At 32.9% G+C, this 56,330-nt stretch overlaps 3 protein-coding genes across 3 annotated transcripts; 2 read left to right on the forward strand and 1 right to left on the reverse strand.

The window, feature by feature from the left end:
* Window positions 1-13,006: 13,006 nt before the first annotated feature.
* On the reverse strand, window positions 13,007-20,399 carry LOC129289540 (phragmoplastin DRP1E-like). Its single transcript, XM_054926316.1, has 15 exons — window positions 20,024-20,399; window positions 19,755-19,818; window positions 19,523-19,630; window positions 18,071-18,172; window positions 16,422-16,472; window positions 16,266-16,327; window positions 15,652-15,742; window positions 15,507-15,571; window positions 15,186-15,380; window positions 14,993-15,112; window positions 14,824-14,894; window positions 14,272-14,497; window positions 14,142-14,192; window positions 13,684-14,061; window positions 13,007-13,314 (listed from the first exon to the last, which is right to left on the reverse strand). Exons 1-15 carry the CDS (start codon window positions 20,162-20,164, stop codon window positions 13,186-13,188), a joined length of 1,854 nt encoding a protein of 617 aa, XP_054782291.1. The 5' UTR covers window positions 20,165-20,399; the 3' UTR covers window positions 13,007-13,185.
* Window positions 20,400-32,016: 11,617 nt separating this feature from the next.
* Window positions 32,017-34,444, forward strand: LOC129287745 (uncharacterized). The gene is made up of 2 exons (XM_054923971.1): window positions 32,017-32,679; window positions 34,213-34,444. Exon 1 carries the CDS (start codon window positions 32,050-32,052, stop codon window positions 32,659-32,661), a length of 612 nt encoding a protein of 203 aa, XP_054779946.1. The 5' UTR covers window positions 32,017-32,049; the 3' UTR covers window positions 32,662-32,679; window positions 34,213-34,444.
* Window positions 34,445-47,046: 12,602 nt separating this feature from the next.
* On the forward strand, window positions 47,047-48,866 carry LOC129288617 (protein ELC-like). Its single transcript, XM_054925286.1, has one exon. It carries the CDS (start codon window positions 47,251-47,253, stop codon window positions 48,481-48,483), a length of 1,233 nt encoding a protein of 410 aa, XP_054781261.1. The 5' UTR covers window positions 47,047-47,250; the 3' UTR covers window positions 48,484-48,866.
* The last annotated feature ends 7,464 nt before the right edge of the window (window positions 48,867-56,330 follow it).

Raw genomic sequence — 56,330 nt, forward strand, 5'->3', positions numbered from 1 at the left:
AGAGATGGTGTCCAAAACTAGGAGAGGTGGCGAAATTATCGGTGATTCTATAGAGCCAATAGGAAATGACATACCTTCTCTGCCACAACCAGAGCCCACACAGCAACAAATGGGGCAGGGCAAGCCCATACAGTCACAACTAAGGCAGGATGAGCCAACCATGAGACAAATGATGGATCTACTATATAATCTTAGTGACCGCATGAAGAGACAAGAAGAAGAATTGGCCGCTTTAAGACAATATAAGGAGAATTCCAACCGAGAGGGAAATGGCCAACAAGAAGGAAGCCATACCAAGGTATTTAATGCGAGCCAATCTGCTGATAAAGGCTCACCTTCCTATTCTCACCATGAGACTAGTCCGAAGAATGTGAGTCTCCACTCTGAGCAATAGACATCCACGATCACAAAGATTTGGAGTACTTTTCGTAAGTTTAATCCTCCTACTTTCGATGGAAATCTTAAGCCGGCGGTGGTTGAAGAATGGATAGATCAATTGGAGAGTATTTTTCGTATGGTTGTGTGCACTTCTAATCAAAAGGTGCAGCTGGCAATATTCTTACTACAGAAGAGTGCTAAGAAATGGTGGGAAACATCAGGACCGAAGGATGATTCCTCTCTTACTTGGGAAGATTTTAAAGCCATATTGTTTGAGAATTATTTTCCTACTGCACTGAGAGCAAAAAAGGAGGCTGAGTTTCATGCATTTCATCAGGGTGATCTAGATGAGGATGAATTTATTGAACAATTCTCAGAATTATCTAAATACTCTACTTACCTCCAGAAACATGAAGATACAGAGTGGATGGCTGAACGATTACTAGAGAAGGCGAGGCCTGATCTAAGGGAACAGTTAGCCCCTTTTGAGATCAAGACATTCAGTGAGATGTGCAATAAGCTTCGAATAGTTTCTCGGAGGAAGAGAGAGGCTAGATTAGAAGCTGATAGAGAGAGGAGGAAAGAACCTCATGGGAAGCCCCCTATCCACACCAGACCCATTGGTGGAGTAGAGAAGAGGAACAGTCAAATCTTTGGAGGCTTTAGAAATCAGAAGAAGAAAGGCTACTATCATAAGGGCCAGAGCTACAGAGGGAATCAGAGTGGAAGTCAAGGGTCCTATAGGAGCCCAGCTACCTTTAATCCTACTCCTAATGCTGCTAGTAATCAAGCATGCAGTAAGTTTGTGAAGTTTCATTCTGGTGATTGTTGGGTTTGTTACATCTGTCAGAAGCCTGGTCATATTGCTCGATTCTGCTATCAAAACCAAAATAGGGGTAATGATCAGAGACCTACAGTGCCAGCACGAGTGTATGCCCTCTCTGGGCTGGAGGCTACTAATAACCCTAATGCTATCCGAGGTATAATCCGAATCCTTGATAATGATATTTGTGCTTTGTTTGATTCGGGTGCTACACACTCTTTTGTGTCTGATGAATGTATGAAAAGATGTAAATTGCCTGTGTGTACCTTACCTTTTGATGTGAAGATTTCTACTCCTGCTGGTTTGACTGTAAGGACTGCTAAGGCATGTCTAAATGTAGAGGTTGAGTATGAGGGTCAAAAGACCACCATAGACCTCATTTGTTTGTCTTTGTCTGGGATTGATGTTATTGTGGGGATGGATTGGTTGTCTGCAAATGGAGCTGTACTTGATTGTCAGAAAAAGAGTGTGTCACTTTCAGCTCTTACTGTAACCCCTGTAGAGTCCCAAAGTCCTATGTTGTTGTCTGCAGCTCAAGTAGAACAGTGTATAAGAAAGGGCTGTCAAGCTTTTATTATTTCTTCTCAATCAAGGCAGAGATTGAAGAAGGTGTAGATCAGATTTCAGTAGTGAGAGAATTCCCTGACGTCTTTCCTACTGAAGTGATCGGTTTGCCTCCAGAACGAGAGGTTGAGTTCTCAATTGAGCTCGTACCTGGTACGGGGCCTATTTCTAAGGCACCCTATAGGATGTCTCCATCGGAGTTAGCTGAGTTGAAGAGACAAATTGAAGATTTGTTAGAGAAGGGGTTTATCAGACCGAGTATATCACCATGGGGGTCACTGGTACTGTTTGTGAAAAAGAAAGATGGAAGCCTTAGATTGTGTATTGATTATAGACAATTGAATAAGGTAACCATCAAGAACAAGTACCCCTTACCTCGAATTGATGATTTGTTAGACCAATTAGTCAATTCAGCGGTGTTTTCTAAGATTGATCTAAGATCAGGGTATCATCAATTGAGGGTTAGAGCAGAGGATATCCCCAAAACTGCTTTTAGGACTAGATATGGGCACTATGAGTTCCTAGTGATGCCGTTTGGGTTAACAAATGCCCCAGCTGTCTTCATGGATTATATGAATCGAATCTTCAAGCCTTATCTCGATAAATTTGTTGTAGTCTTTATTGATGACATACTTATTTATTCTCGAGATGAGGTGGACCATGCTAAACATCTTAAAATTGTTTTGGAGATATTAAGAGAGCACAAGCTCTATGCCAAGTTGAGCAAATGTGATTTTTGGCTTAAAGAAGTTAAATTCTTAGGCCATGTTGTTTCAGAAGAAGGGGTAGCGGTGGACCCTAGTAAGATAGATGCAGTGATGAAATGGGAACAACCTCGAAGTGTGACAGAAATTAGGAGTTTCTTGGGTCTTGCAGGCTACTATCGTCGTTTCATTAAGGGTTTTTCACAAATTGCAATGCCCTTGACTAAGTTGACCAGGAAAGATGCTCTATTTATTTGGACGAACGAGTGTGAAATTGCATTCCAGGAGCTGAAAAAGAGGTTGACCACCACACCGGTGCTCACCTTACCTGTTCCAACTGCTCCTTATACCTTGTATACTGATGCTTCTAAGAAAGGTTTAGGTTGTGTATTGATGCAGGAGGATCGAGTAGTGGCTTATGCCTCTCGACAGTTGAGACCTCATGAGGAAAATTACCCTACTCATGACTTGGAGCTTGCTGCTGTGGTATTTGCCTTGAAGATTTGAAGGCACTATCTTTATGGTTCTTCTTTTGAAGTCTTCAGTGATCATAAAAGTTTAAAATATTTGTTTGATCAAAAGGAGCTCAACATGAGACAGCACAGATGGATTGAGTTTTTGAAGGATTATGACTTTGAGTTGAAGTATCATCTAGGGAAAGCTAACGTAGTCGCCGACGCTCTGAGCAGGAAGCTTGTACATACTGCTCACATGATGGTCAGAGAACATGAATTATGGAGTAGTTTTCATGCAGTAAATGTAGAAGTAGTCAAAAATCGTTTGGCTGCTCTACATATTACTGAATTTGAGAATAATTTTTGGGAAGAAATCAGAATTGCGCAGCAGAAGGACGATTATTTGAATAAGATTAGGGTAGAGATTGGGGCTGGAAAGGCTGAACATTTTGATGTGACCGATGATGATGTCGTAAGATATAAAGGTAGAGTGTGTGTGCCTAATGATGCTCGATTGAAAAATATCTTACTTGAGGAGGCTCATCAGAGTAAATATACCATTCACCTAGGAGCAACTAAGATGTATCATGACTTAAGACGTGGTTGGTGGTGGCCAAGGATGAAGAGAGATGTAACTGAACATGTAACTCGTTGTTTGACTTGCCAGAAAGTCAAAATTGAGCATCAGAAACCAGCCGAGATGCTACAGTCTCTTGATATTCCAGAGTGGAAATGGGACAGTATTTCTATGGACTTCATTACAGGATTGCCTAGAACATCTTCTGGTCATGACACTATATGGGTAATCGTAGATCGACTCACCAAATCAGCTCATTTTCTTGCTACCAATATCACGTATTCTCTTGAAAAACTAACTAAAATCTATATAAGAGAAGTGGTGAGATTGCATGGAGTGCCAACAAATATCTTATATGATCGTGATCCAAGATTCACATCAAACTTTTGGAAATCATTACAGGAAGCCATGGGTACTCGTCTGAGTTTTAGCACCGCTTACCACCCCCAGACCAATGGGCAAACGGAACGAACCATACAAACTCTTGAAGACATGTTAAGAGCTTGTGCCATTGAGCTTAGAGGTAATTGGGATAATCACTTGCCATTAGCTGAATTTGCCTACAATAATAGTTTTCATTCTAGCATTCAGATGGCACCTTATAAGGCATTGTATGGAAGAAAATGTAGATCGCCACTGTGTTGGACAGAATTAAGTGAGAGAACTGTTTTGGGGCCAGACATTGTTGATGAGACTACCCAAAAGATTACTTTAATCAAGCAAAAATTATTCACAGCTCAAAGTAGACAAAAGAGTTATGCGGATAAAAGGAGAAGACCGCTTGAGTTTGAAGTAGGTGACCATATATTTTTGAAAATCTCTCCGGCAACTGGTGTTGGAAGAGCTATTAAGGCTAAGAAGTTGACACCAAGGTTTATGGGGCCTTTTGAGATCTTAAAATGAGTTGGACCAGTAGCGTACCAAGTAGCATTACCACCCCAAATTGCTGGAATACACAACGTATTTCATATGTCACAACTGAAAAAGTATCAACCAGATCCTTCCCATATAATTGAACCCGAGGAAATTGAACTCAGGGAGAATTTGACATTCAAAGCTGAACCAGAAAGGATTGTGGATTACAAGGACAAGCAATTAAGAAACAAGACCATTAGATTGATTAAAGTAATTTGGAAGGGCACGACTCCAGGTGATGCTACGTGGGAGACCGAGGACAGTATACGACGTGATTATCCTCGTCTTTTTGATTAAGTGAGTAGTTAATAGTTATTAATTTTAAATTTTGAGAACAAAATTTCTAAAAGAAGGGGAGAATTGTAACATCCCAATTTAAATTTTAATAGTTAATTTGGGTTAATAGAAATTTAAAAAAAAATATTTAGAGGTAAATAAATTAGTAGAAAATGATCATTAAATCTAACTTAGGATATAATTCTAAATTAAAATTTTTTTTTAAAAAAATTATTATTAATTAATTAAAAAAATATATTATTAAATTATTATTAAAAAAAAGGTATGCAAAAAAAAGAGAGAGAGAAGAAGAAAAAGAGAAGTTTGCTTCGTCCGCCGCCTCAATAGTAAAATAAAATAATAATAAAAAAAAGAAGAAGAAGAGAGAGGAAATAATTAAAAAAAATGTGGGACCCACTGAATTTTTATAAAAACTCACCTGTTCCTTCATTTCTTCATTCCTTCTTTCGTGCGTGAGCTGAGGCAGAGAGAGAGCATCTGTAAGCCAAATTCACCGGTGCTGGGTTTTAAGGTAAGAGTTTTTAATAGAATATTTAGGGTGTGATTTTAAGCTTTTTAAGACTAAGTAAGTGTTCTAAAATTTTTTCTTAGTCATCCTTCTTCTTTGGTTTCTGATTTTGTAGTGGTAGAAAATTTAAGATCTGGAAGAGGGATGAATTTCTGTTGAATAAATATGGTTTTGAGGTTGTTAGTAATATAATAAATATTCTAGAATATAAATTTATTGGTGATCTTTGAATTTGTGGCTTATGGATCAAATTCTAGACTAGATCTGAAAATATATGTTGATTTATTGAGGTTTAGATGATTATTTGGGATGAGAAATGAATTATTATGGTTATAGGATTATGATTCTAAACTAGAGACTCAATTTTTAATTTTTGGGTATTTTAGGTACGAATTTATGAAATAAAAAGAAAATTTTGATAATAGAAATTAGTTTAGAAGTTGATTTTTAGATTATTAATGTTTATTGATAATTAAAAGAGGAGTTAAAAATTTTACTTAATAGTATTAACTATAGATTTGTATTAAGATTGAAATTAGGAATTATGTTATATTTTTAATTCTATTATTAGAATTATTTTATTAGTTTCAAAAATTGAAACTAATATTTATAAATAATATGTTATTTTGTAGATTGTATTACTGGTAAGATTGTGGTGAGAGAGAAATTTTAAGGAATAATTTATTGAAAAAGCCACAAGGTAACCATGCTTTTAATTTGTGATTAGTGTTACTTCATGTTAATTGGGTGATTATTGAGAAAATTATGAATTTTGTAATATTGTATAATTGTGCAATATTATTATGAATTTGTTTAATTATTGTGGGAGGTGTCGGGAGACTTGTCATTATTGTTGTATTTATGTGCCATGTGGTACGCCCCTATTGGAGCTCAATAGGTGGCTTGTAAGGGCTCGGGCTAATCTACCTTTGGCCGGGTAATTTAGCACCGAGTGAGGGCTACGGCTCGAGGTTAATGGAGGGATATAAGGATTGTTGTTTGTGTATATTGTAATATTTCTTATATTTGTTGGAATTATATTATTTTTAATTTTCACTTAATAAGTACACACTTAACTGTTTGTATACACTATCATAAATTGGTTTTGGTTACTGGGACTTTTGAGTCTCATTATGTGGTTAACAATTTTCAGGAGAAGAGCCACGAGTGACACGTGGAGGAGTTCCAGAGGCTTAGTGGTATAGATCCACTGTCTCTTTTGGGCATTTAATTTATGATTTATAATGTGTTATATTGCCAATATTAGGGCTTTTTTTGTTTATTGTCAATTATATGAATATATAAATGTAATCATGCCTTTCAAACTATTTCTATTTTTGGTACAATTTGGATAACTGTAATTTTAATATTTGGTTTACTTTGGATTGGTTAAAAGGCATGATTATAAGGCCAAATAACTGGCTTGTGTTGAAAATTGACTAAATTGCTTATTTTATTTGTTGGGAGTATAAGGATGGACAAATGTGATTTAGTTTACTTGTTGGGAGTATAAGGATGGACAAATGTGATTTAGCCTAATGGCATGTGGGAGGTAAAAATTTATCTGAAATGTTATAGTGTGTGAGTTGAAGCCAATTATAAAGTATTTTATATCAAAATTATTGATATAAAAAATATGTTGGGTGTTTGTAACCCAACTATGGTTGAGTTAAATTATTTAAAAAAAAATTTGGTGTGTTACAATTGAAGAAACATCTTCACACTTTATTAAACAGATAATTTTGTGTAAAATAAATTCTTGTACCTTTCAGATGTTCCAGAGGATTGCTTTCGTTCAGTTTAATGATCTCACTTACTGGAAGGAAAGAGATAAGGAAACACATTAGCAAGAGGTATGATATTCTTTTTCAACTTTGGCTCTAATCTGATAAAATAACATTTCTCAATTATGCACGAGAAAAATAGAATAAAAAGAGCAAGGCAATATGCCAATTTTCCTAATGACATTTTCTATTACATAATGACAGTTTTCATGTGGAAAATCTCTTCCAACTATATTTAATTGGGAGAATTACATTAAAGTCTCACACAAGAAAATTAAATACTATAAAGTATATTCACAATTAAACTAAATTGTATTGACAATACAAACAACTATCAATGCAGCTTAGTTTAATTATCAATGAACCTTACAGTAATTAATTTATCTGTGGGGACCTGATTTTAATTCTCCCTATTTAATTTCTTCAAAATCTTTAATGTTGTATCTTTGTACATAGCAAGCTAAAAAGAATTTCTAACAGTGCTGTATCTGTACATATATAGCAAGCTAAAATGAAATGCCTAATCAATAATCCCACACATGCAAAACGAACCTGAAAGAGCAATATCTCTCCACACTATATTTTAGTGTGTGCAAGTATTATTGAAGCTTATTTAACAACACATTTCATATTGTTGACCAACATACTCTTTCTAATTTTATTTATCAATCACTTTCAATAATTTTCCTGAAACAAAAGAAAACCTTAAACTTTATTAATTATGTCTAAAAATTCAATAAATTTCTAACTTTATCTCTATTAAATATACCTACTTTAAAAATAAAATACTCTAACATTTGATAAACTTTCCAACTTTGATGGGAACAAACTGATGAAGATGAATATAATAATGATTGAGGTGTCATATAAATAGGATCAAAGTAAATAAATACTATCTCGCTATGCCCTATAAAGAAGACCAAAGGAATATATCAAAATTATAACTACATGTATTAAATTGTTTACTCTAGAGCTTGCAAAGCTAGAAAACATTACTGTTGTATCATCTTCATTCCAAATATATTATAAAACTTGCAAAGTCGAGAGACATCAAATTAAAAATATCTTACAAATATTATTGCGCTAAAGAACCAAGGAACTATTATTGCTAAAATAGGTGAAAAGGAAGGAAGAAGAGAAACTAAAAAGGCAATGAAAATGAGGTCCTAATGATAATGATTGTCCGCTAACAAATCAAAACAAAAGACAAAATCCATCAGAAACTAAAATGCTGATGAAGATGGATATCTTTGGACACTTTTAAAAATACATGAAAGACAGCCAGAAAACCTGTTTGATATTCTACCCGAATACAAAACCCAAAGGCAGTTGAAAGGAACACTGAACATTCAAAAAAGGGATGTTTTACTCTTCAAAATTTTGTTTTTTGGCCAAAAAAAAATCTCTTCAAGATTTTTATTCATGTTCTAGTTCTCTTTTTTCCTTACCTAGTAGCTAAAATGGTTTAAAAAAAAAACAAGAAGAAGAAGAAGACTTTGAAGAAGAAACAGGGAAAAGAATTGATGCAAAATCGGGGGGGAAACGAAGACAAAAGCAAAAGACAAAGGAAATAAAACGAGCCAAGCAATGCAGAATTTTATTTTGGAGCCGACAAATTTTGCATGAAAGGTGGAAGAAAATTTCCAGAACCCTCTGTAATTTGTCAATCACATGGCGTGTGCAAGTTCTGTTGCTCTTCTTCTTCTTCTTTTTCTTCTTCTCTGTAGAGCACGTAGAATACAGTCAAAAAAATTAATTCAGATAACCCTTCTACTGCCCAGAAATTTTCCAAGCCAAAAAATTGATACCAACAAATTTAATACGGAATATAAATTGATTTAGTGATACTTACTTTCTTGATGAATGGACAGATGCATTTATATAAAGCATCAGCCCCTATGGTCATTGTTCAAATGTCACCTTATTCTCACATAAGACTTCCGGCCGACGACTCAGGTAGGTTTCAGCCCTCTGCTTCTGCTTTTTCTCCGACTATGGCTTCACGCCTGCATCTTCATCTTCTTCTAAGTCCACTACTTCTGCAACACAAGTCCTAGTGTCTTCGGGGGTTCAGTCTCCACGGCGTCGTTGGCTCCTTTGAGGGATTGGGTAAACAGCAAAAGCCATGAAGTAAACTATGACGGAAGAAGAAATTAACACAAACAAAAACAAAGAACAAAAAACAAAAAGATTAGCACAAACAAACAAAAACCAAACTCAAATCAAATCAAAACAACCTTAGTTCATAAGCTCAGAGAGAACAAAATTTGCGACACAAAGAAAACAGCGACAATGAGAAAGGGAGTCAAAGAAACGCACATTGGATGAAGTCAATAGCATATTTCGATTTGAATCGTGACGTGGACCTGAGTGACTCTAGTAGTTGCTCACAAGGTTTGAACTTTTTGGACATATACCACCTAATACCAAACTGGAAAACTCACAGGGATGAAGAAGACTGCCAAGAAGAAGAGAAGCAAAGAAAGAAAGGAGATGCATCGGGGAAGGAAAAGAAGGAGGTGGAGAATGAAGCCACGAGGAAGAGAGACCTTCTTTATTCTCGCATGGACTCCTACTGCCTTGTGCTTATATTGTTAACCCACCGAACCGATTTGATCGAGAAAACTACAAGAAAGGTACAATCGCTGAGAGTTATTGATTGATGGAATGGAAGAAAATAAAATAAAATAAAAAGGTAAATACTAATACTATTAGTTTTAGTATTATCTCTTAATTTTATAAAATATCTTTTTAATCTTTTAATTTTAATATTATTAGTTTTATCCTAACAAATTTTTACATTAAATTTTTAAATATTAATAAATATTCTTAAATATTGACATATTAAATTTATTTTTTTAAAATAATAATAATTAACACAAAAAATAATTATTTAAAACTAACGATGTTAGGGTTAAAAAACTAAAAAAATACTTTATGAAATTAAATGACTAAATTAAAACCTTATATAAAGTTAAAAAATTAAAAATATATTTAGCCTTCATTAAAATAAGATATTATATGATAAAGATTTAAAATTTAAAATTAGAGGAATGATAATAAATTCTTCTAAAACAGGAAAATGATCATTTTATCTTGCAAAATGTGACAATCACAGTGAAGTTTCAAGAGATTTTTTTAAAAATTAAACTTTTATGTAAAATTACTTTAATATCTCTCTACCACTAATATTATATAATTCACAAATTTAATATAAATATTTATAAGTTTGGTTCCGTCGATGACAAAAGCAATTTAAAAAATAACAACTTTCTAAATCGTAAAACGGTACTATAATAATTTCATATAAAAATTTAATCTCAAAGAAAATCATTGAGATCTCAATGTGATTATCACATTTTATGAGATCAAATTGTCGTTTCCTTATTTGAAAAGGATTTATCTATCATTCTCCCTTTAAAATTTAAAATCCTATGTACAAGCCTTCAATCATTAAAGTCCTATCCTAATATTACAAAAAAAAATAAGGATTAAAATATAAAATATATCGTAAATATTTTAAAAAAAGCACAATTAATATTCTAGTATTTTATAAGGCATAATATCGTCCCTACATTCTTAAAAATAGCACAATGTTACCTCCGTCAGTGCTAATTTTACCGTTACATGTACATTGGAATATGGGTCCCACAAAAAGGACCACGCGTGCCGAAATTGTTTGACCAATATCCCGCGTCTCAAGCTCATCTTAACCCCCCTCTCCCTCTCATCGTCAGAAACAAAGCTTTATCCATCTTCACTCCAAATGCTATCCTCTCATGGCTAGCTTGTCATGAGCAATAATACAGACATTTTAAATTTTAACATTTCATTTTTAAGATATCGATTCCTTATGAGTTTAGATTTGACCTAATTCCTTCTTCATGATCTTGTATTAAAAAAAATATGCTATCCTTTCAATCGTCATCCATGAGTTTTGGCAACCCTAACTTCCTTCCTCACCACCCCACCCCTCTCTTCCTCCTCTAAACCCACTCTTTTGTGGAAGCAAACCCTACCCACCATCTTCTCCTTCATCATTGTTAAACCCCTCCGATCCACCACCCTTCTTTCAACCCTCAAAGTCAAATCTCCTGAAGATTCTGTCTTTCAAATTCAATAAATGACATGTCATTGAAGTCTTGCCCTTCTAGGACTTATGTGAGAGCTCCTCCACCTGTCTCTCTCCCTTTCTCCAATGCAATCCGTCTCCAAAATGATGCTATCTCAAAGTTCTGGGTTGATTCAAGGGTACAATTCCAACATAATCAAGTTATTGTTTGATTTAGTATTATCAAATCACTATTAAAAAAAGTAACTTTCAGCGACGATTTTAGAGTTTGTCGCTAAAAATGAACAATTTGTAATGATAAAAAAAAATTGTCACTAAAAGTTTAACTTTTTGCAGCGACATTTGAAGTTGTTATTGAAAGTGTGACTTTTTGCGATGATAATATATAATCACTGTTGATTGTCAGACTTTTAGTAGTGACAAGTGTATGTCATTGTCGAAGATCTAAGTTTTAACGGCAACATATAAGTCACCGCTAAAAGTTACAATTAGCAACAACTTTTTCGAATCAAAGTGAGAAGTGAGACTTAAGAATCACCACTCAAAATTTTATATTATCATCATACTTTTTATTTTTTATTTAATTTAATATTTAATATTTTAAGACATTACTTTTGTTATATTATTTAATTTTATAATAAATATATAAAATAACATAATGAATTTATCATCATAAGTTGTATAAGTTATGATCATGCATAGTATAAAGAGCAGATAATGACAATGCATGACAAAAAGTGAGAGAGAAAAGTGCGTGTGCGTGCACGTGTGAACATGACTCCTTTGTATGGGCCTTTAAGTCTTCAACCATTAAAGCCTTACAAAAAATAAAAATGTACTCCCTCCATTTTTATCTATAAAAGAAATTATTACTTTTAACTTATTTTTTTATATAAATAAAATTATATTTTTTTTAATAAACATTTATTGCAAACTTCTTAAATTATTTCCATAACTTTATCATTCATAATTATAAAAAAATAATTAATGAATGTTTGATTAACACAATTAATAAAGAATATTGCAATATAATTATTTTATTTTCAAACACAATATAATTAATCAATCTTCTTAAATTGTGTGATATAATTTTTTTCTCCAACAAATAAAAACGAAAGGAGCATATAACGATACATTATATAACTTTTAAAAATTATAAGATATTAATTATAAGAAACTCTTTTCAAATCATTCATTAGGACATAACTCTTAGAAAGGTTGTTGGCTCAAAACATTAAGGATAAAAAAATCATAAGATATATAAGTTATGAACATCTATAATATAATATTTATAATAAGCAACTTGTAATTTATTATTCCATTCTAATCATTTTCTCAAAAAATCTAGTCATTCCTTAAAAAAGCTTAATAAGAGCATAATATCATTTCAAAAAACAAAAAAGAAATACAAAAAAATGTCAAAGTGTCCACGGACCGAAAAATAACCCTCACAGTTTACAAAACTTGATTGTCATTTGAATATTTCAGGAATATTTTTTGTCATTTTCTCTTATTTTTCTTTACATTGTAATTTTTAAAAATACCATGTCAAAATTTAATAAATAAGTATAGAAATTTTTTTACAAAAACAAAGAAAAGTCAACAATCATCATTTATGACGTATAAACATTGTCAACTTGGGTTGGACAAAGCAGAAAAAGCTAGACCCTCTGTTAAATCAAAATTTAAATTCCCACAAAACAAATGCCGATATTTAATATTTGATCATGTGCCAGCCATCTTTTAATAGGAATATACGTGAGCATAATTAAAAAATACAATAAATATTTTCCCTTGCTTTTTTACCCTGTTCCAGTACTAAAGCAGCCAAAATTTTGACCAAAAGAACGAGAAACCAGAGTGCCAGTTACAGGTGACACGCAGCGACTTTGAGGGTACAAAATGAAAAATTATACAGAAAAATCACCGTAGAAAAGGTTTCCATAGATTTACATACAATCAACCTCCAAATAAGACCAACAGTATCCTACAATTAATAATATAAAAAACAAAATCACTAAACAATTACTAAAGTAAGAATATAAAATAACGTAATGAATCTCTATTAAGCTATAATACAAGGAGATTAAAGATAAAAGGCACCAAGCTCATCGTGCCCATGAAACAGAATCAATTTCATCTCTCGCTGCTTTGTACAGTTCAAGCCTTTTAAAACATTGTTGTCTCCTCTCCATTAATGCAGGGTCTTCGTCTAACAATTCTAATAGCTGCTTACCCTGAAAATACATCCCATTGATTAGTATGGTTTGGTTTGGTTTGGTTTGGTTTGGTTTGTCATTCAGGAGAGAAGGGGAAAAACAGTATGGAAATTCAGCTTGGTCAGCCAGAACCAATATTGCACAGAAGACAGCCAAAAAAAACAAAGCCAATCTCATACTTGGGATTCAATCCCCAAGAATATGTAAAGAAAGGAAAAAAAAATGTACTTCGTAATTTTCTGCTCTTGCATAACTGTCTCAACCCTTGCTAGAAATTTCCCACTGGTTCAGTTGTGTCTTAGTTACCAATATGTCAAACCACACACAATATTAACAGATAGGTAAATAAATAGGAGGGAAGGTTGGGGAGAGAGAGGGAGAGAGTACCTCTTTCTTCCCTATTTGCACATAGAAATGGTTTAGCAACGAATGCTTTGCTTCTCTGACCTGACAATAAACAACAGCCTTAGGAATGGTGTTCCTGAGAGTATCTGCCACCAAACCTATGTAGGATGACACGTTTGAAGCAATCCTCCTGAAGTGGCCCTCTGAATAACGATCCACAGTTGGTGGAGGAGCAGTATTTCCATTTCCAATTTTCTCAATATCTTGTGGAAGTCTCCGGAAGAAATCTACAGTAAGGTAAGAAGCTTCCATGTCAACAAGCCGAATAGTACACTTCTTACTCTCCTCACGGAACCTTTCTAACGCCTCATTTGCAGCAGCAGCTATTTCAGCTTGGAGAGTTGGAAAACGCTTCAGTTCCTGTTTTAAATTATCCCAAAAGTATTAGTATTATTATAGATTGTTTTAGCTTGGCGAAAAAAGTAATACCTAATATTTACCTGGGTTTCAGCCATTGATTTTCTCACAAGTTCTTTCAAGACAAAGTGAACCTGCATCAAAAATATAGGGAGAAAGCATCAGTCTTTTATTAATGGCCACGAGACAAAAATTACAACCAGGACTGCTTACAGCATCAACTGAAGCTTCAGCCGGGCCTCTAAAGTAATTAAGAGACCCCTCAATCAAGCGCCGATAACCTTGCTCTGGGGCAATTAAGTGAGGCTGATAACCATCAGCCTCTGATACCACTCTCCTTACATTCTGAATAGAAAGATGCCGGTCAAATGGGAGCTTCCGTAAAGCAGCAGGCAGCTGATTGTCAAAGACATTATATATCCTATCTCCTCCTGGTCGCCTAAGATGATTAAAGGAGAAGCACATTAAGTAACCAAGGAGACTGATTGACTTCAAAATAACCATTTCAAAATGAATAAAGTACACTACTAATTCACATAGTCGTATATAGCTGTATAGAGTGGTTTTCTAGAATAGAACAAGTTCAATGCTAGCATGCTTATCCCTCAACTAACATGCTCAAATGAATTTACTTATTAGAGGGATAAAAAGCAGCGGTAGAAATAGTTAAATTACAACCTTAAAATAGAATCCCAAAAAATCAAACAATATTTAGTAAGCAATATCCAAGTAGAAGTGTAAAAGAAAACAAAGTTCATATATTACCCGCCGTCTAAATGCTCCTTGAATATCCGATCAAATGCTCGGCAAAGTTCCAGTATGGTGTATAATTGAGCCTAAAACAAAAGTTGTGCTTGAATAAAAATTCAAAGGAAAATACATTTTTAAAAAGGAATTGTATACTTTTCAATCATAACAAAAGGAAACTGCTCACCCCAGCATCAGAAGCAATAGGTCTCCCAAGATGATCCATCTCTGAGTCAAGTTCGTCAATGGTTTTGTTTATCAAAGATGTTATACTAGGTATCCGTGCCCTGATTACTGACTCCAAGTGCTACAAAGAAGCTCATAATTAAAATAATACTCTTTTTAAAGAAAAGAAAAGGATATTTTCTGCAAAGGCCAACCTGTGATAGAAGTTTTGCAAGGTACTCTGAACCCATTTTATTGGCTAAGTGCCCATAGTCAGCACTGGTGGCAAAGTACTCACGCTCCTTGCGTCTAGCCACAATCATATCAACATTTTTATTGATATCAGCTTGGGATCGATTCACAATACCAACCCAAGGATGCTGCAAGCGGTAAGATCTTCCTTCTAGGACCTTGAAGAAATAAATGCAATATAGGACTAAGCAACTATACGATGAGAGGCATGCTTCTAACTAAAACATGTACAGGATATAAATCATTAAGGGAAGAAAACGTTAAGAGAGAAAGAGAGAGATTACTTCCAATGCATTGGTTCCTTTATCCATTAGGTCCAATTTTGTCAACACCCCAAATGTACGTTCACCTAGCAAAGTACCATAAAGTTCTCAGTGACAGACAGCGACACAAGTAAAGGCCATATGTGAACAAGAGAAGGAAAAATACCTGTGGGATCCACTTCCCTGGAAAGTTTAATAGCATCAGACGTTGCTATGTCTTGGTTGGCTGGAGATATTGCTAGTATAATGCAATTAGGCTGCAAAAAGAATAAAACTATCACACTAATGTGCAAAGTTGCAAACCAAGAGCAACACTAGCAAACCAATTTATCATTTAAAATGGTCGAACAAGGTAAACAAGTAGTACACACCAACCAGAGAAACATAAAGGGATGTTGTATTATAATTGGTAGCATACAATGTTAACCCCAACTGCGGGTGCAAGCCCAACTTAAGAAGTAAGAGCAATCAAAACATCACAGAATCACCAATAAACTTCTCCCAAGTCTTTTGAACGAAAGCAAATATGAAAATAAGAAGCATACTATTATTTCCCAATTAATTAATTTACTTACATTAGCCGTTCATGTTAACTCTAAAACACATTATTCCTTATCTAATTGCTTAAAAAAACATAACTGGAATTGGCCGAATGTAGAAGATCCTTGCATTCAAATTTCTATAATTTATTTGATAAGAATGAGGCAAAGAGAATGCAACTACAGTGTCGTTATCAGATAGGTCACTAATGTTCACAGCACAAGGATATTGTCCTTTTACCTTCTCAACATAAGATCGAACCATCATTTCAATGTCTTGAACAATAGTCTCAGGCTGTCCTTCTGAAAATAACAAATGTAACTGCTAAATACAAGATAACGAATATCTTTCATCCTAACAATTAATGTATGATCAGAAATTAAATTCATAACATACCTATAGCAACTTTGGTCAAACCCGGTAAATCAATCAAGGTTAGGTTGACAACTGTTCAAATAAATAGGAGAAAGACAAAAAATTAGAAGTTTGCGCTAAAATTTATGCATATAAAAATAAAAAACATAGAAAGACTACTCTTATTTTAAGCCATAAAATATACTTGAAAGACTATAAATTGCTACATGCTTAGATAATTAGATAATTATTAAAAGGAAAAAAGTGTAAATAAGAAAATTAAGTTATTAATTATAAACAAAATAAAACCACAGACAACTGTCGTTCTTATGACCTAATATACAGCAAATTTAAAGGGGGGAAAATTCCTAGTCATAAGTTCAACTGCAAAGAAGTTAAATGGTGCACCAACTTAAAAAAATAAGGGAGCACACACTAGAGGTGCCAATGCTTTTTGATGGAAAAGGAAACAAAGCACTTGTGAACTAGCATTTGCGGAAGCCTGCAAAGGCTTCTCTAGGATAATAGGTAAGAGAACAGAAGAAGGAAAGAAAGCAAACATCAAGGAACATTTGGAAAACTATTATTTGAAACCCTGCAAAGGCTTAATTCTGAGATCAGTAACAACACTGGGCATTATACATTCAGAATAAGCACTATATTCGTTGATTTTTAGTTAGGAGGCTCTGAGTAGGATTCTAAACTGGCAATCAGTTCCAGTCACTCTTGTAATTGGTAACTCAAAACAGAAGGTACTGTCCTTTTCTCCCCCTGGTTTGATTGAGGGTCAGCAAACACCTCACATGAGTATGGATTCAAAAATTATGGACTGGTGAAATTTGTTAATTGAGGCTTTCCCATATTATTTTGTATTAATTCTCTGCATTATTCCCCAATCCACAGGTTTTACAATTTTGACGGATTTTGCATGTTTTAGGAATCATAATTATAGGAAAATTCAGATATTTATATTGCTTTTATTCTGCTCACTTTACTTCTGGGTCTTCTAGTAATGCCTTTCATTATTCCAAGAACTAATTAATTTTAATTAATACCAATGATTTGTCATCAGTAATGAATGCAGGAACCCATAATGCATTAGCTCCTTCTGAGCAACAAATGTCTCATATAAGCTTTTAAAGTAGGAGGTGTTTCTATGTCAGGTGGCTAGAATCATGTGGAGAAGGCTCTTGGGAATTTTCTAAAAACCTAGGGTTTCTATGAGCAGATTAGGAGGATTTCTTTCAACATATTGCACATCGTCTAGGCAGAGGAAAGCAGGACAAATGATGTCTTAAGATGGAATGAAATGTAATGATTTTTTCCGATGCAACTTTGCATAATGCAAATGTAGGCTTCCATATGAAGTTCAGCCAACAGTTTCTTTAAGGACCTTCTATCTTAGACTTTGCAAGAAGATACGTCACATACTGTACTGAGAAGTTTGTTTAGCAATTCTTGCTCGGTTCAATTTTGGTCTGGTATCATGTTCCGTATTCTTATATCAATCCACTCAATAATCATTTTCCTAAGGCCAAAAATTTATTTTAAAAAGAAAAAGAAAGAACATGCATACAAAAAAATATAAAAGGTAATAGGGCTCTCTTTTCTAAACTACTACAACATTGGACACATCAGATAACAGCTAGTTGTCTACAAGAAAATTTGAGACAATGAAATTTGAAGCTCACCATTTGGAGAATAGATGCTAAGATGAATTGGAATAGGAGATATTTGTTTGTTCTTTCCTGTGACTCTATCAGTTTCATCTTGAATTTCCTGGCGAACCAGGGCTGCACCAAATCATAAAATATACATCAGTGTCAGCACCATTTGTATCTTCAATAACGAGAAAATATGAAAATCAATTGCACAAAAGCTATTGTGACACTGCTCCTATAAGTTGAGTAGTGAGCACCAATGTGATGACATGATGAATTTAAGCTAACAAATGATGAGTTAATATATAATGACTAAATCTCATACAATTCATCAACCAACCAATCAATCAACATCAAATAAGAAATCAATAGACAGCCACACTATTCAAAAGCTATGAACCATGCAACTTCTCTCAAGCTCCATGCAACCTTTTTATTTGTTCAATCTTTCTCTACGCATTTCATGAGTATAATATTTGAAAAACTTCAAAGCCAATATTTCTAATGTGAATCGCATGGAAAAATATAGTTACAGGGGAAAAAATGAAACTCCAGTAACTAACGTTGGCAGAGCCAAAACATGCACATATGTGCCCGATGCACCAGCATAAAAATTTACAACCAACTTAAATGGACATGCAACTTCATCAGAACCAGAAAGAGGAAGATAATGCAGGTGTATAACTCATTACAAAACTCGAGGGTGAAGCAAGGCAAGGATAGGCTTCATATTAGAAATCTCACAGCCCAGAGCATACATTTTTTTGTTTTGTTTTTTTTTTTTTTGAAGGGAGCTCCATACAAACAATAATCAAAGTTATAGAATGCTTCTCGTCCCTAAGTTGCTGTTAATCTGGACAAAAAAATTAAAATAAAAATTAACCAGTTTACTAAATGAATTTATTGGGAAAATTTTGAACCAACATACTTGGTCAACCACACAGAACCAACCTGTATAAGCTCCCACAAATTGTTTATTATAAAATAAAATGCCATATGTCACATGACAGAAAGGACAGGTTCACAAACAAAGTTGCTCAGTGAATTTATGAGCCAGCCTAAAAGTGTGATGGACATCCCCAACTCAATTTTATCACAAAGTTCAATTTCATAAAAGCATGGGTAACATAATCATAAACATAAGAAAGTTAAGGGGCATTATGTATCGCAATGTGGTTGATAGTCAAGTATACAAATATTCGTAGTACTAATATAACATTTTCTTACAGGAGAGATGAAATATAATCAAATCTATCGTCTGCAGAACAGGAAATGCAAACAGGGTTATAACTCTGTTATAAGAAAGCTAAAACAGAGAAGGGGGAAAAGGCCCCCTCTATAAGTAATGAATATGCATGCGCATTACAATATAAGATTATATTAAACTTAAATCAAAGCAACACAGCATTAAAAGGGGTGAGATCAGCTCGATGATTATCATGAATGCGAAAGCGAGAAGAACAAAGAATGAAGAACACGTACAAAAGTCGGTGAACTTTCTCCTAGGCAAGTGAAGGAATTCGGCATATTCTTGCGATCCTTCATCCGTTTTATGAAGCTGCAGCACCAAAGGACGTCTAGTCACAATCCCTACAGTTCACACAAGACCATCGTAAGGCAAGAAAGGAACCTCCATCGAATTGAGAAGAAATAAGAACTTAGTAAACCACAGTAGAATTAAGAAATGAAAAAGAAGAGAGAGGGAAAACCAAACCTGACCCTCTGGGAAGAAAGTCACGACCAACAATACTCTCCAAAACGGAAGACTTCCCGGAACTCTGTTCCACGTTTAGAAGAAAACAAAACAGAAAAAGGAAAATTAAGAACCGAGACAACACAAATTGGGGGCGGGGGCCAACAGAATTGAAAACGACACGACTTTGATCATCTAATTTTCTTTCTCCAACCCAAATTTTTCACATCATAACCTCCAACTGGTGAAAAAAAATACTTGAACGACGGTAGGATATGATATTAACAGACCTGACCACCGACGACAGCAACGGAAGGAAGGGCTTCCCAGAGAGAAGAAAACGCGTTGTCACCACCTCCATAGTCACCGAGAACAGTACAAGCCCTCTGGATACGATTCACCAACCCAATCAAGCTCTCCATGGTCGTCATCTTGAACGTTCTAGCTAGCTCAAGCTCTCTCTGGGGCCTCAGAAAACCTAAGCTTCCGGGACCAGCTCAAAGGGGGAAGAAGAAGAACCAGAAGAAGAATTATATCCTCAAACCGTCAAACGAACGCTAATTCTCGAGAAAAAGAATATACGACTTCAAAATTACCGAAGGGGAAAAATCTGCCGTTGCGAGAGAGAGACAGAGAGTGCGTGTGGGGGAGTGCACCGTTGTTGTGATGGGTATTGGTTTGGCTTTTGGCTTACCTTTTTGATTTGTAGATATGAGAAAAGTTGCTTTGAAATTTCAAATTTTGAAATTGGAAGAAGTGGTGTCTGTCATTAGCAATCGCCTCGCGTCAGTGGGACCACAAGTCCATGATATAGCGTGTGTTTGGATTGAGGAGAAACGCGCGTTTTTAATTCCAGAATTGATTTTTTGAACAAAATATCCAAACAACAGAAAAATACAGAAATCAATTAAAAACACAAAACGCACGTTTTTTGTTAAGCTCCTTCCACCAGCTTTTCGCAAAAAATTTATCAAAAATATTAGAAAAAATTATAAAGAAAGGCCCAAAAAAAAATTAAAAAAAAAGCACATAATTTAATAAAAATAAAATTAAACTCTCTTCTTTTCCCTTTTTTTTTCTTAATAAAATTTAAACTTTGTATATTCAAAAAATTAATATTTGATATTTAAAAATTAAATTATATAATAATTTATATAGTTAAAAATTAATTCTGATTAAATTATTCAAACAACTTCAATTCTGTTAAAATCAATTTTAGAAAAACAGTATCCAAACAGATTGCATCATAATATAATCAATTATAATTAAAATCTACTACTTAATCAATTATTTTCATAATCTATTATACCGAACTGAAATCCAAACGGACCCATAATAATATTTCTGGCGGCTCTGATTCTGACTGTAGAATACTAGTCGGTGAGAAGATATGAAACCGCCCGTTAAGCAGACGCTGTTCCACACCTTGAGCCAAATCCATGTATTCCTATCTTAGGACCTGTTTGGATACCTATTGAAAATTAATTTTAAGATTAAAATTATGATTTTGTAAAAGTTTATCCAAACACCTTCATTTTATAAAATTTCATTTGATTTAAGAAACTCTATTTTAGAGAAGCTGAAATTTCTTCCATTTGCAAAATTCCATTTGGCTCCTTTTCTTTATATCATTTATTTGCACATTCAAAATTAATTTTTAAAAAATCATTCAAACATATTCAATTTATCAAAATTAATTTTTAAAAATTTATCCAAACATCATCACGTTTTAATAATTAATTTTTTAATAATCAATTTTTTAATTGAAATTCAAATACACCCTTAAGTTATTCTGGGGCAAATTCATCAATTAATCTCCATGGTTTGTAGTCAATTTTAAGTCAGTCCCTTTCTTTTGTACTTTAGGTTATTAATCAATTTACAAAAATACTCCTACAATGCACACGTGCCATTAATGATGCTAATGTTGTGGCAAACATGTGGAAGCTAAGATAGCATAATTATATTGACTCATAATCACCTCTTAAAAACTTACCTTGTCCATGTTGCAGACCATTTAATTAAAGTTCATAAATAAATGATTTTTAGGTAGTTTAAAAATTTATAAAAAAAAGTTATTTTATAGAGATTTTATAAAAAGTAGATATTATTTTATAATTGATGATAATAATAATAAAGTGATTATTAGTTAATTATTTTTAAATTTTACAATATATTTTTTATTTTTATTTTATAAAAATAATTTATTATTATATTATTTTAAAATCTTATAATATATTTATATATTTTGCCTTTTTAAAGCACTCTCTTTCATCTATCATATCAAATTATTTTTAAAAACTACTCAAAATAATTTTTTAAAATAATTAAAGATATTTTTTTAGGATTCTGATTATTTTTAAAAATTTAAATAAACATGGGAAAACATAATAAAAACTAACAAAAAAATTTTTTTTTCATCAACATAACAAAAACTCACAAAATATATTTTTCTCAAAAAATAAGTGATTTTTGTTATGAAATAAACTAAAACAAACGGATTTTAGAATTTGTAACTAATATAGGTATTGATTATTAGAGGGTATTAATTATTAACATGATCATTAGAACTTAACGATAGCTAATTATATATCCATAAACATTGTTATTTTGTGTTGAGTTGTTAAAATTATGTTGATTTGTATAAAAAATAAGTGCCAAGAAAAAACAACAACATGTTGGACATTGAATCAAATTTCACTTAAACACAATATGGATGAAATTTTAGAAAGAATTTATACGACAACTAAGATAATTTTTTGGTTCATACAATATTCACTTCATGTTCTAAAATCTAAATAAGTAAGATGTTTATCATCTCAGCATTTCGTTGACTCCGCACCCAGACTGGCTGGAACAAGTTAACTTAGTTGTATGGTTTAGCAGATTTTGTAGAGTTTTAGGATGAAATACACAAACAGCCCAAATTACAGTTTTGGTTTCTAGGTTTTCAGTTTATATCGAATAGGGACCTGACTGAGAGAAATACAAGCCATTAGGGACAAATTTATCAAGTTCCCACTTTTTTATACACGATGAGTTTCTCATTAGCAAAGTCAAATAAAGCAAATTACTGATATGCAAGTATTAAGAATACACGTCTGCATATGCAATATAAAAACTTTAAGTTTTAACTATAAATCATGCAGATTATTTCTCAAATTTTTGATACACGGCATGGGTTTAATTAACATCAATAATAATTATTTTTTTTAGAATTAGGAATGTTTTATTAATAATAGTGACCCAACGAAGGGTAAAATTTTTACTCCATAGATATATAAATTAAGTCATAATCATTATTTACAACATAAATAATTGGTTTATTATAACGTCCTAATGTAACATTATTTAATATCAATTATATTTATTATTTTAAGTAAATTTTTAACCCACCTAACCCTTCTCCATGATGGGGAACAAAGATCTTCAAAAAATGGATTAAGGGCAAAATTCCCTAGAATATTTTCTCTAAAAACACTTGACATTTTAAACTTTTTTTAAAGTATTTTTTCTTCAAAAGTTTTTTTAAAAAAGAGTATTTTTATCCCACTGTTAAAAATCATTAACATTGATCATTAAACTCAAGTTTGACATAAGATATTTTTGTATTTTTTCCTCTTTCCTTCTATATGTAGTCTCTAAATTTGCAATGAATTCTTTAACTTTTTTTTTCCAACAAATGAAAACAAAGACAAAAAAATGTAAAAATAAAGGAGGGTAAAATTATAAATATCCTGGTCAAATTTTAGTTAATAGTTAATGGTAGAAATTTTTAATGATGGGAAAAAATGCTCTATTTTTTAAACTTTCAAAGCAAAAATACTTCAAAAAAGTTTAAAATACCCGGCACTACTTAAGAAAAAGTTTTAACATATTTTTCCCATTTAATCCTTAAAAAATCAATATACCATTTTAAAGCTAAATCAATTCACATGACATTATTTATCTGTCCTTTTACCGTTTGCATGGAAATGCTTGCAAAGCTGACCAAAAAAAAAAAAAAATTGGCCAACAACTAAGCCAGCAAAAAATTTAAATGTATACAACACATGGCACTGCTAGCTTGAAATATGCTGTATATTACATTAGTAATGAAAGAAATTGAAGGATACATAAAGTCCAGAACGAAGCAAAACAAAACCAAACAACAAAAAGCAGGTTGAAAGAGTAAATATTTGTCTTAAAAAGTTTTAAAAAAAATGAAAAAATACTATTTTATAAAGAAAGTTTAATGTTTATAAAATTACAAAAAATAATTTTGATCTTTATATTAATCCTTATAAAGATTAAAAGCTTTAGTAATTTAAAATATTAGTCCATAAATTTTAAAATAATTTTAATCTTTATAATTTTATTTTCTAAAATATAGGAATAACATTTTAAATGGTTAAAACTATAGAGATTGAGTTACATTGAGTCAACATTTAAGAAATAAGTTGCAATTTAATTAAAACTATAAAGACCATATTACAACAAGTCAAAATTTACAAACTAAATTATAACTGAGTTAAATTTACAACAACTTAATGATTAATTTTTTTCTTTTGAAAAACTATAATATAATTAATAAACCAAACTCTCATTTACTGTGTCAATTTGAAGGTGTATTTGAATTAAAAAATTCATAGTTGAAGTTAGGAATCAATTAAGATTGTACATGATTCAAATGTGATCTATATTTAGATATTATTTTTAAAAAGTTAGTTGGACAAAATAAAATTTATTTGTATAACTTGATTTAAAAGCTCGTTGACATATATGATAACAAAAATAGACATAAGTTTTCTTGTATATTTTTTTGTTACTAATTTGATATTTTTAAGAAAAAATATTAAACTTAAAATTACATTTGTTTTACAAAGTATTCCCTCTATTTAAAAATATAAAGCATTTTTAACTGAATCTCACCCTCAATAAAATTATTACCTACTTTTAAAATAACTCTATCTTTTCATATTTACCCTATTAAATACTCTACAATAAATATAAAATTATTATCAATAGGGATACTTTTAAAAAAAGGTAATGATTACATCTTAAAAGATCAAAAATGCCTTACATTTTTTAACATCTAATTTTTTAAAAAATGTCTTATATTTTTGAACTAAGGGAACATATTACAAATATAAAATGCATTGATAAATTAAAAAAATAATTTTTAAAAGATAAAATTCAAAAATTCAAAATATTCAATTATGAATAGCTAAAATAAACTCATAAATTTCAAATTATTCAATTCATATGATCTATAATTTGGTCTCTAATTATATCACAGACACAATGCATCTGTCTTGTGATCTAGGTAGATTTGACATGAATATTTTACCAATATCCATACCTACTCATGGTCATCTACACTTTCATCTCTAGTTCATATGAATTGCGCATTAGATTAGCAATTGATTTTTTTTCTAATAAAGTTATGTATTGTCATTGTTGCACAATCTATTTCAACTTGTGTTTTATAACTTAATTTGGGCATATATTTAGTAGAATTGCAAACATATTCTTCCGCACCCTAAAAGTCCTTTCTATAGCACCTCTCAAACTTGAATGACAATAATGTCCCAATGACATACGACTATGACATTCTATATCACATGTATCTTTCTTCCAATAATTCTCAATTGATCCCCATAGTCATTGACTTTGAAACACAATAAGGACAGGGCTCCTCTGGCATGCCTAGTTCACACAAGGAGCACGACGCTTGTAACATCCGAATTTAAATTTTAATAGTTAATTTAGATTAATAAAAATTAAAAAAAATATTTAGAGGTAAGCAAATTAGTAGAAGATGATTATTAAATCTAACTTAAGATATAATTCTAAATTAAAAAAATTAATTTAAAATTTATTTATTAAAAAAATATTAAATTATTATTATTATTATAAAAAAAAGAGAAGAAAAGGTATGAGAAAGAGGAAGGAAAGAAAGAAGAAAATGAGATGGCTTTCGGTGCAATCATTATGTATGTAATAATAATAAAAAAAGGGGAGAGAGAAAAGAAAAAATAAAAAAAAATGTAGAACCCACTGAATTTTTATAAAAACTCACCTGTTTCCTTCGTTTCTTCATTCATTCCTTCGTGCGCGAGCTGAGGCGGAGTGAGCGTGAGTTGCCAGTGCGACAGATCTAAGTTTTTAAGGTAAGAGTTTTTAATAGGATATTTAGGGTGTAATTTTAAGCTTTTCAAGACTAAATAAGTATTCTAAAAATTTTTCTTAGTCATCCTTCCTCTTTGGTTTCTAATTTTGTGGTAGTAGAAAATTTAGGATCTGAAAGAGGAATGAATTTATGTTGAATAAATATGATTTATGAGGTTGTTAGTAGTATAATAAATATTCTAGAGTATAAATTTATTGATGATCTTTGAATTTGTGGCTTATGGATCAAATTCTAAACTAGATCTGAAAATATATGTTGATTTATTGAGGTTTAGATGATTATTTGGGATGAGAAATGAATTATTATGGCTATAGGATTATGATTCTAAGCTAGAGATTTAATTTTTAATTTTGGATATTTTAGGTGCAAATTTATAAAATAAAAAGAAAATTTTGATAATAGAAATTAGTTTAGAAGTTGATTTTTAGATTATTAATGTTTATTGATAATTAAAAGAGGAGTTAAAAATTTTACTTAATAGTATTAACTCTAGATTTGTATTAAGATTGAGATTAGGAATTATGTTATATTTTTAATTCTATTATTAGAATTATTTTATTAGTTTCAAAAATTAAAACTAATATTTATAAATAATATGTTATTTGTAGATTGTATTATTAGTGAAGATTGTAGTGGGAGAGAAATTATAAGGAATAGTTTACTGAAAAAGCCACGAGGTAACCATGCTTTTAATTTGTGATTAATGTTACTTCATGTTAATTGGGTGATTATTGAGAAAATTATGAATTTTGTAATATTGTATAATTGTGCAATATTATTATGAATTTGTTTGATTATTGTGGGAGGTGTTGGGAGACTTGCTATTGTTGTTGTATTTATGTACCATGTGGTACGCCCCTATTGGAACTCAATAGGTGGCTTATAAGGGTTCGGGCTAATCTACCTTTGGTCGGGTAATTTAGTACCGAGTGAGGGTGTCACACCCCAAAAACAGAGGGTGACCGGCACGGGTGTGAACCACTCTCACATTCCCGTAAGCCTCCATGTGAATATTTATTCCATTTTTTTTAGAAAAGAACAAAATTCAATCAAATCATATGAGAATTAAAATAACTTCTTTAAATTCATTATCATAAGAAAGTGTCAACGTTTTTTTTTTTTAGAAATTTCGACAGAACCTCCCCTGTAACTAGGATCTCCCAAAAACTCTACAACAAAAATTTCTTTTACAAATACCAGTATAATTCAGGAGCATAGCTCCTTCCAGCCATCAACCAATATGCAGACCAAAAATAAGATTTATCAACAACCTATGTGGAGCATCTACCCTTTCTTTCAAATCAAAACGACATACAAATCATATATTTACATTAAAGCAACAATACCAATCAAAAAGGTCCACCCACTGTAGCTAGTTGCCCTTTTGAGGTTGATGGTGGGATCAGCGTCAGCTAGCAAATCTGATGCCAAAATAATTTTCCAGTGAATAGCATTCCCATGAGGAAAATTCTTAAAATTTTTAATCAATAATCTCTAATAATGGTGTCAACTAGTTAAAAGCAATTCCACCAAAATTTATAAACATGTAAGTCATAACCATATTTATAAAATAAAAGTAAACTGAAAGCAATTTATGTTATCATGCTTCAAGAAAACAATCTGCTCTCATATAACTCAAAGTGATACAAATTACTAGTCAAAATTAAGTAAATTTCAAAAACACATATTAATCAACATTTAAAATTTTGAGAACTCAACAGAACAGGTTACAAATGTGGACACTCAGTCCACGAGGGTAAATAACCAAACGCAGCTTATGCCACGAAAACAAACGTGGACACACCAGTCCACGAGGGTAAGTAACCAAACGCAGCCGTAGCTACGAAACAAACGTGGACACTCAGTCCACGAGGGTAAGTAACCAAACGCGGCTCAGGCCACGGAATCAAATGCGGGTACGAAGCCCACGAATACCAAACGTGAGAATCAAATTCACGAAACAAACTAGCTAGTATTTAACCACAGCGCGCTACGGGCTAACGGAATTGCCGTTAGCAGCAATGTTCTGTTTAGAGTCCTCTCAAAAATCGTGTTTCAAACATGCGAGAAAAATAATTATTTCTGAAATATAATCTGCGTTTCCAATACCAAACTCGCATGCATCACTTTAAATTTCAATTTAAGACCTGTTGAAAATAGTCTTTCATAAAATAATATACGAACTTGCGTTATCTATATAATCAAGGATTTCAAGAGTTTAATAAACCAACTCATTCTATAACTCTTTGAAACACATTCCCTGAGGAAACAAATGCATATACCTTTCTTTAAACATCTCGTATTGATATCACAAAGTTTCAATACTAATGTAATTCACAAGAATAAAATATCTCAATGAAATTTTTTATTGAAAATAAAAATACCAATAAAATAGATTAAAGGGAATACTATTCACTTACTTGTTGAAGCTTTAAATTCTCAAAATGTTCCTTGTCTTTAATTTTGGTCAGGGTCCCGTTCTTCCTCGCACCCTAACAGAATATATATATATATATAAATAAATGAAATTTTTTTTAAACATAATTCCAAATCAATCACCATCATATTTAGAATTGGTCCAAGTGTTATCGTTAACATCACTAGTCCCCACCAATTTGTTTTAGCTAAACCATCCATTCATGATTCCATAGCTTGCACACTATAAACTTCTCCCACCAAACATTATCCTTCATACTTACAACATTTCCCACTTTTGAGGTAAATTTTTTTAACCATATTCAATTCAATTCAAATCCATTTAGCTCGTAGGATTATGACCCACACTAACACACATATATTTAGCAAGTCTTTAAACAAACTTCCAACTTAAATTTGAATCTTCTCCCTCCTATAACAGCATGACATAACAGTAACAAAAGACATGCATAATATATATATTCCTTTTTTTTTCTCAGCCACATACAGCCATACACAGTCACAGGGAAGCCAAATTCTTTTCTGCCACTTTAATCACCAGTTCACATATATACAGGGTAAAAGAAGCCTAAACGTGAAGCCTTCTCACCTTGATTCACCACAACAGAAAACCAAGATGAAGAAATTGCAACAGCTGGCTGAACAGGGGAGATATAATCTGAACACTATCACGATGTATAGCAATGAAAGGAGCTTGACTCCACAGCACCGATACAAGCTTACAACAATAACTCTACTCTAGTTTTGATGCTTCATGATTTTTCAGCTCAGAACACCCGGACCGAACAGCATACAGGGAGAACGCAGAAACAGGGAGCACGTAACAATAATGCAGAGCACAAAGCTCACGATTGAGTTGGGAAAGGAAGAACTTACGAGTAGAGTCCTCTAGCTCTAACGACTTGGTCCTTCACTCTAACAGCTGCTTGAACGTGAACAGCACAGGGAAACAACAGACCAGAAAAAAAGAAGAAAAACAGAGTCTGTCTGCGTGAAGGAGCGTCTAACCATCACTGAGTAGTGGTGAACCTTCTCCGTCGCCGATGATAGCCAGAAGTAAAGAGGGGAGAGATAGTCGGTTATGGTAGAAGGTTGGAGAATAATATTGCACAGTCTCGAACTTTCTCTCTGTGTGTATGTGTACCGATCGGATAAGAAGAATGAAAGAAAATTTATCAAATGAGAAGGAGGGCAAGATGGTAATTTTATATAGATAAAAGAAATAAAAACTTCTCCTCAGTATTGGTTCGAACTTGAGAGCCAATATTTCTCCTTACTATACATATTTTCAATTAATATAACCACTATTAAACACCAACTTATAAATATACACTTATTATTATTATTATTATTATAAATTTTTTTTTCTTGGCTATTACAGAGGGCTACGGCTCGAGATTAATGGAAGGATATAAGGATGGTTGTTTGTGTGTATTGTACTATTTCTTATATTTGTTGGAATTATATTATTTTTAATTCTCACTTAATAAACACACACTTAACTGTTAGTATATACTATCATAAATTCGCTTTGGTTATTGAGACTTTTTAATCTCATTATGTGGTTAACAATTTTGAAGAGAAGAGCCACGAGTGACATGTGAAGGAGTCCCAGAGGCTTAGTGGCATAAATCCACTGTCTCTTTTGGGTATTTGATTTATGATTTATTATGTTTTATATTGCCAATATTAGGGTTTTTTGTTTATTGTCAATTATATAAATATATAAATATAATCATGCCTTTCAAACTATTTCTAATTTTGGTACAATTTGGATGACTGTAATTTTAATATGTGGTTTACTTTGGATTGGTTAAAATGGCATGATTATAAGGCCAAATAACTGGCTTGTGTTGAAAATTGACTAAATTACTTATTTTACTTGTTGGGAGTATAAGGATGGACAAATGTGATTTAGCCTAATGACATGTGGGAGGTAAAAATTTATCTGAAATGTTATATTATGTGAGTTGAAGCCAATTATAAAATATTTTATTTTGAAATTATTGATATAAAAATGTGTTGGGTGGCTGTAACCCAACTATGGTTAAGTTAAATTATTTTAAAAAAAATTGATGTGTTACAACACTCCAGAATTAAGCTAAACAAATTTGTTATTAGGTTTTAATCATTATTTGTTTAAGAAAATATTCATTCCCCATTCTTAAAAAGTCATTATTCTCCATCTACTGCATATTACTGCATATTTATTGATAAAATGGGCAGAAAGATTTATTTGTAATTTGCTAGATTTTAGTCATTTGCTTAAGAGAAGTTGTCATTAATTCCGTAATATGCTTAAGTAGTCACTTCCTCCAAATGTTACATTTTGCTAATGATAAAAATGTACTTATAATTTGCCAACAGGTTTTAGTTATTTAACCAAAAGAAGTCGACATTTTTTATTCTTAAGTAGTTAATTAATACTTTCATTCCTATATATATATATATATATATTTCATTTCAAATTTTAAATTGGGGGTAAATTTGTCATTCTGCCAAAAACCAATATGCTTGACAGATCTTTATTAGGAACTACACAATAATAATCCCATTTCGCGATACTTCTTTGTCATTCCTTTTTCTTTTTTTTAATAAACAAAAGAGTACAATAATCCAAGGAGTATATTAAAGTATCAGGTTACACCAAAAGTCCTATTCTTTTTATCATCCATCACCTCTTGACATAAAGGGAGTGAGTGATCAAAAGCACAAAAATTCCCGGCAAGATTTGTAGAGCACTCTGAGCTAAAAGATAATACAAGAAATTCAAAGAAACTAATCTAAACAGAGACAAGCAGAATCTGGCTTGTCCAACAATGTCTATGAACGGATGCTGACTAACATCAGATTTCAATACTTGACAACACAAACTGAAACCTTGAATTATACCAATAATCCCTGTAATGGCAGAAGGAAAAATTCCAGCAATCCAATTGACATTCCTGTCTCGGATCACACCTCCATATTTAGATTCCATTATAGGGGCCATCAATATCAAGTTGCAAGCCATTATCTCCAGGCCTAAACCATTGACAAGTAGGCCTCGAAGGCGTAGAGAGAGTAATGGATGGGTAGAATATAGTCTCTTTTGAGCAACCTCTCTCAACATCTTCTTCATTTAATAGACATTTACATTTCACGCACTAGATATCTCAGCATGTACATCCAAAAATCACATCCCAAGTTACTTAACAATCCTTTATCAACAAGTTTCTTGCATCGATAATAAGATTTAAACTCATAAATTTATGGATTATGAACTGAATTCTTATTAATTAGATTAACCTTGGTTAGTTAAATTTTTTTATCTTAATTGAAATATGCTATATATGACCAAAAGAAATTCAAAGATACACAAAATCCTAACAAAGCAAAACAAAACCAAACAACAAAAGAGCAGGTTGCCAGGAGTAAATATTTCTTAAAGTATTAAAAATATTTTTAAACAGAAAAATACGAAAACCAAAAATCAAAGCTTAAACTAAAAATAAAATAAAAAATATGAAAAATAATATTTAAAATATAATTATTTATTAAACTATAAAAAACCAACCCCGCGTTTACTGCGTCAACTTGAGTCATCTTCTCTTACCGTCCAAAGGTTTCCTTGAAAAGCTCCGACGAAAGAAAATAGCCAGAGAGAGAGGTCCATATTCATCGATCTCTCCCCTCATCGTATGTTCTTCTTCTTCTTCTTCACTTTCTATGGGAGATAGAAAAGACGATGTTAGAATCTACATAATCTTCTTCTTCTTCTTCGTCTGCAGCACCACCGGAGGAATCCTCCTCTGCCTCTACATCTTCCTCCCATCTACGCACAACCCTGAATCATGGTTCGCCATTCTCGGCCTCGTCCTCGTAGCCATTCCGTGGATCGTTTGGTTTCTCATTTATCTCTATCGATGCTTCAAACCCATGATCGTCGATGGCGGCGGTGACCGGAACATTCAAGATAACAACAACAACAAACCCTCCAGCACGCCAAAATCTGCCGCTGCACCATCGTCAGATGCCGCCGCTGTTGCCCGGCCTTCCGCCAGCAGCTACGAGTCCGCCTTCACTCATTCCCAAAATAATGGTGGCCCGCCGGATCAGGGAGCCGGAGGGGAACGCCACGTGCATTTTGGAGCCGTCGTGGTGGTGGAGAACGGATCGTCCCGAGGTAGTAATAGCAGCCAAAGCCAAAGAACCCATCACCGCAAGGCGGCCGTGGACCGTCGTAAAGAGTTTTCCGGCGAGTTAGATTGTCAGGAGGGTGAAGAAGCAATGTTAGAGAGTGAAAGACCTTTAACCTCAGTCACAGATCGATCATCGTGACGTGCGTCATGCCTTGCGGTATTGATTTCTTAATTTCTAATATGGAGGCAAAACGGTACACTTAATTTCTAATGTGGCGCCATACGCGTACGCATGCATGAGATTAGATCGTAGAGAGAAACCTTAATTAATTAATTGATTGATTGATTGATCAATCAATCACTTAATATGTGATTTGAAGGAGAAATTAAGGCCCAAAGAAGGAAGTTCGTACGTGGTATATGTTCTGGGTTCTGCATGTTTAAGCCATAAACGACGATGGTAGTAGTAAAAACAAGAATGTAGTTTAAGCAGTACTATTTGGTTTGCATGTCTTTTTTCTTTTATCATCTCTTTAATTCTGATAAAAAAAATCATCTCCTTAATTTTCTGATTTATTACTTTCTTTTAAAAAATCACTAGAATAAAATAGCAAATTACAAGTTGCTCGGTGGAAGTTTCTTTCTTTCTTTTCTATTTTTATCAATGAAGTCCAATAATTAAAAATTAATTATTACTACTTTCATTTGAAAAATAACTTTTTTTTTGAGAAAAAATGACTAAAATAGAACAACATATTACAAGTTGCTTTATGAATTTTTTTTTTGTAACATGCTCTATGCAAATTTTTTTATCAATGAAATTCAATAACTAAAAATCAGTTGTCACTTGTTTTTAGAAATAACTAGTTGTTTTTTTTTTGGGATAAAATAACTAGAATGGAATCATAAATTACAAGTTGTTTTGTATAAGTTCTTTTAGAAAGGTGAAAAAGTATTTTCACATTAAAAATGTTAGTTGACAAGCAAGTCTTAAGGATTATAAAATAATAATCACATTTTATGATACGTAATTTCAATTGTATATTTTTAAATATTTTTTTGTCATTATTCCTTATTAATATACAGTGATTCATTTTAATCAAATTAAAGCTGCTCCTAAACATAGATCCAAGGAAAAAAATAGATATGCTCATCCATATCACTCATTCTTTGGAACCTACATGGTTGAAGAACTAATGCCCCATTTAATATATTGAAAATCATTTGGTGAAAATGAAAATACATATAAAAATTGATATGAATATAAAATTTAAAAATATATTTAATACTTTCTTGGGAAACTGAAAAATTATCTTTATTTAATATTAATTTTTAAAATATGAAAAGATTAAAATGCCCTCATCCATTAATTGCAACCCAGATTAATTGCCAAGTGTACTGTCAAAAACAAGATCCCTTTCTCCTTCTCTCTTGCTTATGCCATTCCTCACTGAAACTCGTGAAACGACCTTTGGATGATCTTGAAGCTTTAACCAGAAGAATGAACCTAGCCTAGATACTTGTATGTGACTTTAATGACATTCATGGGGCTAAAGAGAAATCTGGAGGTGCCCCGGTCCACTTTGATAGGTGTAATAATTTCAAACGCAGAATTCACGCTTGCGCTCTCTTTCCCCAGCTTAATCTTCGGAATTGAAGGTGAAGGGTGCCATAGATTGCCCCACCATCGGAGTTTTCCCTAAGAAGTTGTTCCGCGAGAATTTGACTAGGTGACTGGTATATTTTGTAGAATCAAAGATGAAGAAAAATCGAACATCTAGATAAATCAAAGATGAAGCAGAAAAAGAAGACAAATTGAAGATATGGAGAAATCGAAGATGAAGCAGAGAAGAAGACGAAGCTGGAGTTCTGGGAAAAGGAAGAGTCATCGTCATCAAGCTTCAGCTAGATGCAATGGAGAAGAGGAGACGGAGGTGGCTGAGCAGAGGAGGTCTGAAATTGAACGTTAGAGCGAGGTTGATCCTGACCACCAATGCTGAGGACTGTCATTCACAGACCTAGTTCACCAGAAGATTCAGTGGGACGAGAGGGAGGAAGAGAGCTGATAATTCAGACAGGCCGAATTTAATTTGGGTTGGGTTTAATTTGGACCGACTTATTTAGATGTGGTTCAAAGTATCTTGCCTTATTAAAAAATTTAATATAGCTAAGTTCGACCCTCCTGTTAAGCTTGGCCAAATTTACCTACTCTACATACACAAAAAAACAATAATTTTAAATATTGGATTTATTTAAGTTGGGCTCAATTCTGGTTGGACTTATTTAAATCGGATTTAAAGTATTATACCTCCTTAAAAAAGCCAATATAACTAAGTCCAGCTCTAACTTTTTTTGGGCTGACCTGTTGAGCTTGGTCCGAATTGCCGGCTTTAGGGAGGAAGGGTAAAAAATGAAAAAGAATATATCAAATTGTAAAAGTGAGTTTTTTTTTAATGGAACATAATTCATTAGTTTTGATGGAAATGATTGCCATGTGAAAATTAAATTCAATCTCATTTTAACCAATTAACTAAACATGACAAATTTTTAATTCTATTTTCATCCTCTCAATTCCATTATACCAAAAAGGCTTTAAAAAGGAAGATAAAAGAAGGCATTGCAATTAAGATAATGGTAATTAATTAGAATGGTGCTCAATTCCCAGCGCCAGGAAGATGCGAGCATAATAGAATGTTCATTTGCTGGGGGGGGGGGGGGGGAAACCTGCTAGGGGCATCTTCGTTGCCATACCCATCGCCAGAAGAAATTCGCATTGATACATATGAAATAATTTCCCTTTTTTAATTAATTGAAAATAGTATTAAAAGTTTTCAATATGAAAATATGTTCACAAATCTATATTCAAATTTTTTTTCAAAGACTTGGTAGTTTAAAATATTTAAAGGCTTATTATTGTCCCAATATTTTTAAAAATAGAATAATTTTGTCTTGTCTAACAGTTTGACTATATTGATTGTTTATTTTGACTTGCCAACGCTAATGTTGATCCTCTTAATATTGATTGTTTAAAATATCACATTGATGTCCAAGTATGATTTGAGAGAAAGTTTCAAAGTAGTGGAAATTTGTTCCCACTTTGATCACTTCTCCCCTACTTTTATTATTTTTATTATTTTTTGCTCGTTTAAGATTTCTAAGAAAATTCTATAGTGCCCAGAAAAAAAGAGCAATATGGGCGAAGAAGAAGAAGCTATTCCGATATGCCACACCTTGTGTTCACTAATTTTCCAATAATAATCAGTGAACTCGTCATAGTCCAGATCAGTGAAGTTATTAACAATGAGGCTGTAGTTTGTTTTCATAGCAGCGTTTAGTACACATTTGAGATCCTTAAAGAATCTCCTCAGAGATTGGAGAGTGAGGGAAATCAAGTGGGGAAGACCCGAAACCACAAACGAATTATCCATTTGATTATCATCTTGAGATTCTAAAGGTTTAGTTACAATGCCAAAGGGATTGGTTTTATGATTGGCAAATACAAGAGAAAAAAGTATACGTAAAATGTCTTTTTGTTCGCAACAACAAACAAAAAAAAAAAAACGGAACCAAAATTAATTAACCATTCCCTACTACCATATCAAACCCATCCTTATCAAGAATGCTAGGGTGGTTGGGGAAGACAATCATGAATATATGAATACTAGGTAGAGCATCCAATCATTGCTTAGCTAAAAAGTTTACTTCAACATTTCTTTCTTGCGGCACGTGTTGGATTTTAACATCCCAAATCCCTATTGAGGATATTTCTTTTTTTCTTTTTTGAATATGCAATGGAAACTTCATTCTAACAAGAATAACAACTAGAGAACAAACAACTTACAAGGCAAAAGGAAATAGCAAATGAGAAAAACAAAGGAAAAAAAAAACCTAAAAACCACCCAATCCTAACTAATAGGTAGTTGGTTTAAAAGGTTAAAATCACAAGGGAGCCTATGGGCCAACTTAACAAGGAAGTTAGCCATCCTATTATCCTTACAATATACAAAGTTGAAATTAATGTTCCAATTTCTACACAGTAATTGCTTCATTGAATCAATTATGTCCATGTAAGGGTGGAAGCTAATGGAACATAAAAATGGATAACCACAATGGGATTTTTAAGTTTAGGCTTTGATAATAGTTAATTAAGGATAATTAGTCATTAATAACTATTGATGTGTTTGATTGTAGATTGACCATTATTGATGCTATTGAGCTTATTGGAGGCTTCATTTGATATTCATGGGTACTCTTAATTGGTAAATCAAGAGTTGAGGTAACCAAGAATTGAAGTATAGTATATTATTGTGTCCAGATTTACACTTTAAGCATTATTATAGGTGGGTTGAAATGAGCAAAATGAGGTTATGGATGAATATACTGATTTTGAATTATTACCCAAAAATGAAACATGATTCATTGTGATGACGTGTTTGGTGATTATATTTATATAAATGCTATATGATATTGGAACATGAGATGTTAAGCTTAAATTGCCTATGAGATGAATGTGTTAATATGATGAGTGGTCATAATTAATAATGTTGGAAGATATGTGGTAAGCATACATATTTGTGATGAAATGCTTGATGATTATATTTTTATAAATGTTATTAGGTATTTGAAATATAAATTATAGGCTTAAATTGGCTATGAGTTGATTATATAATAAGCTATTATAAATTATAAGATATATAGTAAACTGTGATAATCATGAGAGTTTTAGAAATTATGAGGATGGTAAATTACTATGATATGCATGAGCTTATATTTGCATTTGTTGATTGAACTTGTATGATTACAATGGGTGGGAGTTCACTTTAGCATTGTAAAGGAATTATGATAGAAAATTCACGTGGTGTAGCTTCTACTGAGTTTGCACATAGTGGTTGGCATACTTCATTATTATATGTGCTTAGTATTGCCAACAACCTATGGGTACGGCATGAGTTGGGCACAATGCTTGGTATCACCTGTCTTAGATTGGATGGTATAGGTCGGACACTTATGACACCCTAAAATTCAAGTAGGGGGAATCCATGGTTCAAGAGTAAGTGTGGGAGCCTTTAGCCTTGTGACCTTTCACAATTAGAGAGCGAGGCTAGTCCAATCATATAAGCTAGACCTATATGAGATAATAGTCCATGAATTTGGTCAGATGATATAAGGAGTGGTAAAAGGTGGTTGCATTTTTCATGTGAAACACATTATAAAGATGCATTGTGAATCATGTTTGTTTACCTTATGTGATATTAAACACTTAATATGCTGGAACTCAGGCCTCATCTTATCAAGAAACAACTCGGCCTTCCAGTACTCATCATCATGATGACTCAAGTAGGTAAAGTACTTAGATAGCTCATTGAACTTTGCTATAAATTCCTCCTCATTCATATTTTCCTGCTGGAGTTTGTGAAATTTTTCCTCTTTCTCTGCTCAGAATGAGGCTAGGAAATAATGGGCAAAGAATCGTCTCTTAAATTCTCTCCATGTCAACTATGAACCATCTACTTGTCTTACACTTTCTCACCATTACTTCGTTGCATCTTTGAGCATAAATGTGGCTAAGAGAACCCTCTGCTCAGTCATACAGGTCATGACTAAGAAGATGATCTCAAGCCTATCGATCCACTTCTTAGCTACTCCATCCTCCATAAAACCCTTAAAAGAAGGAGGATTCAACTTTATGAACCACTTCAAAGCCATATCGATAGAGCCTTCTGACTCACTCGTCCTAAGTTGTACCAGACACATTAGCCTTTCAGGAATACTTTCCTCATAATATTCTCCATCTCTATGTCTATGTACCTCAGTGTGCACATCATTTCAAGCTTCCTCTTAGTCAACCCCAACTCTCTCAACTATCATGCTGCTTTCCCCAAGTCTCTTTTTGAGAATCTCTTCATACTTATGCATTTTTCTTTAGATGTCTATCATCATACACCTCAATTCATCTAAGGCATTGTCTTTGTTACCCTATTGAGGTCTTGGTTGTTGCTCTTGGTTTATCGGTTCCTGTTTCGATGTTTGTACATTCTCTAGTGCATTTCCAACATTCTTGGCTCATGTTTGCACCATATTCTCCCCTCCTAAGAATGGAAGCAATCTCAACAAGGAAAAAGGGAATTAGCACTAGTTCGGTGAGGGAAATAACAAGTGTAATGGGATATTGCCAATTATCTATATGCAATGCACAACAATCTCAATCACATATTTAAACAAACACCAGACCAGTTCTCAAAACTAGAGAAACTGTTACTAAGTTGTAATATTCTCACTCTCCTAAACACAATTAACCAATATAATTCATGGTAATCATAACATTAACTCAAAGAGTAATTACCAAAGTTTAATTCAAAAGCAAGGGATCCCAAGTTTTTCAAAATCCAAATGAGTTCAAACTATCAGAGCTTCTTATATCAGAGTAAAAATAAGATATGAAAGTATAGGATACCTCAGAGGAGTGAAATAAATAAAAAACAAGTGAAAAAAAATTCTTTAAATGTGTGATAGGGCAATGCATCATGGCTCGTGTACGCTGCGCCATGGCGTGTTGCTCTCTGTGCCACATGTCATGGCTCAGGTGCCATGTGCCATGGCATGTTGCACGAAAATTTAACAAATTTTGTTGTCATTTGATGGTACAATTGAAGAAATTTCAATGCTCTCCAATTCTTCATCTGACATCTAAATGATGTGATCTAGGTGTCTACGAAAAACTCTTAATATGAACAGACTAATGGCATAGGTTTCACTTTTAAAATAAGTCACAATAGGAAGTTGGACACCCAAACTCATTTTGATCGCTTTTCACAATTTTCACATAAAAATGGTGTCCAAAACCCTCAACAATTGCTAATAGTCTTTCCTGACACCTAGACTATGTCTATTAGACTTAGGACTACCAGTAAAATACGTCGCACACACTTAAACCATAGTATAATAACAATTCACTCTTCAACCCCTTTTTATCAAAAATAGAAAGGGAGGCAAATAGTCATTGCATTACACCCAAATTAATCAAAACATGTTCAAATCATTATTTTTAGCCCTATAAATGTATATATCTCAACATACACAAATGCCTAAGGCCTAAAATACAAATAAGACATTTCCAACAATAAAATAGTGTAAATATAATGGCATGTAACCTAGAATTAGCAATCATATACTATTACACAAAGAAAATCTAAACTAGAGGCATACAGTAGGAATATGCTAATTCTTAACCTCCTAAGTCTTCTCCCTCTCAACACCAGAGCTAAAGCCTGAAAAGTGTTAAATAAAAGGGGTGAGTCTAGTCACTCAGTAACTAAAGTAAAACTTACCCTATATAATTATATATTAATTATAAAACAAGCATATGCATATAAAACTAAGTACACAAAACACGTTTACACACATTATAACTCATCATTGCTCATTCTATAACATCTTTGTCTCACATATATTACGCACATTGTCACCATAGTCTTAGATATATGACCATGACCCCTTATTCATGCAACTTGCCACAACTCAACACGTGTGACATGTTATATATCTATTTAGACAATGATCAACTAACCTTATATCTTCTTTATTTCCTCAGAACAAAATTATGGGCTATAACATTGATTAGGGCTTCATCCGTGTGATTGGACTATCCAAGCTCACCAATCGTAAGGTGTGACTCAGCTAAAGATCACATGACTCACTCTTCAACCACGGGTTTCTCCATTCTTAAATCTCTAGGGTATCTCATATCCTAGACTATTCTCCTCATTGAATCAGTGGAGATAGCTAGATTTTAGTCCCTCAACAAACTATGGGACAGTCCCTCGACAAACTGTGGGATAATGCTATATCCTCATGTACCCGAGGGCAACCTAAATACCACATGAATTTTCTCTACTCCTAATCCCTAAACGAATTCCCACCCACTGATCATGCCATAAACAATGCTCACTCTTTTCATACTTTTATTTATTGTTTATCACAATCACACGTTAGGTTCACAATCATGCACTACCCAAGTGAATGTTCAATAATATTTTCTTACATTCTCCTCACTTATTACACTAATCCATTTCTTCATTCACACACATTTACCTCAATACAACAACACATTCATCTTCCCAAAGATATATGCATGTTCATAGTTTAAAGCCATCTTGATTTCACATTTTTCATTTCAAGCCAAAAATAACATTATACATATTTAAATTCTCATACACTTATTGAAGATAATATATGCTTTTACATTAAAATTCAATCGATGCATGCAACATTCACAATTCACAATTAGAAATCAATTTACAATCAATTGACATATAATTACCTAAAGTAGGATTTCCCCTAGTTACCTCAAATCTTTGAGTGGTCAAAGGTTTGCCCCTTAATTTACTAGCTTTCAAGCTTGAATTTTCAATCTAATAGGTGACCAAGAGCCAAAACTACAATCAATCATATTGAATTCTCATCAACATTACTAACTCAAGCATTAAACCCTCAATCTCTACTTTTAAATTGCCTAATATTCACTCCATAAAAATTTGAGCCTATCTCTTAGGTTTATTAATTACCTTTAGTCCCTAATAACATCAATGAACTATTAAATTTTCATTAATGGATTCACAATCTTCCAACCACCCATAATAAATGAAATTTTTAGATATTAATGGTGCCCAACAACTCAAGACACCAAAAATTCATTATATTAGATTTAGATACTCTAATTTACTCTCATTAACTCCTAACTCCATTTGAGTCAATAAATTCAGACCCGTAACCTATATAGACTGAAATTATCATCGTCATTCAAACCTTAACTCAAATTCTTGAAAAAATGGAAGAGGAAAGAAGAGAAAGGGTTTAAGAATCTTACCTTAGATGATTTTGAAGCTTTATACCTTCTCAAATCCTCTCTTAGATTGTGCCTTAGTAGATCTTGGTGCGTTTCTTCCATTTCCCTCTCATTTCGTTTCTGTTTTTGTCTCATTTCGTGACTAATATTTGCAAAATTTGCACCATGTATTGTGGTGCCTCTTCCCACGCGCCACGACATATGGCACAGAGAAGGAAGTTCTCACTTAATGGCTTTATGCAATGTGGTGCACCACGGCATGTGGCATAGAGGCTTTTTAGCTTTTTTCCCCTACTTTCCGGTCCCTAAATGACCCCATTTCACTTTAGACCTAAATGATACCTGAAATTCTAACTAAAAATACTTATTATTTTCCTCTGACCACACACCACATTAACTTACTTAATTATCCTTATTAATCTTAATAAATCAAGGAATTAAAAATTAGAATGTTACAGGCTGTGGCTTAATGTGCTCTGGCTATGGCTAAGTGCCTCTGCTGAGCAAAAATGACCCTTTTAACCCTATTTTGACTTGTTTTCTACTCTAAATGTGCTTTGTGCTTCCCAAATACTTTTTACTTTGATTTATAATGGTTAAATGACATTCTAAACTTGGTTTTGAGATTAAATAATTTATAAAATTTTGTCTTTATAAAGTTTTCTTACTTAACTTTATGAGTTTTCAAATAGCCAAGGTTGATCATTTAATGCCATTATATCTTTTATTGTTGATTAAATTCATTATAATTACTATGGTAGTTCTACTTTAAGGTTAAATGTGGGCTAATTATGTGTTTAAGTGGAGGTTTTACAATTTGATATTAGATTCTTGATCTAGTGCTTGTGTTTATGCATTGAGTATTTAGAAAGTTGGTAATATGTATTCTATACATATCTTTCCCTTTGTATAGTTAAAGGTTTATTATTTGTATTTACTCTTCTAGGTTGGCCTTCATTCTTAGGAGGGGAGAATGGATAAATTAGCATATTTATCCTTGTGGCAATGAAATTTTAAGACAAAAAAAAAAAGAAAGAAAAATCCAATTAGATATTAATAAGAATGTACATAATTGAAAGAGGATATATCTAATTGAGTTATGGAAATCACATTTTCTTGTTATATTGTACTAGATGTGTGGCAAAAATATCTATATGTTGATTGAATTCTCTCATTATTTCTCCAACAAACTTGGTCATTGAAGGAAGTTGTTTGAATACTTATCTAAAAGTTCCTCTTTTAAAGAGGAGGTTTATACACATAGTGTGGCAAGAAAATGGAATTTAAGTAAAATGAAGAAGTCAAAGATCTATAAGTTAGTAATAGATGATATGTTTGAAAAAAAAAATAATTGGTAACAATTTACACTTGTTAGGACTTGATTAGAGGAAATGACTGCAATGTGGATATATTATTGAATCATGGAGAAACACACACACACACACACACACACACACACACACACACACACACAAAAAGAGAGAGAGAGCTATTGGAAAGTTTTATTGGTAACAAAGAAGTCAAGAAAATGTCAAATCCTAAGGGCATTACTGTATAGTTTAGTACTAGAAATAGATTACATAATTGACAAGGTGAATTGGAGCCGCAAGTAACAATCACCCTATAAACCATTGTTATGTGGATAGTGGATTTTTTTAGAATAAGAAATTTAAATATTGATTAAGTTGATGGGTAAATGATATATGGAAGGATTTACATATATAATGATGTTAGGTGCTTTATAGTGAGAATAAGGCCCAAACAGGAGTAGTGAAGACACTCTATAATGTGAGAATCAAGAATGTTTAATGAATGAAGAACTTTTTATTTGAAGTTTAAATCTATACATAGAGACTTATTATACTTAAAAATGAATATGTATGTCTTTTGAAGATTTCTTCACATTAAAGTTTGCATGAACCTTTGTTCTCAAGACAAATGATTTGGTGAAAAAGATTATTTCTTTGGCGATTTAAGGTCTTATGCCAAAAGCACTTTCGAATTGTCTACTTGAAAGACTTATCCTTTCAAACAAATTATGACAATTAGATACTTTCTCATAAACAATTGAACAAAATATTTCTCAAACTTTATGTTTAGAAATGGAAAGTTTGTCCATTTTTGAGGTCTCTCTCTCTCTCTCTCTCCCCCCTCCCTTCCTCTCTCTCTTGATAAGGAATGAAAAGGTTTGAGCAAGCATAAAATCACAAGGTATATTTCTATATGCAGTGGCGGAGCTAGGACTCTGAGTTAGGAGGTACGAACTAATTTAATAAAAAATCATTATTTTTTTAAAATAGTAATAATTATGCTAGGATAAAAATTATAATAACACAAATAAATTTATCATTATTTTTCATTTTAAAAATTATGTTGGATAAGTTGATATGGTCTTTTATTATAAATATGCTATTCACATTTTATTTAAATCATTAAAATATTATATATTTAATAAGTTTTTAAACCTAACTATTTTTTATTTAGTTCAAAGGGGGCAAAATATTAAAATAAGGAGTGTAAAGTTGTAAATTTTACATGTCCCACTTGTAATTTTCTCCAAAGTAAGATGCACCCCCTCACTCCAATATGGCTCTGCCACTGTCTATATGTATAGTAATCTATTTGTGAAATAAAGTCTCAATTGTCAAGTCTAATATGTTCAACGCCCATTTAAAAAAAAGAGTTATAAATGAGTGAACATGAAATATTAGCATTTATGGATAGCTAAATGTAGGGCATCAAGGATTATTATTATTAAATTATCATTAGAAGTTAAGGATTCATAATAGGTACTGGATTAACTCTAGAGGGTATTATACAAATTTGATAAAAGTATTGCAACTGATATTGATGAATAGACGTAAATTAGGTTAAGTCATTGATTCTAAACTTTAAGGAAGTTGTGAAAGAAATGAACCTGATAAGAGGATCGAGCTTGTGTCCTAAGGGATATAAGGATAGTTATAACTTTGATGTTCATAAGGGTAAGGAACTTTAGTTTATAGTGGAGAATTGTAATAACATTTGATTTTTCCCTTATTATGTTGGGATATCAATTGTGGGTATGTGTGTTTTGTGAAAGAAATGGACCTGATGAGAGGATCGAACTTGTGTCCCAGGGGATATAAGGATAGTTATAACTTTGATGTTAATAAGGGTAAGGAACTTCAGTTTATAGTGGAGAATTGTAAGAACATTTGTTTTTTCCCTTATTATATTGGGATATCAATCTTGTGTATGTGCGTGTGCTTGCAGATGCACTATAATTGTATGAGAATGGTATGGTGCTTCTTTAGAGCTTGTTGACTGTTGTTTTGGGAATGAAATTAAAATTACATATTACACTTATTGATCTCCATAATTAATTATAATACAATTAATTATTTTCAAATATGCTCATTGTTGTCAAATGTTAGATAAAATAAAAAATTTTTAGTTGAGATAATTATAAATCTATTTAAACTTTTTTGGATATATTGAACTCTTATGAAGTGAGTTTTACCCTTTTTAAACATTATAAAGATGAAATCATATAAACTATGCTCATTTCATCTTTTCAAACATACTTGATCTTTACTTGCTCCTACTAAATAACGTTTTATCTGAATTGGAAAAAATTTTGAGAATTTTTCTTTAGGATTTGACTAATGGGGACAAAAAACTTCACCTTTTCTCTTGGGATAGAATTACTATAAACGGAAAAGTTGGGGGGCTTGGTCTTAAGAAGCTAAAGAATCAAAATATTATTTTCATCATGAAGCTTTGTTAGGGCTTCATTAATAAGCCTAACTATCTTTGGGTATATATTTTCTGTGATAAATACAAATGCAATAAACCCAAAATTCTAATAGTAATTAAACCAAACACTTGCTCTTATACTTGGAGTAGCATTTACAAGGGTTGGGATAAATTCATGACTCATATAGGTTGGAAAGTTGACAAAGGAAATCAAATATTCTTTTGATATGATAAATGATCTCCGCTCCCTAACCCTCTTATTAAGCATGCATTTCTCAATGCCAATTTTATTCTCCATGTTAGGGCTTCTGACTTTCGCAAGAATACAAGAGGATGGAACATAGATCTTTTAGGTTGCTATCTCTACCCTAATGTGATTAAACGAATCTCACTCATGCAACCTTCTAACCAAGAAGGTGAAGAAGATATCCCTTTTGGGAGACCATCCTCTGATAGCAACTTTTCCATCAAATCTGCTTATAGAGCCATGAAATCCTATAAGGAACAACATCACTCTAATATATGGACTAAGATATGGAAATGGGCTACACATAAAAAATAAAATATTTTCTATAGAAGGATACTTCGAATCGTCTCCAACTCAATCACAAGCAAACAACTGGAAATACTCTCTATCAATGTACCTATCCCCATGGTTGTAACTCCCTTGACTCTTCAATTCATATTTTACACGATTGTGAGGAAGCTAAAGAGGTTTAGTTAAAATTATTTAATCCAACAAATTTTAACACCATCTTCTCTCTTGATGTGTAGGATTGGATAATCTGGAATGCAAGGATTGAAGCAGGCACCTTAAAATAAGAAGAATGCCCTAGTAGAGACTCTTTACACAAGCTTACTGGAATATCTAGAAAACTAGATGCAATAATTAATACTTGAAAGATGAGGTCCCAGACAACGATATTGGCTTCTCCACCACCCAGCAAATAAACAATGATTTGAAATTTCTATCCAAAATCACCCGGTTGGGAAAAAAAGACTATACAAATGGCACTAAATAGAGCCCACCTGAACTTGGATGGGTTAAACTTGACACAAACGGCTCTGTTAATATTAATGGTGCAGCAACTTGTGAAGACATTATCAGAGATGATAAAGAAAATTGGTTTAAAGGATTTTCCAAATACCTAGGATGTCAATCTAGCATAACTAATGAGAATTTTTGAAGGTCTTAACCTTTGTTGGAATGTGAACTTGCCTAAAGTCAATGTTCATTCTAATTCAATAGAGGCATTGTCACTCATTAATTGCTCCTACTTTGAGAGTCATCTATTATCAGACACTATCAAAAAAAAAAAAAAGAGAACTTACTATGAGAGATTGGATAGACACATTTTACTACGTTTATAGAAAAGTAAATAGATGTGCTGACTTCTTAACCTACCGGTCGAGTTTTGATGTCTTCGATATCATGATTTTTGATGTTCTCCTGCATGATTGTAGTAATCTTATAGTTTTAGATATAAATAGATTTTAGCCTCTTTGTATGGTTTTGCCGTGACTTTATAATAAAAAAACATTTTGTACTAAAAATATCTATTTTTAATATTCAAATCATAATATTTTAAAAATTTAAATAACATAAAATGGAAAGAATACACGATAAACTAAGAAAAAATACTACACATTTAGTTTTATATATTTACAGTATTTTTTAATTAAATCAAGGCATGCAAATTATTTATAAATTATTTATGTTATAATAGATTCTTGTTATAAATATTATTTTTTTTACAACACTTATTATTAATATTATTAAATTAATTATTAATCCATTAAAAAAACCATGAATAAAAATATTATATATATATATATATAAAGACAAAGTGACAAGTTTTTAGTTTACCACAAACTCTTTGGCAAAAAGTAAAAAAAAAAAAAAAAAATTACCCATAAACTAAGTACGTAATCTGGTCCCCAAAAAAAAAAAAAAAGTACGTAATCTCGCGTAAATTTGAGTCAATTTTGAAATTTCCGTCGGAGTGAGCATTCCTTACGCGTAAACCCAAATCTCGAGGCCTTTCCTTAACGCGGATCCCCGGCATCGTTGTCTTCTCCTTCCTCTTCCTGTCACTCAACTCCATCGCATCAAGTTTTCAAGCGAAGCGCATCTTCTGTGTAGTTTTCTGACTTCGATTTCCTCAATTTCATTCAATCATCGATACAGCACCCAACCCTATTATCATGGTGCAACCGGCGGCTAATTCCCAATCCAACCAGCAGTTCTTGAGCTCCGTCCTCTCCCAGCGTGGCCCATCGGCGCTTCCGTACACCGAAGATACCAAATGGCTCATCCGTCAGCACCTTCTTAATCTCACCACCAACTTCCCTTCTCTTGATCCTAAAACTGCTACTTTCACTCACAATGATGGACGCTCCGTTATCCTCCTCCAAGCCGATGGGACAATTCCGATGACCTTTCAAGGCGTCACGTACAATATCCCAGTCATTATATGGCTGATGGAGTCATACCCTCGTCATCCACCTTGTGTGTATGTGAACCCGACCCGAGACATGATCATCAAGCGCCCTCATCCCCATGTCAGCCCATCCGGTCTGGTTTCTGTGCCTTACTTGCAGAATTGGATATACCCAAGTTCCAATTTGGTTGATCTTGTGAAAAATTTGAGTGTTGTTTTTGGTCGCGATCCACCGCTTTATTCCCAGCGTAGAGCACCGCCACCTTCATCGAACCCTAATTCGAATTTCGGGGTTAATCCAAGTGGCAGTTTGTCCGGTATTTCGTCGAGTTTGGGGTCTACGGCTGGGTATGCTCACCCGCCGATTCCTCCGAGGACCTATCCGCCTTCTCCTTATGGTAGTGGTGGGGCAGCTGCTCGGGTTCAATCACAGACTCACACGGAGGATCCAACGGAGGTTTACAAGCGGAATGCCATCAATAAGCTAGTGGAGATGGCACATATTGATGTTTCTGGACTGAGGAAGACGAGGGAGGTTGAAATGGAAGGGTTGTTCAATTTGCAGGTGGTATTGAGGCAGAGAGAGGAGCAAATTAATAAGGGTTTGAAGGAAATGCAGGAGGAGAAGGAAGCTTTGGAGCAGCAATTACAGATGATTTTGATGAATACAGATGTTCTAGAGGGATGGTTGAGAGACAATCAAGGGAAAAAGCTGGGAAATGTAGAGGACATTGATGATGTTTTCGAATGCGTGGATGTGCTTTCAAAGCAAATGCTTGAGTGCACAGCAGTTGATTTGGCTATTGAAGATACTGTCTATTCACTGGATAAGGCAGTTCAGACAGGCGCCATACCATTTGATCAGTACTTAAGAAGTGTGAGGGCTCTTTCAAGAGAGCAGTTCTTTCAACGTGCTACAGCTTCGAAAGTCAGAGCTGCTCAGTTGCAGGCTCAGGTTGCTAATATGGCTGCCCGGAATTCACATTATGGAAGGTAGCGGAGGGCACATGGTTGCTTTCATGTCTGATGAAGGTATATCATTAGGTCGGAATCCTTCATTGTGGGCTCAGTATCAAATTTGTTGATTACGTAGAGTCAGTGCTTCTTGCCAATATAGCATAAATTGGTGAGTACTTCAAGAACTTCGGTTGAGGTCAAAACTTGTTAGGCAGGACATGACGCTGGTCTCCTGTTCTTATACAGACATAAACACGTTTAACAATTTTGGTGTCTGGGCTTGTTAGCGATTGTTTTGAAGTAAACCTATAGATTGTAGATTTGGCTTTCTTTGTATCTGTTAATTCGGAAAGGGATTGGTATATCATGATATATATTTTTTGTTCTTTAGAAAATAAATTCTTGCATCTATTGGTTCTTTAATTGCATCATATAACTTGTGCAATAAGTAAATGTCAAGGCTCTGTTTGCTTTGCTGGGGTAATTTTTCTTAATTACATTTGATTTTTGTGTTGTTATTTTTTAATTATGCTTTCTCAGGCTGTATTTGGATTCATGGATTCAATAAGCATTCAGGTTTACGTTTTTCTTATCATAAAGTTAGACTAGCAGGGGAGTGTGGTTTTAGACTAATCTTGGAATCAATTGTTATAGTCTCGGACAAATTTCTCCATAGGTTTTTTCTAACACCCCCCCCCCGGTTTTTTTTTTTTTTTTTTGAAGTAGTAGTGAGAGTTTATATAGAGAGGCTTGTTATTTGAAATATGCTACTCATCAAATATGGTTGCAAGCAACAAAGTGATGTGCCTTTATTTGCAGAAGTTGATGAAGGTAGCTTTTCAGTCAGGGGATTTTTGAAATCCTACTTTATACATGCTGCATTCTGTAAAGATTCCTTCAATATATTAAAAGAAAATTTATTGAAAAGGGAAAGAAGTTCGTAGTAGGATAGTTGTTCTACTTGATAAAGGCCCCAATGCAAAAAATGACTGGACTGAAGTACCTCATCACCCAAATAAAGTTTTCGTTCCATTCCCAAGTTCAAAGGGGCTCCCTAAAAGAAACCATGGTCAACTTTATAGAGAATTGTTTTATATCTTGTCATAGGAGGATTCCTTGTCCTATTCCATTAAAAAACCAAGAAGCCTTAATGACAGTGGGCAGGAGCTTTTCTGTATAGATGTGACTCAGTTGTATGTTTAATGAAATGTTCATGGCAGCAGGTTGTCTAGTAAATTAATTGAGTTGGAATTTTATAATTCCTGGGTCTTGGATCCTTCATTGTTTATGTTCATTAGAAGGCAAAGTATGTAATAGCCATATAAGGGCAGGTGAGGATGAATTCTTTTCCAACAGGAATGTAATTAAAAGTGGATGAGGTTTTGTAGCTGTTTAGACATGGTTCAAGAAGAGTAAATTTCTCTTCTGGATAGTCATCATCTAAATTTGATTTTTTAACCCTCTTGCTTTGTGGATTTTATTTGTTAATACAATATAGTGATGCTTGGTTACAATGTTTCTTCAGTAGAAATTTAGAGGTGTTGATGGCATTGAAATGGTTGTTGATGAAGTGAAAAGGTGCAAATAAGGCAGAGGGGCCTTATTGCGTCCTGTTAATATGGGTAAGTAGTGTTTTGGTTTGATTGCATGTTTGTTGGGGGCTTAGTATGGGTTGCTTAAGTTTCACATCGAGTACTATGAGCTCTTGGTGTGGTACTTAAGGAGAGATTCTTTTCCATTGGGTACGCATTTTTAAGGGTGGGTTATTCATGCCTGCTTGGGTCCTTTTGATCAGTGAGAAGGACAAATGAATTGACGTAGATATGGCCACTACAACATTAACTCCTTATGATTGGTGCTATGATAAGGCCGATGTGGTATGAAATGTTTAAATTCCACATCAGATGACTGTTGTGGTAGCTAAGGAGAGTAATACTTCGACCCTGATAGTTCTTTTCACAGGTGGGTTTGTCATACCTCCTTGAGTTCTTTTATATTCAATATTTAATATTCTGTTTAATACCAAAGAGGAAAACCAAAAGAACTAGAGAGTTTTGAAATTGGATTAGTTTGGTTTGTTTAACAAATGTACTGATGTCTAAAACATTTAATTGGCGAGAGAATTTTTTGTGACTAAATTCCTGTTCAAGAACATCTAAGCTGAGAGAAAATTAAAGGAATAAATGAACTGAACAAATATCTTAGTCACATGTTTGCCAATCCCCATCTGTAAATGCTAAAAAATGAAAAGAAGAATCCTCATCAAAGAACAGGATAGTGGCAGGTGGTGGCAATCGAGAGAAACTGTCAGTGATGCTGTCTCCTTGATATGCAGAATAACAGAGACATGACCCAGAGCTTGATTAGTCTGAGACACACCAGATCAATAAAAGGCTGTTATAAATTATTCCCTCCCTATTTAAATATAAGAGAAAATAATCAATTCACATAGTTTAAGAAATTTGGTTAAGTATAATAATTATATCTGAAATTAAAAAAATTAGACTAAATTATCCTTATAATCAATGATAAAAATTTGTTTAGTGAAAATAAAAATTGATTTTATGAGAGACAATTTGGGAAAATGTGATGAATGCTTCTTGAAACTTGTAGTTTTGCTTCTAAATAAAAACAAAGAGACACATGGTAGTTTCTCTTATATTTAAAAATGGAGGGAATATGTGATCTAGGGAGAGACATAAGGGGCATGTATGATATGCTGACTTGAATGAAAAGCCTGGGAGGTTGGGTATGATGATCAGACTACAGTAGTATGGAGTTGGGATCTGGAGGTCCTATTCATATAAAGATACATCAAAATTATTTTGATCAGTCAACGAACGAATCAGCTAAATTGACTAAACATTTCTTATATTTGTTCTATGTTTGACTGGATTCTTAGTGGTTGAACATGCTTTATTAGGAATCCTAAAATTAGATTTTGAAGACACCGGTTTTGGTTTTACAATAAGTTATCAGTTCTTAGGTTTTCGAAAGCATTTACTTTCAAATTTTGAAATGATGTTTCTAGCTTTGTTTTTCTTGCGTTACTAGTGGTTTGATGCATCATACTCTACAGTATGGGAAACCTATATCTTGGGTAGTAAAAAGTAAGAGGTTCTGAAGAAAAGCCCATGATTGTTCTCTTTTACAGCTGATGTAGTGAACTTGATGACTGCGTGGTTAAGATTTGATGAGCAGCAGTATAAGGAGGATCTTGTAAGTCCATGCTGTAACTGAAATTGAGGCATAGATCTTAAAGCGCTTATAGATAGCAGTTTGAGGCTAGTGCTTGAATTGTGAATGTGATCAAAACACAGGATTCATGAACAAAGGCGAAAATATGTAATAGCCCTATCCCTATATCATTTGCTATGAGCATCCGAATCTTATATCTTCACTCTTTTTTCCCCATTACTTATCTCAGAAACTAATGGCCTAAGTTGGTAGTTTTGGTGCCCTGCTAACTCTGAATGACTAATGGCTTCACTTCTGCGTCACATTCAGCTAGAGATAATGAGGCAGAAATGATGCAAGCATGTGAATAAATGCATTTATTTAGCTAGGCTATGTCAATGGACTGAGGCCATGTGTTTGGTTTGGTTTTTGGGCTTCCAAAGCCATGGTTATCAAACCCAAAATCTGGTTTGGAAAGGAAAAAACTTCTGTTTGGAAAAAAACTTAGCATAAATGGCGTTCCAAAACCATGGTTGAAGTCAAAAGTTACTTTTTCTTGTTTTTGGTCCCAAAACTAAGCATGTTTAAATAAAATATTCAAACATAAATTGTACAAGAGTAATTTCCTTTTATGGGATAATGAAATTTTTAATTTATTACATTTGTTTCAATTATCCTTGAAGTTTAATTATTGTTAATCAAGTCCCTAAAGTTTCGAACCCATACAAGTAGTGCTTTTGGTTTGTAAGAAAAATTAACTTCATAAATGACTAATTGCAAATGGTTTTGAAATTTCAGAGACTTAAATAATAAAAATTAAATTTTACAGACTAAATTGATAATTAAGAGAAAGATTAAAAATTTCTTAATTCTTATTTTATCTTAATGTCAGTTTACAAATTATACTTTACAGAAATATTAATTTTTCAAACTTTAAATCAAGCGCACACTTACTCCCTCCGATCTCAAAATATTAGTAGTTTTTAATAATAATTCACATCCTAATAAAATTTTTATTTTCATAAAAATATACATTATTTTGTAATCCTTAATCTCAATGTAATAAATTTATTCAAGAATCCATGTTAATAAATATAATAAATAAAATGAGAATTTTTTTTTTTGGTTACAGCTACTTAAAAAGGAAGCTTATATTTTGGAGTAAAGGGAGGAATTTGTAGAGGCACATGAGCGAAGTTGTGTGGTTTTTGCAGCTAGCCTTTGTTGGTTTTCTTCTTTGGGTTATTTGTCCTTTTGGGAGGTATAAAATTGTTGTAAGCTAAGCCATCTTCCTTACAGAAATAAAATAAAATTCAAAAGAAGTAAACAATTTAATATTGCAACGTGGGTTTAAAAAAAATACTTAAATTATTTTTATATTCATCTTTAGATAAATTAATTCATGTCACTTTATCGGATTACTATTAACATTAAAAAGTGAAACTAGTTCAAACCCAGTACTAAAAAAAAATTGCATAATTTGTTTATGGGAGTAAACAGCGACCATGTGATTGCAATTTTAAGAAAAGACATTTTAAGATGTCATAGTAACCCACTAGAACTTCTAAATTCTAATATCATTATCAATAATTTACAAACATCCTTTTATTCCTCCCATCCAAATTATATTATATGACCTTCGTAAAAAAAATAATAATAATAAGGAGAAGAAGAATATCATAGCATATGACTAGAGTTGAACATGGGCAGAGTTGGACTAAGCTAACAATTAACTTGAAGCCCGACCTTAAAAATGGATGGGCTTTGCTTGTTAACTTGATGCTCGACCATGCTTGAAGATTGCCCAAAATTTGTAGGGTTAGGTGCATAGGGTCAAGCATTATGGTAGGGTTGAGCGAGTGTGTTTGTCCAGCATGTCTTAAATTTTTTTTTTTGTCTCCAAATCTTTGTTGCTTTAGGCCTTGGACTAATAATGTAAATGGAAACGAAATGGGCCAATACATGCAATATTCATATTGGAAAGAAGGAGCAGACAACCAACAACCAATATGAAAAAAATATAACAAAAATTTGTCATATTAACTTGAAAATTCAAATCAATATCCTTGATGAGAGGAATAAAAAAGGCAACTAATATGGAAAAAAAAACAAAAATCTAAACTTAAACGAAAAAAATTCAACAAAATAACACGTTAAATTTCAAATTTGAAGCAATAAAATTCAAACTTGAAGCAAAACAAAATAACAAAAATTCAAACATTGAATCAAAGCAAAATGGTTGAAAATTCTGACCTGAGAGAGAAAAAAAAAACCACCAAAATACAATTATCCATAAACTCAAGTCTCAACTACAATCATATATAACATGATATTACGAAAATCATAATTAGATGTAATCATCTGGATGAACATCATCATCCACAGTTCCAGCAAAACATAGTCCAATATGACCACCCATAATATCTAGTCATCCATCAAAATATAGCCATTTAACATCTATACTCAAAATAAAACATAGACATAAAAACTAAAAAGAGGGAACCAATCAAATAGGACAAGTAGACCACACCTATATGACCATTTGGCCTCAATCACCAATGTTTGTGACCCATTTGAGTTGCTCCCTCATAACTGTGACAATGGTGACAGTGGAAACATTTAAAAATATAACAAGAACATCAAATTATAAAAACTAAAAAAAATACATAAAAATCAAAATTAAATCAAAAACATACTAGATTTGAACAACATCTTATGTCTCCTCAAAGTTGTCAAACTCATGCAATACAATAGTAATTTTTGAGACAGATTGCCCTGGGTTAAGCTAATTTTGAGCATATATAAGTGCTTCAATCATGTGAGGTAATAATGAGCTTTATATTGATCAACAATCCTCCTCTGGTGCTAAATGCGAATTCAGATGCAACTATTTGAAGCAGGGATTGGTAATAGGTTTTGCGCCATCCAAGACAAAATTTTATACTTTGTGGCATTTGCTTTCCACCATGACAATATATTAAAATCCTTGATAGAGCTAGAGGGGATATTATTAGCTATGTTAGCTACTAGATATTGTCCAACTTAGATTTTTTAGGATTAAGAGATGTCGATTGGGATAGAGATTCTAGCCATTGCACACTCGGGTCGTCATCATCATCATCATTACTCACACGAAAAGGCAACCTAGCAATAGAGCCTACACGACACTGACATAGAGAGAGGAAACACTGGATTAAGCAAAAAGACTTGCTGAATAGCTTAAAAAAAGGCAATAAATGCAATCTTCGAAAATTTTTTTCATGTTCTCCCAAACTTCAAGGTTATTATGGAAAATTTGGTTAAACACATGATTCAGATAAACCAATTTGTATCTAGGATCCAAAACCACAGCAATTATTAGCAAATGATTCATATTATCTATCACCTAATATTTGTATATTTAGTTTGCCATGCTCATGCTCATTTCTCCAAGAAGTAGATTGGCATTAACAATATTACTTTTGTAGCAAAACCTAGATACGAGCAATTTGGTGGAGGCACAAATTGGATGTGATAGTAGTTATACCTGAGAACATTAAAGTTATATCATAAAATACTTTTAAGAACTTGATAAATGTATAGGTATTAATCCAATCAAGGTCCTTTGGATAAAGATGCCTACAAGAGCGATGTTCAACTTCCTCTCATAATCTTTTATCTTGAAGTGTGCACGATGATCATCATCTTCATAATGCATCCTACTAAACACTTTCAAAACTTTAGGGCAGCTTTTTAACATCAAGTAGTGGAATTCCAACAAGTATGAACATCCATGCATACAAGACTTTTTGTGTCTATTTTTTCCCCTTTAGCCCACTTCTTAATTTAGAGAATTAAGAAGGAGAGGAATGCACATTATCTCATTGCATTTTGAATCGTATCAAAGCTATCCTTCAACTCCTTGAAGCCTTCAGTAACTACTACTAATTTAGTATAATGTGCACAACACCTCAAATGTATCTAATCACTCCTACATACTAAGCCTTTCCAAGCTCTTATCCTCCTCTTCAAATAAGACAAAGCTATTTCATTAGAGGATGCATTGTCCATAATCAACATGAATACTTTTTCAATTCCCTAATCCATTAAACATTCTTCTATTGTCTTCCCAATAGTGTCCCTCTATGATTTTCTATCATGCAGAAGCTAAGGATCCTCTTTTGTAGATTCCAATCTAGATCAAGGAAATGAAGTCGTGACACACATGTAATTAAAGTTTTGGCATGATGTCCAGCAATCATTGTAAGGGAGACTTGATTAGCACTCTTCTTTAATAGCTACTTTAGCAACTTCTTTTCACTAAGATATAGCTACCAAATATCTCTTGCAATGATACAATTAGAAACTATGGCTCAAATTTATGCAACATTTTCTTAAACCTTGTTTCTCAACAGTTCAAAAAATGCTACTCATCATAAATATAAAAGCAACAAGAGCTCTTCTGCATTGTTTCTCATTGTAAACATGAGGGACTAAGCCCCTTCCTTGCATATTATTTGTTCCTACCAAGTGCCAAGTAATTAAAACGCTTTGCTTTCTATTTGATTCTACATTGTGAGGGTTTTTTGGTTTTGATTTTGGAATGTCTTTTCAAGAATTGGTTTCCATGCTTGATTGAATCACAAGCATAAGTGATGCCATAGTGTTTACAAGTTTCCTTGACCTCTCCATGTGTTTCTTCTAATGGTATTTTCACAAAGAAGTCCCAAA

Source organism: Prosopis cineraria, unplaced genomic scaffold (assembly GCF_029017545.1).
Source record: "Prosopis cineraria cultivar Desert tree isolate PC_DT_omini unplaced genomic scaffold, ASM2901754v1 PC12, whole genome shotgun sequence".
NCBI lineage: Eukaryota > Viridiplantae > Streptophyta > Magnoliopsida > Fabales > Fabaceae > Prosopis > Prosopis cineraria.

Coding starts and splice junctions, on each gene's coding strand:
- LOC129289540 (XM_054926316.1), bottom strand. CDS start 20,164: ATGACGACCATGGAGAGCTTGATTGGGTTGGTGAATCGTATCCAGAGG. Junction 16,473..18,070: donor TAGCATCTATTCTCCAAATG/GTGAGCTTCAAA, acceptor TTATTTGAACAG/TTGTCAACCTAACCTTGATT. Junction 14,062..14,141: donor AATCAATGGCTGAAACCCAG/GTAAATATTAGG, acceptor AATTTAAAACAG/GAACTGAAGCGTTTTCCAAC.
- LOC129287745 (XM_054923971.1), top strand. CDS start 32,050: ATGGGAGATAGAAAAGACGATGTTAGAATCTACATAATCTTCTTCTTC.
- LOC129288617 (XM_054925286.1), top strand. CDS start 47,251: ATGGTGCAACCGGCGGCTAATTCCCAATCCAACCAGCAGTTCTTGAGC.